The sequence below is a fragment of the Myxocyprinus asiaticus genome, chromosome 42, assembly GCF_019703515.2.
Source record: "Myxocyprinus asiaticus isolate MX2 ecotype Aquarium Trade chromosome 42, UBuf_Myxa_2, whole genome shotgun sequence".
Lineage (NCBI taxonomy): Eukaryota > Metazoa > Chordata > Actinopteri > Cypriniformes > Catostomidae > Myxocyprinus > Myxocyprinus asiaticus.
Genome location: NC_059385.1, coordinates 28,506,570 through 28,578,658, shown reverse-complemented (window position 1 = coordinate 28,578,658; position 72,089 = coordinate 28,506,570). Strand labels below are relative to the sequence as shown.

General features: G+C 38.4%; 2 protein-coding genes across 3 annotated transcripts; one reads left to right on the top strand and one right to left on the bottom strand.

Moving 5' to 3' along the window:
- Positions 1–23,990: 23,990 nt before the first annotated feature.
- On the bottom strand, positions 23,991–30,141 carry LOC127432648 (dentin sialophosphoprotein-like). Its single transcript, XM_051683970.1, has 8 exons — positions 29,999–30,141; positions 28,371–28,439; positions 28,216–28,276; positions 28,080–28,132; positions 26,685–26,735; positions 26,480–26,524; positions 25,918–26,214; positions 23,991–24,685 (listed from the first exon to the last, which is right to left on the bottom strand). Exons 2-8 carry the CDS (start codon positions 28,422–28,424, stop codon positions 24,290–24,292), a joined length of 957 nt encoding a protein of 318 aa, XP_051539930.1. The 5' UTR covers positions 28,425–28,439; positions 29,999–30,141; the 3' UTR covers positions 23,991–24,289.
- Positions 26,469–64,275, top strand: LOC127432654 (magnetosome-associated protein MamJ-like). 2 transcript variants are annotated; one of them, XM_051683991.1, is made up of 2 exons: positions 26,469–26,602; positions 32,687–35,424. In XM_051683991.1, the coding sequence occupies exon 2, from the start codon at positions 32,801–32,803 to the stop codon at positions 33,629–33,631; it is 831 nt and encodes a 276-aa protein (XP_051539951.1). In that variant the 5' UTR covers positions 26,469–26,602; positions 32,687–32,800; the 3' UTR covers positions 33,632–35,424. The 2 variants fall into 2 exon arrangements, 1 of the variants encoding a protein (XP_051539951.1); XR_007895776.1 differs by lacking the exon at positions 32,687–35,424 and adding an exon at positions 62,344–64,275 and having other exon boundaries at positions 26,503–26,602.
- Positions 64,276–72,089: the final 7,814 nt, after the last annotated feature.

Below are 72,089 nucleotides of genomic sequence, written 5' to 3'. Positions count from 1 at the left end.
TTAGCAAAATGTGGTTCAAGCAGCCTTTCAGTATGGTCCACCCCAACTTCTTATTTCAATAGGAAATATGCCAACACAGGAAAGGAATCTGTGCTAGTCAAGCTATTTCATGGGGACTTTAACAGCTGTAAGTGTGAAAAAAATCCCATATAACATCACTGTATCGATTTCTATCAAAACCTCACATCTTAAACAATCACTTGCTCTCATTGTTGATTTCTCAGATTGACCCTATCATATCCCATAATTACAGCTCTTCCCTTAGCTGTGCCCTCCCACCATTCATCTGAAGACAACGCAATGATTGCCTAACATATCTTTAGATTTAGCCAATAACAGATGGATCTGAGTTTTGTCCCCTTGTCAATGTAACAACAGGGATCCACAAGCAGCATCCAATTAAGCATTTATACAGTCAAAACTGCTATTAGAGACTTAAAAATAAGCCAGCAAGCAAATGAAGGAGGCGCAGTAGGAAAACATCTGGCATTTTGGTCCATTTGGGGTTGAGTTCAGTAGTGCTGCAGTTGCTTAACTGTGTTTGTTTGTTTGTTTTATTTGTTTGTTTTATATATATAATAATGTTTGTTTTATTTCTTCATTTATATACAAAGTGTGTTAAAAAAAAAAAAAAAATTATTATCCCTTTTTTTCCCCAATTTGGAATGCCCAATTCCCACTACTTAGTAGGTCCTCATGGTGGCGCGGTTACTCACCTCAATCCGGGTGGCAGAGGACAAGTCTCAGTTGCCTCCGCCTCTGAGACAGTCTTATCTTATCACGTGGCTCGTTGTGCATGACACTGCGGAGACTCCCAGCATGTGGAGGCTCATGCTACTCTCCGAGATCCACGCACAAATTACAACGCACCCCATTGAGAGCAAGAACCACTAATCGCGACCACCAGGAGGTTACCCCATGTGACTCTACCCTCCCAGGCAACCGGGCCAATTTGGTTGCTTAGGAGACCTGGCTGGAGTCACTCAGCACACACTGGATTCGAGCTCGCGACTAGCTACCCAGGCCCCCTACAAAGTGTATTTTTAAATGTGTTTCACACTACTTGTTGCTTCCCCCTCTTGAACTACCTGGCAACCACCATTTCCTGTTTTTGTATGTGATCTACAGTAGTTTCAGCAGAGGCACAAATCACATGAGGATATGATAAATCACTGAGTCTGCAGCAACAGGGACTGAACTGGCAAAGTGTTTTAAAATAAGCATATGAACATAATTATTAATATATAAATTGTGCCTATTTTATTTATGTTATGCATTAAATACAAAGGACAAATGGGGTCTTGAAACAGTTTATCAGGCAGAAGACTTATGTAAAAAATGTTCCAGTGTGGTATAGTCTCAGTTTAATAATCTATGGTGCTTTGAACTGTTATGTACATCACATTTGTCAGACGTTTGTGAATATGACAGAACTATCTTAAAAATTGTGGTAATTGTGTTTTTTTTTTTTTTTCATGTATTATTTACAGCTTGAGTACAAGAGGTTGCATGGTACACAAACCTACAGAAAAGAAAAAAAAAATAATAATGTGCCGATTGCAGTGACAAATTTGAACCAGCAGAGTTCAGTAGCTCCCTGTTCACCTTGACATACTGTACATGTACACAGCACAAATTTGGTTATTTAGTCCATAAATATTCTTAATTCATATTGTTAGAATGAATAATGTACAGAAATTAGATAGCTGCAATTAAATTTTATATGTTATGTGTTTTTTATACAACAGCTGCCAAGTTTTTGATCGCTCGGCTCACTAATTTGATTGGACAAGCGGTTTGTCACTATTTGTGTTAGAGAAGTAAAACAAACAAACAAACAAAACAAAATAACTGGCTATACTGTGTCTGGAATTTCAGTTACTCAATATAAACTATAAAAGCAATATTTTACCACACTTGCAATTGTGTTATTGTTCTGAATATCAGCATGGCTGTGATTACCTGCCATTTTGCTTGCATATATATATATATATATATATATATATATATATATATATATATACTCATATAAAGCTACCGATGATTATAATTACTATAGACTGACCCTAACCCTAAAAGGAAACATTATTTAATCTATATATGTTTTTCCTAATGTGTATGACCAAAAAAAAAAAAAAGTGCGTGCTCTCTCACACACACATACACACACACACACACACATACACACACACACACACACACACACACACACTAAACAACGAGCAACAGCGAGACAAACAAACCAAAGAGCAGAGGAACAGTTCAAAGGATTTATTTACAATAAATATGAGTAGTCACTGTGAATGTTGAGGATCCCGTCAACGGCTACAGCAGTGGGAGGGGATCTCTAAGAAGCGAGTGCGCTGTGGCCGCGCAAGGGGCAATCCGTGAAGAGTGTGTTCATAGAATGAGTGTGTGTATTGTGGAAGGCAGGAATAGATTCGTGGAATCCTCCATTGAAGCTTAGTGAGGTGCAGAATGCCCAGCAGGGTAGGGCGATCTAGCTCCTGACATGCGGGCAAAGACGAGGTATCCGCGGAAACCCAGCTTACACGCAGCAAACTGGAAGGCAACGACACACCTGACATGCGGGCAACCAACAGATACATGAGACAGGACCAACTAGAAGAGAGAGAGTAAGATTAGTTACTGAGAACACAAAGGGCTTAAGAAGGGAGTGAATTAGAGGGGAACCGGGTGCTCGGCACGCTAATTAGTGGCATGATCAGCGTTCCACTGGAAACAATCAATGTTCCCATGGAAACACTGATCATGCATGCCAGCCACGCCTGCGAGACATGGGGGAGAAAAAATGACAAAACATAATAAACAAACCGACAAACTGACCGGAGCCATGACACACACACACACATGTTGGTGTGGCTATCCTTATGAGGACTCTCCATAGACATAATGATTTTTATACTGTACGAACTATAGATTCTATCCCCTAACCCTACCCCTAAACCTAACCCTCACAAAAAAAGTTCTGCATTTTTACATAAAAAAAACCAAAAAAAAAACATAATTTAGTCTGTTTTTTTATTTTTTGTTTTTTTATCCCCTTTTCTCCCAATTTGGAATGCCCAATTCCCACTACTTAGTAGGTCCTCGTGGTGGCACGGTTACTCACCTCAATCTGGGTGGCGGAGGACAAGTCTCAGTTGCCTCCATTTCTGAGACGTCAATCTGCGCATCTTATCACGTGACTCGTTGTGCATGACATCGCGGAGACTCCCAGCATGTGGGACCACGAGTAGGTTACCCCATGTGACTCTGCCCTCCCTAGCAAGGGGGGACTGGGAAGAGAAATTGGCCCAGGATTTACATAGAAACTGGCCCAAATGTTGTTTGGGGTGGAGGAGTCGCAGTCCTTTTCTGCATATCGCTGCCCCCTTCGGCATATCGCGGCGTCGTTTTGTGGCCTGTTCTGCATAACGCGACGGCCCATTCGGCCCCGGTTCTCCCGATGGCCAGACTGCCTATGCTCCATAGCAGCCGGGCCAATTTGGTTGCTTAGGAGACCTGGCTGGAGTCACTCAGCACACACTGGATTCGAACTCGCGACTCCAGGGGAGGTAGTCAGTGTCAATACTCGCTGAGCTACCCAGGCCCCCTGTTTAGTGTGTTTTTTAAGTGATTTGAATTATGGGGGCATTGGAAATGTCCTCATAAACTACATTTATAGCATAATACCCTTGTAATTACCAGTTTGTAACTTAAAAAAAATTTCCTCGTAAACCACCCAAAACCAAACACCCAGGAGAGACAACACTACAACGAATGTGTTCATCTTTCAGTTTCACTCACTTGTTACTATCAAATAACTGTACTGCACAATATCAGTATTATTAATAATCTAAACTTATTTATATAGCATCTTTTAAGCAATATAGCACAACATGCTTCACAAAAGCACAGAATTACAAACACAATAATCTAATAAAGTAGAAAGTAAAACAAAAACGGAGTATAATAGAACATTAAACAAGGAATAAGAAATCAGAATTTGCCTATGATTTGTAAATTGGCAAATACAAGTTTAAATAATCTGCATAAAAAGTGAAAATGTATGATGTTTTGGTGAATCAATCAAATAGCCAAGTAGCAGCTGTAACGTGTGGCTGCTGGCAATGGCAATGACGAAGACGATGACGAAGTGTAGAGAACCCAAGTGCAGTTTATTTACAAGTGCAGTAATCCAAACGTGATGACTAAACAAAAACATAAACGACTAGACTAGACTTGACTTAACATGGCTTGACTTGACTAAACTTGACTTGACTACGTAGCACAAAAAACATACATTCAATACTTGACAAAGGACAATGGTAAACATGAGGGCTTAAATACATGACATAGCAGAACAAGACAAACAAGTTAACCAATGAACAAACAGAACTCTAACAAGATAATTAAACAAACCAATGAAAGCAAGACACATGAACATGGAGGGAAAACATGAAATCACATGACAAGGGATCACATGACATGAAACAGGAACAAAACTTTTCAAAATAAAAGACATTAAATACATGAACACAAACATTAAACATTACATATCCCCCCCACTAAGGGGCAGCTCCCGATGCCCCAACACATGAACAAAACACATAAAACATGACATCATTTTCCAAAGTTCTGTAGGGAGCTGGGGTGGGGGTGGCAAGACAGGGCGTGGGGCATGGGACCAGGGCAGAGTCAATGGAAGGTGGGGCCTTGAGAGGCTCGAGAGGTGGAGCTGTGGAAGGTGGGGTTGTGAGAGACTTGAGGGGCGGAGCCATGGAAAGCAGGGCTGTGAGAAACTCGACACCATGGAACTTGGTACCCAGAGAGTAGCCGAAGACTCGAAGGGCCAGGGTGGAGCCGATGGCAGGAAGGACCAAGGCGGTGCTGGAGGCTCAGAGGAGCAAGGCGGAGCTGGGGGATCGGAAAGGCTGAGGTGGAGCCAGTGGGACTGAGGACCAAGGCGGAGCCGTAGGGAAGGAGGTCCCCGGTGGAGCTGACAGATTGGAGGGACGAGGTGCAGCCAGAGGACCGGAGAGCCAAGGTGGAGCCAGGTGACCAACAGACCAAGGAGGAGCCGGAGGGACGAGGGACCCCGGCAAAGCCGACAGGCTGAAGGACCCCAGTGGAGCCGAGGGAACACAGAGCAGAGGTGATGTCGAGGGACCGACAGGCCAAGGCGGAGTCCAGAGCTCGGAGGGTCCAGGCAGGATCAGTGGGTTGAAAGTTCTCCTTGGCTGCTCAGAAGAACTATCTCCAGGTCCAACTGCTCAGATGTGGCCATGACATGCCGTGGAACAGACTCAGGCGTGGCTGTGATGTGGCATGGAGCAGGTTGAGGCGTGGCTGTGATGTGGCATGGAGCAAAAGATTGCGCTAGCTCAGCGACCATAACGAGGAACTCTGGCTCGGCGGCGGCCATGACGTGGAACTCTGGCTCGGCGGCGGCCATGTTGTGGAACTCTGGCTCGGCGGCGGCCACGTCGTGGAACTCTGGCTCAGCATCCGCCTCCCCCACAGTGAACGTAGAACCAGTGATCTGCAGGGCAAGGTCGATATACTGAGCGAGGCTGAGGGAACTGCGACCGCCAGGCATCTGTGTTCAAATCCAATCAGATTTCACCACAGATGTTACCACAGTGAAATAAAAGCAAAACTAATTAAATTGCATCATCAATTCATTAAAACTTACCATAAAACACATTGTTAATGTTAAGATATTGTTTACATAAAGATGTTCAGGTAAATATAAACCAGAGATTCTAACTTGCTCCTTTAAAGTTAAGAGTTATCTTTAGATGACTTAGAATGAAATAATGTGGGAATAGATTGTGACCACATTTTGTCTAGGCTAGTTTGGTAAAGACAACATTACAACAAATGTCTTGTTTATTTCTCCATAACCTGTAGGTGTTTTTCAAGACTTTCCACACCTATTATGTAAAACCACTGCTGTACGTTGATCTTTAAATCCCTATGGTGTTTTGTGGCACATTAAATTGATAAAAGTATACATTTTTGTTTCAGTATTTTCTTTTTTTTATCAGTTATTAAATCTATATAATAAAGATCTATTCTGAGTGCTTGGATCTGTATAACAGTGTATATGCATCACAGGATAATTTGTCAAATATATATATATATATATATATATAAATATATATATATATAAATATATATATACACTATATTGCCAAAAGTATTCGCTCACCCATCCAAATAATTGAATTCAGGTGTTCCAATCACTTCCATGGCCACAGGTGTATAAAATGAAGCACCTAGGCATGCAGACTGCTTCTACAAACATTTGTGAAAGAATGGGCCGCTCTCAGGAGCTCAGTGAATTCCAGCGTGGTACTGTGATAGGATGCCACCTGTGCAACAAGTCCAGTCGTGAAATTTCCTTGCTACTAAATATTCCACAGTCAACTGACAGTGGTATTATAACAAAGTGGAAGCGATTGGGAACTCAGCCACGTTGTGGTAGGCCACGTAAAATGACAGAGCGGGGTCAGCGGATGCTGAGGCGCATAGTGCGCAGAGGTCGCCAACTTTCTGCAGAGTCAATCGCTACAGACCTCCAAAGTTCATATGGCCTTCAGATTAGCTCAAGAACAGTGCGTAGGGAGCTTCATGGAATGGGTTTCCATGGCCGAGCAGCAGCATCCAAGCCATACATCACCAAGTGCAATGCAAAGTGTCGGATGCAGTGGTGTAAAGCACGCCGCCACTGGACTCTAGAGCAGTGGAGACGTGTTCTCTGGAGTGACGAATCACACTTCTCCATCTGGCAATCTGATGGATGAGTCAGGGTTTGGCAGTTGCCAGGAGAATGGTACTTGTCTGACTGCATTGTGCCAACTGTGAAGTTTGGTGGAGGGGGGATTATGGTGTGGGGTTGTTTTTCAGGAGCTGGGCTTGGCCCCTTAGTTCCAGTGAAAGGAACTCTGAATGCTTCAGCATACCAAGAGATTTTGGACAATTCCATGCTCCCAACATTGTGGGAACAGTTTGGGGATGGCCCCTTCCTGTTCCAACATGACTGCGCACCAGTGCACAAAGCAAGGTCCATAAAGACATGGATGAGCGAGTTTGGTGTGGAAGAACTTGACTGGCCTGCACAGAGTCCTGACCTCAACCCGATAGAGCACCTTTGGGATGAATTAGAGCGAAGACTGCGAGCCAGGCCTTCTCGTCCAACATCAGTGTCTGACCTCACAAATGCACTTCTGGAAGAATGGTCAAAAACTCCCATAAACACACTCCTAAACCTTGTGGAAAATCTTCCCAGAACAGTTGAAGCTGTTATAGCTGCAAAGGGTGGGCCGACGTCATATTAAACTCTATGGATTAAGAATGGGATGTCACTTAAGTTCATATGTGTCTAAAGGCAGATGAGCGAATACTTTTGGCAATATAGTGTATATATAAGGCTTATTTCATAGCTAACATTTTATGTATCCTAAATGCTCACAATTAATATTTTCACTCTTTTTGCACAATTTGGCAAAATAATAGCTTGATTGGAAATGGCGCCCAAAAACAATATATATATGTTTACTTGGATATTTTCCTTGATTTTTTAGTTTTCTTCACATTTCACATGTCTTATATTTCACCTCATGTTCTTCACTGACACATTTGTATACTTTTTAAACAAATACACTAAATAAAAAAAAAAAAAACTTTATTGGGAACATTGTTTGGTGTGGTGGAAATGAAATCATATGTGGGATTGTCAGCATAGAAAATATTTTCACACAATAAATATTAAAATGGTTTATGTTTATTTCACACTTTGTTTACATTTTCATACAATTAACAATGTAATAATTAATCTTGTTAAAATGATTGATGAAATCTGGGTCTGGGACAAGGGTAAAACTATAAAATCTATCATAAAATGCATTTCAAAAGTACACAAAAAAAAAAAAAAAAAAAAAAAATCTGTTAGTGCCAATTGATATCAACTTCTGGGACATAAAAATGCTTGAAGTTGAAGACACAATCTTATACAGTAACATTTTGTGTGTCAACCTAAATATGTATTTCATAAAGAAACATCTAAATGAACTGTTTTTAATCAAGTCTGATATATTATAAATACATTATTTACTGTAATATGACTAAATCAACCTGACTATATTGGGTTACACCAATTTCAAGGTCAGATTAGGTAGAAATACTGCTACTTAAGGTGCTGCATGTGTCCACTTTTTAAAGTGTAAAATTTGTGAAAGAAATATTCAGTTACATAGTCCCTACATATTCAGTTCTTAATTCATATTTTTAGCATACGGTAAATATTGTACAGAAAGAAACCAATAACATAACTACATTTCAGTTTTAATTATTATACTTTAAAAAATAAAAAATAAATATGTCCTTTTTTTAAACGCACCAAGCCACAGACATGGCCATTATTAGTTATAAGCGGTATAAGCGGTCACTTAGAGCTCCCGAGCCACCAGGGGGCCCCGCAAAGCAAGGCCGTTTTTTAGGTTCCAAGCACTGAAAGTACAGAGGCTCTATTGTTCTTCTAAAGATTATTATTATTGTAATTATTATTATTATTATTATTAGTGCCCAAGCACTGAAAGTCTGTAGCACCCCTTGAAAATGGGCATGTAAGGGGGGCTCTGTAGCACCCCCATATACACCTACAGTCACCAAAATTGGTACACGTATAGTTCTCATAAAGCCAAACAACTTTCATAATCACAGTCAATAGCTCTGCCCAACAGGAAGTTGGCCATTTTGGATTATTTTAATACTGCAGTCTCTTAACTTTTAAATACTCCTCCTAAGTGATTCATGAGACTGTCACCACATTTAGACAACATTATGCCAAGACATTGAAGATGCTAAATTGCGAACAGATTTTCATATATTGAATGGTGTTGCAATGGCGAGGCATTAAATTAATGGCAAAAAAATGGGAAAGAGGAAGTGTCTCATATCTTCTGTGTGCAATGTATGATTTAGATCAAAATTGAGATGTATGTTTAGTCTTGGGGGCTAATCACATGGATTTGACTATTTTGGGTCACGGTCATAGCGCCACCATCTGGCAGCAGGATGTGTGCCTCTTACAACAGACTTTAAAATAGTCTTATATTTACCCAAATTGCTTCAGAATTGTTTAGAATAATGTCAGATGCCAAATGCATGTGTCCACCTTGCATTGTTTCCCGAAAGCCACTATATTTTTTAATTATTATTCTTAAATATACTGAAAACTGAAAGACTAAGACAGCTGTTATGTCTCAATTAGACAGTTACAGGGGTCCCCTTGTGGCCCGAGAGGGAAGGGAGAGTGGCTAAATGTGAAAGGCACACGCACAAAGGGTTTTTCATCATCATGAAGCACACCTACAAGTTGGCAGCGGAAAAAAGAAAAAGGAAGAGCAGGAGAACATGAATGTAACCAGCTACCTAGCTAGATGGTGTTTTTTGTTGTCATGAAATTGCAACAGTTATTTAGCTACAGTTTTGCAGTTGTGTCCTGTTTTTCAAAGATACATGTTTCAGACCTTTCTGCGAGCTATATAACAAGGTGTACAGGTAGACTGTAGGCAATACTATTTTCACAATAGACATAGTGTAGCTAGCCAAGATTAGCTTACAGACTCGATGCTATCTTTGTTTCAGTTAGTTAGCTAGCTAGCTGACGACAGTTGCAGCACTAGAGATGATTCAATCAACCAAATTTGTCTTGTCTGCATTATTTTTAAGTGCCATATTGACATATTTAGGGACATCAAAGGCAGCTGGGGATTCAGGTACACAAATTCCTTGTAAATAGCCATTTTATGTGTAATCATTGCATGCAAAATTGCTAACGGAAGAGTCTGTCACATAACTAGAGTTTTCTCACAGGTCACTGAAGTTAAAGTTAATTAAAAAAGTTTAAAAAAGAGGCTTTCCTCCAAGTATGATTTCGCTTAGGGCCCCCATATGTTCAGGAACGGCTCTGGCAACAGACCACATTATTTGACATCAAAGGTTTTTTCATTTAAAAATTTATTTGCACTAGGTGTAAATAGCAGCAGCCAAACAGCATGGTAATTCAAACTGCACCCTCAAGTGGCACTGTAATGGCGTAGGGTGAAAAAAACACCATAAATTGGCTTTTTTCATGCGGAAGGACCCAGGTTCGATTCCCCCTTTTGTCCTACTTTTCCACATCCTGTTCCCTGTCTCCACTTAATATTTCCTTTAATACTATGTATAATAAATAATAAAAATGTATATAAAGTTTGACTGCCTTGCAGTGATTTGGACACAGTGACTATCCGGGAGAAGAGAGAAAGATTTGATTCGGGTAAAATTAACCATAATGTAACTACAGTAATATAATGTTAATATAGTATTTTTAATTTTGTGGTTACTATGATTTTAGTACAAAATACCATGGAGATACTATGGTTACTGTAGTAAAACCATGGTTAATGTTTGTAAGGTAAGGTTAGGGTTAGGTTTAGGGGTAGGGGTTGGTTTAGGGTGTCTGTGGGATTCTAAAACACTGCTATTTAATTAGATTAGGAGTGCAAATAGTATCTGACACTATTTGCACTTAGGTTAGGGTTAGGTTAGGTTATTTTGTCATAGTCATAGTTTTTGTTGCTATTTAGACTTAGTGTAAATACGATCTATGGCTATTTGCATAGTGTAAATAGCCTCTGCCTTTTATTTAATATATGAATAAAATGCCAAGCATCAGCCTAAAATACTCAAAATACAATGCTTTCATCATTTCATCATTTTTGCTGTAATGACACAGCAGTCATAATAGAGCCAGGTTGATAAAGTGGCCATTGTGTACTCTAGAATGCAGAGTATGGATAATATGAATCATATGGATAGCAATAGGAGCAGTAGTAGCAGTGGTAATGGATTTGTAAGGAACTTATCAAGTTTTGGAACAGGTAAGAAGATATTCCTGGTGCTGTCAATGAGCTGCTGACCCAACATCAGTGAAACATACAGTTCTGTGAGTTAATTTATATTGTAGTACAATCAAAATCTAAATGTTTTAGCAAAAGCAGTACATTATGTTTCAGTTTCAGGATTTATTTAAACCAGAAAGCCAGTGTATGTATTTAGAATTTTGAGAATAGCAGCACCTAAACAAATGACAAAAAAAATGGGCTAAAGTCAATTCCACCACAGGTAATAGATTAGGAAACAACAATAGACAAAATATATAGTATGGAATTTATAACTTATAGGATAAGAAACCAAGAATACTTGTTGGAAGCAAGATGGCAGAAAAGAAGTAAATATAAACTGACAAATCCAAGTTCATGAGATATTTGGAACGATATATACATACATTAAAGAAGCCCCATTATGCTTTTCGGGATTTTACCTTTCCTTTAGTGTGTAATATAGCTCTTTGTGCATGTAAAAGGTCTACAAAGTTTCAAAGCACAAAGTCCATGCAAAAGGGAATTATTCTCTCCCACAGACAACACTGCTCAAGAACTACAAGAAACGGCTGGATTGTAGTCCAGCTATTTCTTTCGTAAAGTATTTACATCACTATGTAATACATTTGCATAATGCCCGTCTAAGGGCTACTTTGGCCCGCCCTCAAACTAAGGTAGTTATAGCCAAGGCCAGGATGAGTTGGGTTAGTGTTGTCGCCATGTCGAGAAGATGCTGTTTTCTTCACTGCGAAAGCAAAACCTCTTTGTTTGGACTTCCAAAGGCAGACGAATTGAAGTTTCAGTGGTTAAAATATATTTTTACCACTATTCCTCAGAAGTGCAACCATAACCAGGGTTGAGGAGTAACGAAATACATGTAATGGGATTACATATTTAAAATACAAAATATAAGTAACTGTATTCCACTACAGTTACAATTTAAATCATTGGTAATTAGAATACAGTTACATTCAAAAAGTATTTTGATTACTGAAGAGATTACTTTGCATTTTATTGTCATTTGTTTCATTTAATAGTTAGTCCTTTCAGTTGGAAAACATTTATACATATAAATGATGCGATCCAAAGTGCATTTGAACAGCGGTGAAACACTTTCTTATAATAATAATAATAATAATAATTCCTTACATTTATATAGTGCTTTTCTGGGCACTCAAAGCACTTTACATAGTATAGGGGGACTCTCCTCAACCACCACCAGTGTGCAGCATCCACCTGGATGATGCGACAGCAGCCATAGTGCACCAGTACACTCATCACACACCAGCTATTGGTGGAGAGGAGAGAGTAGAGTGATACAGCCAATTAATGGATGGGGATTATTAGATATGAAATATTTTTAGATATTTAGCATAAGATATTTAGGTTTTTCAGAGAATGTATTTTTAACATGTGTATTTTGTCTTACAATACTTGCAGAGTTTTTAAAGTCAAAACAAGTGAAAAAATCGACCAGTGCTGAAGAAGTAATCCAAAGTATTTAGAATACTTTGATTAATCTAACGGAATATGTTACAAATTACATTTTACAGCTTGTATTCTGTCATCTGTAGAGGAATACATTTCAAAAGTAACCCTCCTAACCCTGTGTACAGGCGTATATATATCAGGTCGAGATTACCGAAAACCACTGGTATAACTCAAATTCATCTTTGCATTCCCAAGGTGTTATGAATTATGTTTAATTAACTTAATAAAGATATAATAACATATTCATCATTTTGTTGTCAGTTATTAGGTCAACATGGTATATTCTGATTGGTTGGACAAAACGTTTAAATTCTGCCAAAAAGGCTTCTCATTCTCTCCCTCTTCCTTCATTCAGTTTTTTTTGTTTAGAATAAGGTGAGTTCTTTAAACTAATTTCACAAATTTGGACAAAACTGTACATTTGTTTGTCTCATATGTTGTATGTTCACATACTGTATTGAGTTTATAAGTGAAATGAAAAAAGAAATCCTTATTTATATTAACAATTGCTTGTAAGGATCTTAAAGTACAAATAATAAACTTTTTTTCGGTAACGCTTTAGATTACAGCCCGCAATTTACAGCGTAAGTACACCGAATTTACAGCGTACCTTTTCTGTAATAATAGTGTACCTATAAATTACTTATGAGTAGGTATAAGGGAACAATATGCAAAGTTTGGGGAATAAATGAGTAACAACCTGGAAAATTACAAATCATTTATACTGTAAGTATTTTATAACTAAGGGGTAACTATTCTAATATTACGTGGTATGTATGACCTACTATGCTAGGTTATACATTCCCCAAACTTTGCATATTGTTCCCTTATACCTACAAGTATGTACTGTGTAGTTACACTATTAATACAAAAAAGGTACAGTGTAAACTCGGTGTACTTACACTGTAAATTGCAGGCTGTAATCTAAAGCGTTACCCTTTTATCTTTTTTTTTCAAACAGGTCCATAATCTACAGCCTCATGAGGTCTGTGATTCTAGTGGTTGGGCTTGGAGTCTGTGCATTCTGTTATACGGTATGTCACTATGAAACCATAATTAATGTATAAAGAGCATATTTTTGATTTGTTGTTTAAGCAATAAAAATTTATACTGATCATATTTGATCCTATTGTGAATATTTAGCAAGCCTGGGAAATGCAGCCAGGAGATGTCCCTATCAATGTTGGTGTGAGTAATTTAATTGATTTACTATGTATGTGTTATATTTATAGGTAACACTTTAGTTTTAGTTTCAGTAATATTTAAAGATTCACTATATACTGTAAATTACATCTCACAGATGTAACATTTAAACATTTATTATAGAGTGTAAGCTATCATATTCTGATATTTCATCAAAGGATGGCCCCATACGTATCCATAAAGGTCTGGGCTAAGCCCTAAATATCCACTGACCCTAGAACCGCCCCAGAGCACATCTCTGTATTACTCTTTGTTTTCAGGGTTATATATCTAAATATTTGGTACTTATTGCATCTGGATGGACCAACTCAACACAGTTTCCCATATCTCACCAAGACAGGCATTTTGACCATTTACACACAGCCGCATTCGCAAGTCACAGGTGCTCTTCTTGCATATGCGCTCATACACAGCAGCCGCCAACAAGACAGCGCATGGGTAATGAACTGAGTTACGGTCTCATTAATTTTTACATACTGTATATTACTTAATATTAAAATATATTAATATTTTAGTATCAACTTGTTACGAAGCACTGGTACTTTTGACGTCACCACATGATGGTAAAAACATTCTTTGCTGAAAACATTTGTGGCTTAAGCCTCAGTAGCCCACCCCTAGCGCCGCCCATGGCCGCAAGCAGCAACTGCTCTGGACTATTTAGACATGCTACAGGTAAATAAGCTGTATTCAGCTTCTGTCCTCTTAACTTTCCTTCTGAAGCAGACCCTAGCGCGAGGTAGGCTCCACAAGCATTAGACGCGTCTCAGTTCGGTTCTTCTGCACAGCACAGTTGTCTCTTCTCATAGCCTTTTCAAATAACTCTATGGACTGTTGTATGACTTTTCTCTTCTCCCCCAGCCCAGGACAAACGCTTCATGCAGGTTAATTCAAACCACCTCATTTTAATGTCACAGACAATTCTTTTTTACTTCTGAATGCGGTATGTTGTTGGTAATTTTAAAAGCAATATTTTAAACTAGTGGAGCAGAGATAGACTCTTAAGAGGCTTGGTGACTATAGAAACTAATTGCTGCATGGTTATTTAAAAAAGTGACTTATCAACTCTGACATAATTTTGGGCTGGATGATTTGGCTTTGCATTTCATTTTCATTCTTAGAATATTTAAATGATTTTGTATAATTTATTACAATTCAATAATGCTGCTTGAAACTTCAAATAAATGGCTATAGTCCCGTTATAACGAGACGAGTGTCTCGTGAATTACTAACAATTATGTTTGGAGAATAATCTACTGAGCTTCAAAACATATGCATACAGCTAAATAAATATCAGACAACAGATAATCATCTAAGTACTTCTGAGTTTCAGGTGCCTTCTTATTCAAATGACAAATTACCACATTAATTAAAAATTATATTCATATAATGATTTTATATAAGCACATCAATATGTACAGTATGTATCCTGATTGCCTCACAGATGATCCAGAAATGTAATCCAGCTTTGACCCACAGGTCACCATGGTGGCTGCTTCATGCACTTCTGTTAGACAACTTTATAACATTTTCTATGTCTACTATGCCACAGATCACGTAAATAGAGCTCATCTCTCTTTTAGTGCAATCATAGCTCCCTTTTCCATGTCCACTGTGACCGGTATGGTGCCCTTTAACTATTACTTTTTCTGGACATTTCTTTACCAATGATCAGTTATTATTGTCAATGTACTGGCATGTTTTTCGCACCCTGTGGACACCTTTGCCCCTTCCCAAAGGTGTCCACAGACTTGTCTGCCTTGCAACTGTGGAATGAAAAAAGAAAAAGAAAAGCAGAAAAAACAAATGAATAGCTTGCTTGACCAACACAAATGGGATTGTTTTTAAAGCTTAGAAACTCAAATTTACAATGCATTTATGCAATATTGCTATAATTGGTAATAAGTGTTTTTTAATTGCTGACAAATTAGAAGTGTTCTATTCTCATAATTTATGAAGTGCTGTACACTATTCTGTAAAACTTTAGCATAAAACAGACTGAATAGTCATTATAATATGTCGTCAGAAAACTCTCAAAGAGTAGAATACAATAAGCATTCGCAGACCAGACTATTGTGAGTAAAGGTTAGTATTTATATGTTACAGCCTAGACTTGTACAAAGTTATAAATAGATGTGCCTTTTTGTTGCGTTTTCACTTATTTCATGAAACATGAAACCGCACGTGGTTACTCTGAACAGATGCTCTGAACAAAAATGAGCGCAAATACAGTGTGATATGACACACTAGAGGTGTGCAGCGGAGCCATTATCTGTATTTGTATCTGTATCTGTTCATATGATAAAATTATCTGTATCTGTCTCTGTATTCGGATAGAACCAGGTGTGGGCGGGGCTTAAACCGGAAGTGCGTCAAGACTCAAAACTAAATGAAATGCCCATTTTTAAGTATTAATCTTACATCTATCGTTTCTATTAATAAAATATGCCTTGTATATGCCTTTTCATAATGATAGCCTAATAATAATTATAATAATAATAATATACAATTATTATTTTAAAAAAATATTATTTTATTCTTTTTTTTCTCACCAGATGAAGCTGAATTTGTAGGCTACATTAACTGTGGAATATGTTGTGGTTTCTCCTGCTGCTTCTCTGTGCATGTATAACAACATTATTCTGGAGGCAGGAGGTGTCAAGCAAAATGTGAAAGTCAAGCACACATTTTTGCAGTGAATAATAAATACAATATATAAAATCCATATAGCCTACAAACAGGTGAAAGTCCCATAAGTCTATCAGAAATTTTTACAATAGGACACCATTATTTAGTTTAATAATAATAATAATAATAATAATAATATTACATTTATATAGCGCCTTACTGTTCTTCAAGAACACTTAACATTTTCAAATTTAGCACAGTTTAAAGAAGTTTCTTCATTTCACATAAGGAGGAATATTCCGAATAGATTAATATTCTATGGAGTTTTAAACCTTTATGGAGCATTGTAACTTTTTTTCAGAATAAAGTCTTAACCAGATAATTCCTTAATCACTGATGTGAATATAAATGTGGTCAACTTTAAAAGACAGATATCTTCACTTCAGGTCAAGAATGTAACGTTGTGCTCAGGTTTAGGCTATAAATGAATAGGCTACATGGGAATCACGTGTGAATCGTGTGATACATTAACAAAGACATTTCAAGAAGTGGAAAGTGTATATGATGTCATATCTTAGTTAATGTTGCACTTGATAAGCTCCAGACATCCACAATTAACAGAGACCGCAAACAGAGTTAAGACCAGGCCCATACAATCTGAAATCACACCGTGCACATTTTCATTCATAAGGTTTACACTTTAGAAATATTGGCTGCACAGATTCATAATTTCGTTGTAATTTTGGATATGTTTATTTAAAATGTCGCTTCATCTTGTGCTTTTTGGATAATTAGTCAAACGAATATTTTTTATATTATTCGGATGAATCCGTTATTCGTTTTGAAGTCATTATCCGTGACTTTCCGAATAAGGCATTCGGCTTCGGGCACATCCCTACAACACACAGAACTTGACATAAACTCCACAGAATGACTTGTGTTTCTAAGTGGCTAGAAGGAAGTCTGCTCCCCCAGGCCCTGGGTCTTAACACCTCTATGATACATGACGTGTTCCTCCCATTGAAATAAGGTCCTTAGCACAGTGGTTTTTAGAGCTTCCCTATTTCATTTGTTGGCTGCAGTTGTGCTAGTCGCACTCCAAACATGCTGTTTATGAGGGAGAAATGTTATGAGCACTGATTCCATCGTTCTTCTTTGTGTGTAGGATAATGGACATGATAAGATTGAAATCACACATCTGAATGGACCACAGTCCACTTCATAACCGCAATGAAGCGAGCATGTTTTTTGGCCGGCTGCTGTTGCGCTTCAAACATAAAGCAGCTGTGTATTCCAAGTGTATTTGTGGAGGCCGTTCTGCTCAGATAGCACCGATCGCATCTTCTCGTCATGAGTCAGATCATAAACAGGTTAACACAACGGCTTGTTCAAAAACAGAAAACTTTGATGAAAACCGAAAACTCAAAGTCAAGTCAACGCTATTTTTGATATACTTTACATCAAGTTTCTGGGATTTACGGCCATTGTTTAACGGTGTCATGACAATGGAGTTGAAGTACTGGAAAACTTTACTCAGACAAGGTCAGTTAGCGATTTTATCGATTTTAGAGTGATTTTAGAGTCATGTTAAAACATATAATGTTTAAGTATTGTGGCTATACTTTTAAAAACAGTGTGTGTATGCTTTGTGTATCAGACCACTTTACATTAATTGTATGTGCCTTACTTCACGCGATTTGTTTCTTTAGCAAAAGAGGGATGAATTGAAATTATTTTCTGTGGCAATCAACATTATGCCACAAACACTGTCAAAAGAGTTTAACTTGTATTAAACCCAAAACACTCCTTGTAAGAATAAATATCTATGAATTATTGTAAAGCTTTAAAGCAGGGCTGGTTGTGATGGTAATAGCTGCTCTGAGTGCTGTTCTCACATCATTCTCAAAAGTTTGAACAAAATATCCAAATCTTTTTACAAATTTGCAAACTGCTCTATCCCCTTAATTCTTCACACTTTTGTCCCATGATTAATATACAGCCCCAAACTCTTTTGTTTTTATCTCCACTCATATGTGACACATACACTAATGTGAGGTTCAGCTATCTCTGATGTGTGTGTGTTTTTGGAAGTAGCTCTTGACCCCTTCCCAATTTCCCTCTTCCCGCCCACAATACCTGTCCAGATATTTACATATTTTCCCACCCATTTCGAGAGTAATTTTTCAGTCTGAGGTGTGAAAAATTAGGGCTCAACTAGGTGGCTTTCGTGACCCTTTAACTTTTTGCTTTCCTTACATGTATGTCTGCAGGACTATTTCCATTTCTGGCAGAAGACTCAAGAGTATAAGAATAACATGAGTTTAGTGAAAGAATAGTTCCTTTTGGAGTAAGCACCGTCTTACAGTTCAGCGATAGGATTCCCATTCGAACCATCAGATCCTGCCAGAATACGAAGAGGGCAGGAGAGAGGAGCTTAGAAATGAATACCTAATTTAAAATGTATGCCCCCCAAAAGTAGAAACTAGACCAATAATTTAAGTTAAAACAAACCAGGTCGTGAGAGGCGAAGGGAACCTGAAAGAAACAACATTAAATATATGATAAGAATATAACCTTGTATGTCTAACATAAAAGGCAAACATAAAACCCTTACCATGTGCATGTAATTGTGCATGCCTGCAAAAATCTTAAACGAGTCTGTGAATGTTCAAGGAAGGGAGGGAAAGGAGGACACAGAAAACTTGGGGTTCAACTCAAAGGTATAACTTTAATAAACAAACTCAAGGGGGCTTTTCAGCATAACACTCTTTAGCTAAACACAACAAAGTCTCTTTCAGATGGGTAGCTCTCTCCTCGTCTCTGGCATGGTCTCTTTTTATCGCTCTCTCCAGTGCTTACTGCAATCAGAAACAGGTGTTAGACATTATAGCGCTCAGGTGTGTGCACCCTTACTGCTTTCTCTCTCTCTGGATGAACGCACGACCACGCCCCCACCGCCACATATCCCCACCACCTGACTCAGGCCGGGGAGTCATCCGGTCTGCCCACCACTCCCCCCACCCATTTCTGGGAAGGAAGTCTGCAACAGCCATCTGCACCCCCAGTCTGTGGACCACCTCGAACCTAAACGGCTGAAGAGCCAGATACCAACGGGTGATCCACGTGTTGGTATCTTTCATGCGGTGGATCCATTGGAGTGGGGCGTGATCTGAACAGAGGGTGATGGCCTGCCCCAACAGGTAGTACCGGAGAGTGAGGACGGTCCACTTGATGGCAAGACACTTTTTTCAATGGTACTGTACTTAGTCTCCCTCAGTGAGAGCTTGCGTGATGAGTCCCTGAAACTCTGGGTGGTAGCAGGCCGGACAGGGCCCGTGCCTGAGTCGGGTGGTGGGGGTATGTGAAGCGGGACATGGTTGTGTGTTTGTCACTGGGGAGAGAGGCAGGGGAAAGGGCCATCACCTGGTGATTGTTAACATTAAACACCTGTGTCTCGTTTCAGTGATGATGGAGACGGGCTTTAAATGGCCGCCAGAGGGACAGACTGGGAGAGAGAGACCAGAGGTGCTATGTGTGTTCCATAGATACTTTGTTGTGAAGCTGAAAAGCCAATACTTTGTTGTGAAGCTGAAGACAACTGCATTAAAAGTTGACTCTCATGGACTGTGAAACCAGCTCCTGTGTCCTTCCTATTTGAACCCCTCTACACCATATATTCGAATAGGAACTAGCATATGGTTTGTGGGTGTGGCTACTGCCACGTCTGCATCATATGATGTCATCCATGTGGAAAAACCCAGTTTTGAGTGCTACACATCCTCAATCATCACTGATGTGCTTTGCGTGAGAAAAGTATCTGTCTGAGCAGCTAAACCAGACTGCCCTGGGCAAATGAGCTGTTACAATCACTCGATAAGACAGGAAATCTCCCCATATCCATCATATGAATGAGATACTCTCAAAATATCTTCTGTCAGTGAATGGAGTCTAGTTATTATCTTGACTTGTGTCTTGAAAATGTCTTGATTTGTCTTAGTCCAATCAAAAAATGAATCAAGAAAATTATACTAAAATTGCTGCTTATACTTCCGGTTTCACACTGGAAATGTAAGGTCAAATCTTGCATAGTGGGATAAAATATTTAATGCAATGTGCTTTTCTTGTGTACTGCACATTTTGGCAAAAGTAGTGGGTCATTTGTGTATACCATGCAGTAAATTAAAAAAAATTGCATATTGTGTAAATATTGTGAAGAAATAAGTATGCATGTGGTATTGTATTATGCTGTTCTGAACATACAGTAGCCATAGTCACTGTTCGTAATTTTACATGATTTGACCTGAGATGTAGAGCAAATCTAGTATACACAAGTCAAGTCATTTTTATTTGTATAGTGCTTTTCACTACACACATCATTTCAAAGCAGCTTTACAGGTAATCATGCATTAACAAAAAATTATAAATTATAAAAAGTTATATCTATAAAGTCTTAGAGTGATCATTGTGTAAAATAAAATATTGAGTAAATATGACTGTAAATTGTGTAAAGAAATTAAATAATTTAATAATAATTGTATTTAGGACCCCTGTGAACAAGCTCTGTAACAAGTACTGTATATATACAGTTCTGCACACTCATATCCTGAGCATTCCTCTTGTAGTAAACTAAACATGTAGCAGACAGTTTGGTTTTGTCTAAATAATGCATAGAGGCAGTTGCACTGCATGATTTACACTCTTGTTTGGATTACTAAACACAGTTTCTAGAAGCAATTTTGCAAGACATTTTGCAAGATTTGGTAGAGATCCGGATGTTGCATAAATGTTTACCTCTTTTAACATCATCATATTTCACTGAACCAAGCCCTGATTTACTCACAAGTGTTCAGTATTTAAGCCACAGTACCACAGTATGTGGAGTAATTACAGACTATGATATTACAATAGCTGGACATGAACAACTGCACAAGGTAACTCATTCGTTTAATGTATTCATGGCTTTGGTTAATCTTGCTAAAAGATTTATTACTGTTAAATAATCAACATATACAGTTTAAACAGAATATGCAAAGTGTTAACATGTGTGAGATACACATTTATAAATTTACCATTGTCTCTCTCTTGTTTGTAGGATGAAAGCATTGCAAGCGATGGTACTGATGTTATTTGTCCTCTGTCTGCTCGTATGAATGTAACACATCATAAGAAAGTGTTTCACCGCTGTTCAAATGCACTTTGGATCGCATCATTTATATGTATAAATGTTCTCCATCAGAAAGGACTAAATATTAAATGAAACAAATGACAATAAAATGCAAAGTAATCTCTTCAGTAATCAAAATACTTTTTGAATGTAAATGTATTATCATTTTAAATTTTAAAACTAAATTTATAGTACTCTATTTTTGTAAAACAATATGCCAGTCTGCATGTACAGTCAGAAAAGGCTAATTACAGAGGAGTATAGACTCCTACAAACTTCAAAGTTTGACAAATATATGTCTGGTGTCTGTACATCAAGACATTGGCAAAATAACAAAAACAGATGTGTGATAAATCAGAAGGTTGTTTTTACCAAATCAAGACATATCTCCAGGTCTTGTAATTTAGACACCCCAACATCATAGCATTCCAGACAGTCAATGCATTGCTCTAAGATACAAATGCAAATGAGCAAAAACTGTTAAGGTATAAGGGTATATTTCTCTCTGTTGGAGCCTTCTGTGATTTATAGAAGAAAATCAGTTGGACAATACACTATAAACAGATGCCTTACAGATGGCCCTGTAATGGTAAGGTAAATGGCAATCTGAGGTATCATTCATGTCTGTTGGAAACGGTGCAGGACATGTTGCACACCAAGGTTTAATGCTTAGGATTAGGGATTTGTTCCAACCTGGTCTCGAAATCTGCATTTTGGTTCTGTATTTTTATGCCCACCCAGCCCACAATCTTAATATCTCACAAGCACCACCATGTGGTGAATGTTCATGCCCCGAAATGTTCATTCTGGCAAGCAACTTTTGTACTTCCAATGAAATAAGTGAAATGACATAATTTTGTTCTGTGTAGTGTTAGGGCCAGGAGGGTGTTATTATAATTAACAGGGCCAGTTCTACGGTCAGTGGATATTCAGGCTCAGCCCAGACCTCTGTGGATACATATAAGGCCATCCTTTGATGAAATATCGGAATATAATACACTTTACAATAAAAGTCTCTGAGATATAATTTACAGTATATAGTAGGCTAAATCTTTAAATATTACTGAAACTAAAAGGTCTGACTTTTTTGTCTCAGCTTTGGATACTTTTCAAGATACGAAATTAAAACCATAATTTGCGTAATTTTAACACTAAAACTCAAAAAACCCTGCTACATTTTTCTTTTTGGCTGTCATGTTCGAAGCACATTATGTTCAATTGACTGTTTTATTTCATTAATTCATAGAGTGCTTTAAGTTAGTTTAGCAGGCTGTAAATAGGCTAAAATAGGTACTTATGAGGAAAAAAAAATAGTTGCAGGATTTGCCAAAATTTGCAAAAATTATAGCGTTGTGTCTTTCTTAAAGAGTTTAGCAAAAAACAAATGTCCTGGCTTGTGACTTTAAGTTTGCAAATTCCATGACCACATCTGTATATTCCTCTTTTTGCTTTCAGGGTTACCTAAATGTTTGGTACTTACTGAATCTGAATGGAAAAACTCAACACAGTTTCCAATATATCAACAAGATAGGAATGTTGACCAGACACAATGCCTCAGTCATGTGTCACGAGCGCTCTTTTGTATGTGTGCACATACGCTTGAGAGCTGGAAAGCAGCTGCCAACAAGACAGTATTGAGCTGGTATTTGGTGTTATCAATACTGTAGAATGACAGGTATTGTTAATATATATATATATATATATTAACTCTATATACTGTATAAACAGTATATCTTAATATTAAAATATACCTATTGTTAAAAAATAAAGTAGCAAATAAAGTTTTAGCATCAACTTGAAACCGAAGCTCTGGTACTTCTAACATTATTACAAGATGATAAAAACATGTGGGGCTTTACAGAAAACATTTGTGGCTTAAGCCTTGGTATGAGCCAAGCCAATATTTCATTTGGATAATATTTGCTCATACCTCGCGCTTCGCAGTGTGTCGCGCATGCATTCAAATGTAGTTCGACCTTCGGCCACCAGGATAGTTTAGAAATTTGGAAAGCAAGAGAACGATTTTAGCAGACAAGAAATTTGACCTACTGTTGCTGATTTCCTGTGAGATCAGTCAATACCTAACCCCAAGTATGAGCAATTAGCATTAGCATTAGCAAACACCACTAAAAAATTGTGTAGTATAAAATTGCACTTTTCAAAAGTTAACATTTTAGACGAACTGACACTGTTGAATGGTGTACTGGATTTCTATTTGTCATTCTTTTCTAATTTAGCTTAGACTATGAGTGTGTTTACATGTATAATCATATAAAGATCATACTTAATAACCCAATAACTTAGTCACCCAGCAATGCTTAAATGTAAATTGTATTGGCAAATAACAATCGGCATACCTATGTTTTTGACCATTACCTTAATTTCTCTCTTCATATAAACACCTTTACTGGCATTCAGATGGCTTATTCAAGGGGTGCATATCTGTTTACATTTTGGAGGAGGAAAGCCAGATTATTTCCAATATAATATAAACAAGTTACTTGATCAAGTCTCAGTGTCTTGTGGTTGTCGCTTGTATTGCTGTTGTATTAGGAAACATACATTACTCATATAGGACAAACTTTATTCATAAATGATCAATAATAACATAGAGAAAATATATAATTACATTTATATTAACATTGTAAATAATTGTGCAATGAACAGTAAGACTGTTGAGATGAAACTGCTTCTAAACAAATTAGGCAGCACAGCTCGAGGGCTTGTGTAAACTGTAACTTTGTGCTCTGTAATTTGATTTCTAACTCACACTAAAATCAGGTGGAGAGAGTCACAAAGCACCATACAATTAATACAGTTGCATTCTTTACTGTCGACAGCCCGTTGAGGGTTTTGTGCTGATGGTTTACTTTGCAATGACAACAGTGACATCAGTTGTCTGGGTGGTCTCCTCATCCGAATTGCTCTCCTGGCTCTCAGTGCTCTGTGAGGAGTCGTCTTCACTGTCTGCAGCTCCAGGTGTGGTGGTGGTCTCCTCACTGCTCAGGCTGCCATCTGACTCCTCTGTCTCCTCCTGACTTGCACTTGCACTGGCGCTGTCACTGGGAGAGACACCAGCACTGGCCCCCTCGCTGTCAGACCCTTCGTTGACCTTGTTCCCAGCAGAAGCGATCTCATGGTTCCCCAGAGCTGCCTGGCGGTGGCTTGGCTCCATGTCCTCTTCTGTACCTCTGGCAGTGTTATCCATCTCAGGAGTGCTGGTGTCCTCCTCTTCCAATAGAACATCATGGACCTGAAGAGTCTGAGAACACAAACAACATCTTAGTTACAGTGATTCCAAGTGTTTTGTGCTAATAGACACTTGTTCAATTGTTTGTTTCTGCCTTGTGTGAGAAATGTTTGTATTCATTGAAGGTATGTATGTAGAACTTTTTGTTATGACTGTAATTTTTAGTTAGGGTTCTTCCAAATTTATCTGCTATACATATTTCTACATATGGGTTCTTCAATCTAGTCTCAAAGAATGAATGTTACTATAACCGCATTTTTGCAAACTGACTTTTATGTTCCTCATTGTACGTTTCGGTGCAGTTTTCTGGTGAAATTAACACCAGAGGCGCTACCACAACTGTGCGTTTTATTCACTTTCACAAAAATCACAAGTACAATGGCTGATTATGGCTTTAGTAACACTTATTTTTCACACTATTACTTACACACTGCTATGTTATGATATTGAAACACTTTTACTATAATACAGCATTTGAAAAACAATATATTTTAATGCTCATTTTACAGACCCACTTAAATTTACACACTTATTCCAATGTGATTAGCTTCCGCGGTAGCTCTCCTTCTAAAGTGTTGGATTTTGGACTCGGGAGTCCACAGTTTGAGCCCAGCTTAGCACGTAAGCTGACATGTGAAACAAAAATGTTATGGAAGTGACACAAAATAACGTTGTTGTTTAAGAAAATATGCTTTTCTTTTCGCATTTTGTTTTTGGACAGTATTGGTAAGGTTTATGTGTTGGTCATTTAATTTTAGATCACAATCGGTTAGGTTTATGTAAAAATATTAGGTTAAGGAGGTATGTTTTACTCATTAAAACCTCTATCTAATATTTACCTTAAAAACCTTGTCTAATTACGACACCATTCCACTCGCCTTCAGCATAGTTCATAGTTTCCTATGTTGGCTACTCCTTAATAAATGCTTCATATGTGTCCACTTTACATACAGGTATATTTGCATTGGTTACAAATGTTGTATAAGTGATATTAAGCATTTATAACATGTGCTGTAAAATGGCTCACTATTTGGCAGGTGTTGCATAAAAGTCTCCTTTTTTAAGCTTGTTGTTATAACTGCATATCAATGATTTATAATGCATTTAGAATGAATTTTTAAATGAGTTATTAGTCAGTAGTGAAACCCTTTATAAACCCTTAATAAAGGGAACCTTAATGTAAAGTGTTTCCAGCTTTACAAGCACTTTCCAAAGTAACCTTCACATTTTAATCATCTATTTACCTTGAACAGTTTAATCTCCTTTTCCACATCATTGACCCTCTGATCATCGTAGGTAGACATCTTCTTACTGACGACTGTCAAGCCGCCCAGCTTGTCACTGCTGTAGGACTTGTATGGGGAAGGGATTTTTTCAATGTCTTTTGCGTCCACATAGACAATAGATTTCTTGTAATCGCTTGGGTAGCCCAAGCTGTCTCCACGGCCAGTGTTGATGATCGGGCCCAGGGTGGGCTCCACTGTTGTTGGGATAGAGGTGGTCTCTATTTCCCCAGATTCACTCTCACTGGAATCAGTGTCCTAAAGGGACAATATATGTTAAAAATTGTTTCTCGTATCCCAGCATAATATGCAATAGGTAAGCCATTCCTAGTTGATTAAACCTATAACAGTACTAGTGACACTTAGTATCAAACACCACTGTACAGAATATAAAGTAATGTTAGCTTCTTTCCTACATATTGTTTAATGAATTGTTTAACAAGTGGACACATTGGTTCCACATGAAATTTATTTAGCCGGAAAAAACAAAATCAAGTATTTTTGCATAACCACTGTGACTCACGTTCTCCTCGTCCTTGTCATCTGTTTCAGATTCTTCGTCTGCATCCTACAAATGCAAGAAACATTGTTGAGACTGCGCAGATCACAGCGGGGTCACTGACAGCACGTCTAGACCAACACAAGGGTATTTTTAGAGTCTTCTGTCTTTTATTGGCTCTTGTGGGTGGACATGTGTGATGTGGTTTAGTGGATGAGTCTTTATTTACCTCAGTGTCATCTGCACTGTCCGTGCTCTCATCAGATTCTGTTGTCATGGTCTGAAAACCAAACAAATGCTTTGTTGTTAAAAATGCAATACTCACTGTAATGCTCATGTATGTGCTCATGGACTTGCATTTAAAAAGCTCAGAGATGGCAGTTTATGTCAATACTATGGCATTGTTCAGACAAGCAACCAAAAATTGACTTTTTGGCATATTTGACTAAAAAAGTGGTGGAAAAGTCTGATAACCGATTAATGGGCTGATAGTGTTTTAAAATCGATTTCTAGAAAAATGAATAAAATCCCAAAAGCAGTTTACTGTGCAACCAAAATCCCAATAATAACCAGAGAAATGAAGGTATGGTGCATAAGGCGGGACTTTTAAATATAAACAAGCCTGAAGACACCAGAGACTCTTATTTTGAAATGTTAGAGACAATGCTAAGTATTTAAGTATTTACCAAATGTAGCTTTTTATAGCTTATATTTTCACTAGATGAAGAGTTTTGTATGTAGATAGATGGAATAATAAAAAATAAAAAAAATGAGGGTAAAAAAATAAAATAACTATCGGCACAGATTTGTTTTAGATAACCGATAGTTCCAAAAAGCAACTATCAGCACAGACTAATGGTAAAACGTATATATCAGTCTGCCTTTACATCCTTTATTGACCACACTGTCTGAACAAACAAATTCGATTTCACTACTTGCAAAATGACAATTCCTAAAGATCGGACTTGAAAACCAAATCGGACTTGTGTGCAGTGTTGTACACTCAGTAATTTATTTCCTCATTTAAAAGTTTTACTTCTAAAGAAATAGTTATTTTGAAACATATGTATAAAATCATGACCACTCACATGAGATGAAGACTCCAGTCATATCAGTAACCTTATAAAAGCTCTTTTATTCTACATAAAAAGAATAAAGCCTCACGGGGCTTCACGTGACCATCTGAAAACTACTCGCTTAATCTCAGTAACTGCCCTGTTATTGGACACTTTCATTCATGGATTACATTAATCCAGGTTTACTGTGCATAGTGAATTTCTACAATGGCATTCGTAACTGAAAACTACTGTGTTTGAATGATGCAGCATCCATGCCATTAGGTGTTAGTGTAAGCCACTTCAACATACTTCAAAAAATTACTGAGTGCACCTTTAAAAAAATAAAAAAATAACACAGTTTTGATTTATTTTGGATTTTGTTTAGTCACAACATAATTCCCATAGTTCCATTTATGTTATTCCATAGTACTGATGATTTTACTATTATTCAAAATGTGAAAAAAAAAAAAAAAAGAAAAAAGAAAAAAAAATTATAATAAAGAATGAGTAAGTGTTTCAAAACTTTTGACCGGTAGTGTATATATTTAGACACTGCAGGCTTTTACCTGTGTAGGTTCTGCCTGAACCAGTTCAAGAGCATCTTTTCGTAGAATAGGAGCTGGCTGTATAAGAAAGATTTGTTACATTATTAATATTTGCAGATGAAGTGTTTTCCATGCTGTTTATGATCAAATTGAACACTTGCCCGTTGAACAACCACACGTTCTTCTGAGCTTTCGGAACTGCTAGCTGAACGCTTAACCTGAGGAAAATATGTAACGTTTATATTAGAAGACAGTATGGTAAGATAAAACTTTAATGGCCACATTTTGTGATTGAAATCAAAGTGAACTTACAGGTAGGCAGTAGACTGTGGCGATGAGGAGCATCAAAACAATAACAGCCTTCATTTTGTGTAAAATATACTAAAAAAATGGGGGAAGACAAATTATAAATCTTGCATAAATTTACAAAACTCTTGAAATCAAAATGGTCCCAATATACTTTATTAACATATGTTCCTGGTCTCATTGTGTACGATTGACCAGTGCACATGGTTCCAAATGCAAAAAAATGTTTGCCTCCTTCTACTTCTACTCAGCCGCTGAAATTATTTTTCTTTTTTGGCTAATGCCACAAAACACTTTTATTTTTCAACCCCTTCCCTCCAAGTACCTGTTATAGACCACTTTTCACAATCCAATCAGTTCACAATAGATGAAATCAAGTCCTGTTTTACATTGTTTTTGCCTTCGAATAGCCTTTTTCTCTTGGAAATACACAACATTTCAGAAGTAAAATGGGTTGCAAATGCAATGGATATTGATATTTAAGCTAAGGATTTAACTGTTAGAAAAACAGTTGGAAAGTTGTAGTCTCAGCTAGTGCATGGTACTAAAAAAACATTTTCCAAAGATGGTTGCCTCTGCTGTTTTAACATTAAAGTTCAAACTATAAACTGCCTTAAGAGTAGGTATTTTAGGTATTTGCACATTTACTTCATGGCAAACCAACTCTAAAGGAAGCATGCCTTTTTGGGGAGCTCAGAAACATGCAGGCAAATGCCAAAGGACTTCTTTACTAAGTACTACCAGTCCTAACCATGAAACATCTTGTTTATTTCAGCTCCAACAACATTACATAAAGTATAAGTTGAGGAAGTGCGTGTTTAGCTACACCTATAATGATCTCCACCAGTGTATAATTCAAGAAGTTAAATGTAGACGACGTTGCGGCCACAATCCCAAGAAACAGCACGCCTCTGACTCCAGATTTGGTTTCTCATTAGAATCTGCATTGCTGTAAGCCAAGGCCTAAAATGTGTGGCGTCGAAGGAAAAGCGAAGTAGGGTTTAAAACGCTAAGAGTGGCAGCATTTTGTTGAGGCTGCTTACAGATGTTATGGTGGCAGTTGTCGGTCAGCCAGTATTATTATTCTTTTGTATGGAACTTTAATTTAGTGGTTTGTTGCTGGAATAAATGAGTCAGTTGACAAATTAGTACAGCCTTTATGTGCCATAGCCACAACTTCCTCTTTCGTCTGTCAAGTTCATGTTAATCATCTCTGCCTGTAATTAACTGCAGTTGGAATCGTTAAAAGTCTCTATAACTTCAGAATTAATTTAATGCAGTCTTGTGCTTAGATTTAGGCTGAACAAGAACTGTATTTTCTGAACTTTGACACTTATTCTGCAAGAGCTGTATCTATTTATATATTCTTTTAATTGACAGTTAACCATATGAAAATGTGCAGGACCCAATCTTTTTGTGTGATCGGTATGTTTAAATAGATTGTACTGTAATTGACAACGAAAAAGTTGTTCTATGGAATATTTTACCTTTCAGAAAAACATGACATGATAATTGCAAACCATCAGGCAAGCAAAATGCTGTCCACGTTGGTTTTCTGAGTTCCCAACAATGCTAAGATCTGCTTCTACATCTTCAACATCTTAAAAAATTCATTAATAAGAGCTGTGACTTACCTAAGCCTTTCTACGTGAGAATCTGAAGGTTTTTTTAGGTTCTATGCAGATGATAGACTGAGGTCCTGTTTATCAAATCTTGAAATCTTGCTATGTTTGGATGTTATAGTGAGGGCTAGCTGCTGGTCGGCTTTTAAACACTGATCCCTCTGGAAGCAGCCAATGGCAGTGCAGCTTGTAATGTCATGAGGTTTACCACTGCTGTTCCACCTTTCTGCTCCCACTCTTCCTGTGGTTTGTATGACCAGGCAATGCAAACATTCACCACCAGGCATGACATGCAGAATAATAATAATAATAATAATAATAATAATAATAATAATAATATACAATCTGTATTGCTCTTGAGATCCCAGAGGCAGTTATGATGCTTGTTATGCTTAGTATGATGCATCTACAATGAATACATTCAATGTAAGTTAACTTAAAATTCTTGTATCATAAAGAAAGGCAAATACATTTTTGAAGACTTAATTACAGGGGGTTTAATGGACTTTAGCTGTAAAACAGAATGAAGTGTTAAGTGTATAATCACTTCAAACTTTACTAGGGAACAGTATGTCTCACAAAATCACAAAAAGGTCAGTTTATTTAAAATAAATTTTCATTTCACTGTTAGTCTAGTTTGCTAAGGCAAGCGTCACTATTGCTTCTGCTCATACTTAGGGTTAAGGATTTGAACACACACTGTACGCTAAATATTAAACTTTGACACATAACTTTAGATTGTCAGTGGACGATTTGTCGGACCCGAATAGTGCCATAGGAATCTATTGCTCTATGCAAAAGCTTGTTTGGAACGAACATTCGCTTGGTGTATGAATAGGCCTTTACGTTGAAGTAGGGACCAGAGCCATATATAAAAAATATCTTAGAGACTTGGGGGTGGCTTCTTTTGAGTTAGACCCATCTAGCATCCACCCAGGATGTCCTAGAATCCCCCTAGCAACAACCTAGAACACCCTAACAACTGCATAGCCATGCCCTGGCAACCACCCAGAACACTCTAACATCATGACGGCAACTTTTGCACAGGCAAGCAGCACTCATTTGTTCTTAAAATCTAGTTGGATTATTTATCATTCACTAATAAGTTGACTTTACTCAACTGGTTGAGTAAACTCATTCCCTCAGCTGAATTGGGTAATAGAGTCTCCAAAACTTGTGTAAAGAAGTTCACTTAACTTAGTGTTCATATAGAATGAACTTAACTATTTAAGTTAAGGTACTACAGATGCAAGTAGACAACTCAGATTTGCTATTTAAATATTGTTGTTTCTACTTGTTTCTTCTAATTTTGGTTGAATTGACTCAAATTTAGATCATACAATAACATCTTAAATTAAGAGTATTATAACAATTCAAGGTTAATTAGATTTAGCCGACAGATTTAGCCTTAACATAATAGTTCATGTTGATATAGACTACATTTTGGTGAGCTTTATGGACATTGCATTGTTTTTCACACAAAAAGTTAGAAAAACATTTCACATTTTATTTTGAGGAGGATGACACAATGTCATAACACGATCACATGATTTTCTCCTTCCTCTGTATCATTCTATGATTCACAGTCTGTTAGTAGCATGGCAAATGCTCGGAATTTAGTCATGTACTGTTTGGAAATAGAACAGTAAATTAAAAATTGCTGCCTCTCAGGTGGCCTTACATGTTATTCTGTGCATAGATGTATAGTGTTATAGTACTGTATGTTAAACAATACTGGGACAAGAAGGAGACCAGACAATTTAGCTACTGTACAATTATTCACCATTAACTAGCAGCACATGAACGTTAATAAGCCCCTCTAAGTGATAGTTAGTGTTACAGCATTCATGATTTGCTGCGCTCTTGCGGAGTGTACCTCAGGGCAGCAATTAAAAAGACTGAATTTCAATGCTAATGATTGACAGACAGCCTACAGACTTGAAACATAATATCACTTACATAAAATGGTAGAATGATTCTTATATAGAGGTAAGACAAATATTCATAGAGATTTTAAAGGTGCAAGTAAAGACATCATAAAACAAAGCTACATAAGACATACTAATCGTAGGTTGTCATATAGAAAAGTTGAGAACAAATGTGTCAAGACATGCTGTATTGGACTGCCATATTACATAAGAAGTGAAATGTTTTTAATTTATTCACTCAGGCTAATGTTGTAGGAGGAGAGAAGTCTATAGTTTGTGTCTGGAATTTTCAAATCTAAAAATAAGCACATTGCTGTCATGCTTGGCGGTAAAACTGTCTGTGGCTCACGGATGTATTAACTAAAAAACTCAGAGAAAACACCATTATACCACAATATTACAGAAACTTTCCCAGTTCTGAAAATAATAATCACGCAGATGGTGTGCTCTCACACCACATAGTGTCATGCGTATTTTGTTGATTCTTGTATTTCATGTCTTTTATTTTGAAAATTCTAGTTCTTGGTTCCCTAGTCATGCGATTCCTGTTTTCCCTCCATGTTCATGTGTCTTGTTTTCATTTTTTTATTGTTTAATTATCTTGTTTAGAGTTCTGTTTGTTCATTGGTTTGTTCTCCCATGTCCATGTATTTAAACCCTTATGTTTTCCATTGTCCTTTGTCAAGAATTGTTGATGTAGGTTGGTTCATAGTCATGCCATGTTAAAGTCAAGTCAAGTTCATGTTTTGTTTTTGTTTCATGTTTATGTTAGGGTTTATTGGATTTCACGTTTATTAATAAATTGCACTTGGGTTCTTATCATCATCATCGCCTTCATCATCATCATTGCCAGCAGCCCATCATTACAGAAACACTTGACCAAACAATGAACCCAGCAATCCAGCTCCTCCGCCTACGTCAGGGGAATCGTCCCCTGGAGGATTATGGGGAGGACTTCTGCGCTCTGGCCTGCCGGGTGGACTTCAGTGAGGTTGCCCACAAAGACTGTTTCCGATTTGGACTAAATGAGCCTATCTCCAATTTAATGCCTGGTGGTCACAGTTCCCTCAGCCTCGCTCAGTATATCGACCTTGCTCTGCAGATCACTGGTTCTACTTTCACTGTGGGGGAGGTGGATGCCGAGCCAGCGTTCCACGACATGGCCGCCGAGTCAGCATTCCACGTCATGGCCGCCAAGCCAGAGTTTCACGTCATGGCCGCCAAGCCAGAGTTTCACGTCATGGCCGCCAAGCCAGAGTTTCTCGTCATGGTCGCTGAGCTAGCGGCATCTTTTGTCTCTGCAACGCCTGAGCCTGCTCCATGCCACGTCACAGCAACGCCTGAGCCTGCTCCATGCCACGTCACAGCCACGCCTGAGCCTGCTCCATGCCACGTCACAGACACGCCTGAGCCTGCTCCATGCCACGTCACAGCCACGCCTGAGCCTGCTCCATGCCACGTCACAGCCACGCCTGAGCCTGCTCCATGCCACGTCACAGCCACGCCTGAGCCTGCTCCATGCCACATCACAGCCACGTCTGAGCCTGCTCCATGCCACGTCACAGCCACGCTTGAGCCTGTTCCATGCCACGTCACGTCCACCTCTGAGCAGTCGGACCTGGAGATGGTTCCCACCCTTGTACCCACCCTTAGTTCTCCTGAGCAGGCAAGGGGAACTTTCAACCCTCCGACCCCGCCTGGATCCTCCGAGCCCTGAACTCCGCCTTGGCCAGTCGGTCCCTCGACTCTGTGTTCCCTCAGCTCCACTGTGGTCCTTCAGCCTGTCGGCTTTGCCGGGGTCCCTCGTCCCTCCGGCTCCTCCTTGGTCTGTCAGTCACCTGGCTCTGCCTTGGCTCTCCGATCCTCTGGCTGCGCCTCATCCCTCCGATCTATCAGCTCCACCGGGGACCTCCTTCCCTACGGCTCCACCTTGGTCCTCAGTCCCCCAGCTCCCTACAGAACTTTGAGTTTATGCCATGTTTTATGTGTTTTGTTCATATATTGGGACATCTGGAGCCACCCCTTAGTGGGGGGATATGTCATGTGTATTTTGTTGATTCTTGTATTTCATGTCTTTTATTTTGAAAATTCTAGTTCTTGGTTCCCTAGTCATGTGATTCCTGTTTTCCCTCCATGTTCATGTGTCTTGTTTTCATTGGTTTATTGTTTAATTATCTGTGCACCTTTGTATGAAATCTGGCAATTTCAAGCACTGAATAGCCTTCATTCCTCAAAAGAATGATTGACTGACAAGTTTCGTGAGAAAATGTTTCTTTTTTGCCATTTTTGGCCTAATATCATCCCTTAAGACATGCCAGTCTATTGCATAATGTGGCAACTCAAAGACACAAAGACAATGTTAAGCTTCATTTAATGAACCAAATAGCTTTCAGCTGTGTTTCATATAATGGCAAGTGATTTTCTAGTACCAAATTAGCAATTTACATTTACATTTATTCATTTGGCAGACACTTTTATCCAAAGCAACTTACAAAAGAGGAAAACATAAGCGAATCATCTTAAGGAGACAGTGGTATGAAAAGTGCTGTATTACAAAGTTTCACTAGCACCATAATAGTATTCAAAACAGAATAAAGTGCAACAGGAATTTTTTTTTTTTTTAATGACTGGTTAAGTGCTCATGGAAAAGATGTGTTTTTAGTCGTTTTTTGAAGACAGAGAGCTTCACGGATGGAGTTGGGAAGGTTGTTCCACCAACGTGGTACGATGAAGCTGAAAGTCCGGGAAAGTGTTTTGGTGCCTCTTTGTGTTGGTACAACAAGGCAACATTCCTTAGCTGACCGCAAGCTTCTAGTGGGCGCGTAGCTCTGCATAAATAATTTTAGGTATGCTGGAGCAGACCCAGTGACTGTTCTATATGCCAGCATCAGAGCCTTGAATTTGATACGTGCATCAACCGGCAGCCAGTGGAGAGAGACAAGGAGTGGTGTAACATGTGCTCTCTTTGGTTCATTAAAGACCAGACGTGCTGCTGCATTCTGGATCATTTGCAGGGGTCTAATTGCACATGCAGGGAGGCCTGCAACAAGAGCGTTACAGTAGTCCAGTCTAGTTATGACAAGTGACTGGACAAGCAGTTGTGTGGCATGTTCAGAAAGGAAGGGTCTTATCTTCCTGATATTGATAATTTAGCATGATTACTCAAGGATAAGTTTTTGGAGTGATGGCTGCTGGAAATGGGGCCTGTTTAGATTTGATCAAAAATGACTTTTTTCAAATAGTGATGGTGCTGTTTTTACATCAGTAATGTCCTGTCTATACTTTTTGATCAATTGAATGCCACTTTGGTGAATTAAAGTACCAATTTCCTTCCAAAACAGCAAAATCTGTACATTATTCCAAACTTTTGGCTGCCAATGTATTAAAAATGGTTAATGCATGTAAAAAATAGTGAAGACATGTTTTCCACAGTTTTTTTTTTCACTGATTGAATTTCATTTATATGCACAAATATACAACTGCACAGTAATAAAATGCATTTTAATGTCATTTGTTTTAGCCTAAGCCCTGTTATCTCATTTTCTGTGATACTGTGTCATTTTTTTTATTTGTATAATAGCTTTTAGTGGTAACAACTCTTTGTAATTTTGGGAATGTGTGAACCTTCAGTACTTTGCTTTCACAATGCACACAAACCCCTATCCATGAACCCCGTGTGTGAACAGAACAGGATGTCATCCATTCACTCTGAAGCACACACAGACCATGTAGGCTGTTTCTTTAGCAAAATCATCACAATAATATCCCAGCCCTACACAACAGTCTGGGTTGCTTCTTTGCAGGTAATTTGTATTCTCTTTGTATTCTAACAAATATTTTTTTTCTATCATTCAGTAGAATGCATTATTCGTTTTGAAGTCATTATTCATGCCTTTTCAAATAAGGTGTTTTTCACACAACACCAAAACCAAGCCAGCCATGATGTGACAAATTTCAAGCAACAAGTTATTTGTCTGTCCAAAATAAAAGCAAAAATGCTGCATGACATGACAATCAGAAGATATTTGTTGTTTAATAAACAGAAATGTGAAAAATACTTGTTCGAGCAATGAGACTTCATTGTGGGCAGGGCAACCAAACAAACAAAATGTGTTGGTGCTCATTTCATTAACATGGAAAGACGTTCATCATTTGTAGCTTTGTCACAGTGTAACTCCAGTCTAGTCACACTGCAGCGACAAGAGGTCAAAAGTTGTGCTGCTGAAATGTATCTTTGTTTACCGACATTCGAAACCACTGCCTCCTGTGGCTGAAGCAGGAAGTGTTGTAGAGTTGAAATGTCCACTGGGTGTCAGTAAATGGGAGTTGTGTTTAATTGTAAATGGTATAATACAGTCATCCGGAATGCATATATTAATCCTACTTCCTCACCCAAACCCCAACCCAAACCTAGCTGTCAATGGAGTCATTTTAAAAAAGCAATACATTAAAAAAAAGAACCAGTGTGTCGGAGCGAACACAATTACTTATTGGTTTTCATGGGATCAGAACCCACACCTCAAAGATTGCATGTTAAACACACTATCAGTAACGTCACAGGGAAAGGTGAACCTGTTTGAACTGATGCAAAATGATGTCTGTTGCACACGCTTTTCAGTAATTCAGGAGACAACGGATGGCACTTGTCAGTAGTTGAGCAGTATGGGGTTGATTTCAGGGTAACATGAACATTCAGAAGCAGCATTGTCAATTTCATGTGTGATCATGTTGGTAGCTGTTGATTGAGTGCATGACAAAGCTCATAAATGTGGTCTGCATTAATTTGCATAAAATTATATTCCACTCAACTTGTCACCATAAATTGCCAATTCTCATTGAAATTGAATGACTCTTGGTTGCTTTGTTGCTACAAATTGATGTCAGTGTAAACGGCCCTTTATCAAGAATCAAGGTTAGTATTAGAAAACATGTTGTACCAAATGTATCACTGCTTGAACTGAGAAAGCCATTACAAGTTACTTGCTTACAATAGGGATGCTACATGTGACTCCAAGACAGACAAAGAATTATGGCTGTCCAGTGACATTTCAATGTTACCGCAAAGTCTGCGTGTGGTGATCATCTTTCCACAATGAACTCAGTGAAGCATGCAGTAAAACTTATTTCTAATCAGTTCAGTCTTTGCTTCTGTACTGCGGTTCGGTGGCTGTGGAAATTAAGTAAAGAAATGCCACATTGCTTTAATTCAGCCCTGATCCACAACAGTACTTTATGAAGTTGATGTCACCCTTTACAAGACTTAAACCCTTGGAGTTCCAACTTGAGCACCATTAAACAAGCCCCAAACCATTAATCTCTGAGGTCAATCTTTTTGGAAATATTTTGTAGGAGTACATTACCTATATGAATTATGCATACTCAGGCATGCTTTTCAAAGGACTGCTGGATTAAACTATCATCTTCTGTATTGTTAAAACTATATACGGCCATTAATAAATGGTAACCAATAACAGATGTGGTCTAGATTACACTATTTTACAACAGGAGAATAACGTGATCAAGACCTGCAAACATTTTATGGTTAAGGCAATGGAATATCTGCATAAGCCACTCAATGTGGGAAAATATGGCCTGTAATGCAGATAAAGTCAGGGCTGGATTATAGACCACTGGAACCCAAGAGTTCAGGAAGGTGAACTCTAGGGCCCTCAGCGCAGTGTGAGCTGACCACTAGGGACCCTAGTCCCTTGTCATACACCTGTCAGCCACAACATTAAAACAACACCCTTATGCCACCAAAAATGCACCAACCCGCATCTCAGAATAGCATTCTGAGATGCTATTCTTCTCACCACAGTTGTACAGAGCGGTAATCTGAGTTACAGTAGTCTTTGTCAGTTCAAACCAGTCTGGCCATTCTCTGTTGACCTCTCTCATCAACATGGCATTTCCGTCCACAGAACTGCTGCTCACTGGATGTTTTTTGTTTTTGGCATCATTCTGAGTAAATTCTAGAGACTGTTGTTTGTGAAAATCCCAGGAGCAGTTGCAGAAATACCCAAACCAGCCCATCTGGCACCAACAATCATGCCATGATCCAAATCACTGAAATCAAATTTTTTTCTTAACTGAAGCTCCTGACATGCATCTGAATTATTTTATGCACTGCACTGCTGCCACACAATTGGCTGATTAGATAATCGCATGGATGATTATTTTGTGCCAGACGGGCTGGTTTGAGTATTTCTGTAACTGCTGATCTCCTGGGATTTTCACACACAACAGCCTCTAGAATTTACTCAGAATGGTGCCAAAAACAAGAAACATCCAGTGAGCGGCAGTTCTGTGGACGGAAATGCCTTGTTGATGAGAGAGGACAACAGACAATGGCCAGACTGGTTAGAACCGACAAAGTGTATGGTAACTCAGATAACCACTCTGTACAATTGTGTTGAGAAGAATAGCATCTTAGAATGGCACTGTTTTGCCAGCACAAGGGGGACCTACATAATATTAGGCAGGTGGTTTTAATGTTGTGGCTGATCAGGTTATACAGCGTGAGCTGATCACTACAGCCCCCGGTTACCCAGAGCATTCAGATTCCGAGCTCCTGGGCTGCTTGACGCAGACAGCATTAGCTGACCACTTCAGACTGATCTCACTATGAATTCTGTAGGTCAAAAGTTTTTCAACTGAACTTGGTCTGTGCTTACCAGAATTCGAACCACTGCTCTCAGTGGCTGGAAGTGATGTTCAGAAAGGGCACATGTGAGCTCCAGTTTCCAGGTGAAATGTCCTGAATCGGTTTTGAATCTGAAGTGCCAGAATGCCGTTTCATACCATTCCTCCCCAATTGAACCCCTGCCTAACCCAAAATCCCAACCATAAACCTAACCGTCAGTGGAGTAACAATTTATTTTTGGAGGGAAAATGAAACCTTCGAAGCATGCTCGTCATTGATTTTCTGGACGGGATTACTTCCTGGTTTCTGTGGACCCAGAAGGATGCCTTGGAGGATGTTTGCAGAACATTTTAAGTTGCTGTGTGACCATGTTGACCCCTAGGGGCCTCTTTTGTCACCTGATGTTATCCTAACTTCCTTTTCTTTTTTTAGCCATATCGGCCCTTGTTGTGGTGCCCAGGGGCCTTGCCATGATCCATCCCTGTATATAGTCGTAAGCTACAGTATATATATATATGTCAGGTAATGTATTTCCATATGTAAGAGTTATAAAAAAATTGGCATCATATGTTAACTGCCAAGTGTGTAGGTTTAAGTGGTAGGTTCTTAACCCATAGGTTCAGCAGACATGTGAAATACATGCTCAGCTTCCTGTCAGGGGAACTCAGACATAAAATTCTGTCTGGATCAATTTAGGCATTACATTTTTGGGGAATTCTTGGAAAGATTCTGAGTTTTGCCAACCTAGGAGGTGATGTGAAAACATAAACAGGAAGTTATATAACAGCTACATCTTTTTGAAATTTGAGGATAGCAGACTGTGAAACTGCATTGACTATACAGTACCACTGTAAATGAGGGTAATTTGTCTGAAACAGAATCGCCTACACTTGGTATGTCCCAATAGCGTTTTCATCTATAGTATGGAAAACGAATATAAAGACATATGTGGTAATGGGCATGCAGCTTAGATTTAAGATAATATACATTGCATCTTGAATCCTTCACCAAATGTGTGTGAACATGTACACACATTTAATATAATTTGTAGTTGTTTCTGTAAATTATATAACATTGTTTGGGACATGGAATGGGGAAAATATGTTATATACTTGCCTTTCCCACTTTAGATGCAGTTTGAACATTAAAAAAACCCAAACGTTTTTACTGTCGAGATCCAACAGTAACAAAATAATAAAATTAATCTTGTGGAAACTTCTTAAAACAAAGGAACCTCTCGTCCATCAACAAAACAACTTGACTCTGTTTGACTGCAAAAACTGGGACAGGCCTTTGAACAACAGTTTATTAGATTAAAAAGGGATTGTTTTTTCATGCCTTTTAACTTTTTGGATTGAACATTTAAAATCAGCTTGAAACAGTTTTCACAATCCATTTTCATTCTGTAATGTGACATTTTTCAGAGTAAAACAATATTGAACATGAAAAAAAATTAAGATTGCAACTTGATTTTCTGCACTGGAAATTGATTGTATCACAGAAGTGTTCTCTATTTGACAGAGTGGAGCAAGTTTATACATTTTTGAAAGATTACAAAGGCAAACATTTTTCCTTGGAATGATATGCTTTGATGAATTGTTCACAATAAGGCCAGGAACATGTATTAAGAAGTTTAACAGGGACAATTTTGATATTATGTTTATGGATAAAGGTTGTGTATTTATTTGTGCTAAATAAATATAAATATGTTGGTCACACTTGATATTAGGTGTCTTTACTATGTGCTAATATTAAAATACATACAATACAATGTATTTACTGTGTAACTACATGCTGTTCTGCAAAATTCTCATTGATTCACATTTGTTGCTACTGAGGTTGAAGCACAGGTAGGTTTAGGAGTAGGGGTAGGTTTAGGGGTTAGAGTTAGATTTTAGGGTAATGGTTGGGTTAGGTTTAAGGTTAAGGCTAAAAGTGTAACTACAAATGTCATTATGGACTACACTCTTAAAATGGAATACATAGACTATCAATTAATTGACAACAAAAGCCTACATCAGCCAACTAACAAAGGACAATGTATCTATGTGAACTTCTGCATTTAATCCAGGATGGACTTCAAAGACATTACTCATTAATCTTACAGTTCTTACAAAATCTTGTTGTTTAAACACTGGCCCTTAACACTTACTTAGTTTTCTCATTTTAAACCATGACTTGCACTACACTTAAAAAAAAAACAACTAATATTGGCATTATATTCATGCTGTTTAGCCAGAGGGGAACTGGCCCCACAGTGAGCCTTGTTCTCCAACAAGGTTATTTTTCTCCATTAACCAATATCTTATGGAGTTTTGTGTTCCTTGCCACAGTATCCTTTGGCTTGCTCACTAGGGTTCTAGATGCAATTATTATTTACTTATCTAATTACTTATTTTTAGACACAATTAACAAATTTTATTTAATTTTTTTATCAAACTGCACAATGATGATTCTAAGACTTTATAGATATTAGTTTCATTTTCTGTTACAGCATGATTTTCTGTAAAGCTGCTTTGAAACGATGTGTGTTGTGGAAAGTGCTATACAAATATAAATGACTTGACTCATTAAATTCAGGTACTCTAAATGTAAGTACAATGCAAAAACAAGTAAGTACATAATAAGTACATTGTATCAAATGCTTATTTACACAGTAGTTAAAGACACCTAAACTAAAGTGGGACCGATCTTTCTTTTTTAATTGTATAGATAATGATTAATAAATAAATTATTGAATAACATATCTAATTGTATAATTTTCAGTGTTTCACTTAAAAGTTTCTGTTCTGTGATCTATTCTATCAACAACCAACAAAAGTATTGTGTTTTTACACTTTATCATATTTATTGTTGTATCAGTGATCAGTTTTTGTAACATAACTGCAATCAGAGCTCCATAAATTTACGAAAACCAACAGTTTTGCAGTAAATTGTCCTGTTTCAGCCAGAAAAACGTGACAGGGCACATGTCTTTCGTGCAGCCTTTGTTTTCACTCATCCCACATGTCTCTGGTTTAGTGTGTGTTGGGATGTTATACAGTCTACTGTATTTTGATTTCCACCCTCATTTTCCACCATGACTAGAGAACCATACTTCCTGTTTCATGGACTGTGCTGACTTCTTCAAAAGCAGGTCGGAGTTCCACTGTGTCACTGTGCATTGACAAAACTACAGGTATAACAAGTCTACAAAATCACTTGCCAAGAAACAGAAATTTAGCAATAACAAATTTGATTGATATTTAAATGATTTCATATATACTGTAGAACCTGAAAGAATGGGTAGAAACCATAGATGTTACAATATTAACTTTTTGGCAGTTAGTAATAGTGTACCACCTATGTAGTCTGTATCAGTTCATACCCAGGGTGGAAATAGTTTAGAAGATACAATTCCTGTCTGGTATTATGGTTTCAGGACGGTGTCTCAAATAGTTGCTCAAGTGCTTAGCTCATGATTAGACTCCATGAGTAATCATGAATAAGATGTTGTAAGAATGTTATTTTTGGGGTAAGTCACAACACATCTTTAGTGAAAGCAATTTATGCACTACTTTTAGAAATCATCTAATACAAGGAAGTGCCCTTTGGTGTAACTGAAAACTTTGGTGAAAATTTGCAAAAGGATGTGTACTAACAACATGTTTCATATTGTGAAAATCATTCATAATGAAGTGGGCAACTAATCTTTTAATGTTTATCATAATGATTGGAATAAAAAGTAATTAAAACAAGGGGCTTTGCAGAACTACTATTGGACAAACTATGGCAATGCAATTTCAGAAATGACACCGGCATTACTGCCATTGTTAGCATATATTAGCATTTCTCACTGGATGGGCCCTATTTTTAGAGCACTAGCGCTAAGCACAATGCCAAAAGTCATACATGCAAAGTCAATGGGCATGGCCATGATGTTTTGGGATTTCTAGGCGCAAGTGGGTTTGGCGAAATTGTGCTTGAAAAGTGCTAAGGGGCCGGGTCAAGAGCAGTTTAATTCTGAGGTTCTCCTCTGATTATTGCGCCATCTGCATCTAACAAAGAAAGCGCATTCATATGAAGTTGGTAGTGTAAATGGACAGTATGCAATGAATTTGAAGAATAGAAATATGGACTTACCATCTTTTGTGCATTAAATGTGTCCTTGTTGAATGTCAGGCATATTTCTACAGTGGCACACTCAAGGAATCTGTGCCCCTGGTCACGCTTCTTTTACATGCATGGAAAATGTGATTCTCATAGGGAATTGTATTTACACTCCATTAAATTACAGAGAATGTAAGTATTATTAATAATTTTCATCTACTGACACACAAATCATGGCTAGTTTTAACAGTTATTGTATCGGCATGCACTTCACTTCTACCTGTCGATTTTGATTTTTAACAAATAAATTCATTTACTGAAGCACAAAAAAAATCAAAATTCAAATTACACTTCTAACAAAACGAAAATATAATCAAAATAACAAAGTTGTCAAAAAAATAAGAAAAATAAAAAATAAAAAATCATACCAAATACATTTTAATCTCTCCAACTTCTTCCACCGGCCCCTTTTGCAGTGACTTAAAAATTACTCTATGACAACAGGTGGAATAATACAAATACAAATTTGATCATAAATAAAATGGTAAATATAATAATAATGATGATAATAATAATAATAATAATAAACCATAATAATAAACCATAATAATAATAATAATAATAATAATAATAATAATAATAATAGAAAAATAAACCATTACCTATAGATAGTTTAACACAAATCTCATACAATTTTGTTTCATAAAATGGCTACAACAATAATTGTCAGAGACATAATTTCATGTCACATTATACTGTATTTTCAGAGTTTGGACATGAACTTTTTTACTACCTGCTGTTGGAATCTCCAAACTGCAAATGTAGGAACTGAATTTAGACTTGGCGCTGAAAACAGATGTGATTCTCAAACGTCTTACATAATGAACTATTTGCAGGAAAATAGCAAATTTGCCTTCTTGAAGAAAAAAAGTTTTCAGCTAACGACCCTGCATCAGTGTGGAGTGGCATGAAACAACTTAAGAATTACAGGACTCCTACCCCCGACCATGTGGTGGACCAACAACTGGCTGATGACCTGAATGTGTTATACTATAGATCCAAAAGACACAATCTCACACCCCACACCCGCTCTGACCTTCACTTCACACAAACACCAACACCTCCTGCAGCCCCCCTCCTCCCACCTCCTGCTACTCAACCTGCACTTAAGATCTGTGAAGATGATGTGTGCCGTGACTTTCGAAAACAAAAGATAAGGAAGCTTCAGGCCCAGATGGTGTTTCACCCACGTGTCTTATATCCTGTGCTAACCATCTGGCCCCCATCTTCACACAGATCTTCAATAGATCACTGTGCAGTGTGAAGTCCCATACTGCTTCAAATGCTCAATCATCATTCCTGTCCCAAAGAAACCCAAAATCACAGGACTTAACGACTACAGACCAGTCGCCCTGACGTCTGTGGTCATGAAATCATTTGAGAAATCATTTGACTTGTGTTGGCCCAGCTGAAGGACATCACTGGACCCTTTCTAGATCCCCTTCAATTTGCTTATTGAGCAAACAGGTCTGTGGATGATGCAGTCAACATGGGATTGCATCATATCCTGCAACATCTGGACAGACCAGGGACATATGCAAGGATCCTTTTTGTGGACTTCAGTTTGGCTTTCAACACCATCAAACCAGCTATCACATTGTGATAAAGGCCCAGCAGAGTTTGAACTTCCTTCACCAGTTGAGGAAGTTCAACCTGCCACAGGTGCTGCTGATACAGTTTTACTCAGCAGTCACTGAGTCTGTCCTCTGCACTTCAATATCTGTCTGGTTTGGTTCAGCTACGTAATCGGATATCAGAAGACTACAAAGGACAGTTCGGACTGCTGAGAGGATTATTGGTTGCCCCCTGCCCTCCCTTCAAGAACTATACACTTCCAGAGTGAGGAAAAAGGCTGGAAAAATCACTCTGGACCCCACTCACCCTGCCCACTACCTTTTTGAACTGTTGCCTTCTGGCCGACGCTTCAGAGCTCTGAGCACCAGAACCATCAGGCACAGGAACAGGTTTTTCCCTCAGGCTATCCATCTCATGAACAGTTAAAACTGCCCCATTGAGCAATAATTAATGTGCAATATACAGCTTAGTCTTTTTATATTATCCAACACATCCAACTTCTTCTGCCGTTACATACATACATATATATTGTGTATTGTGTATTCTCTATATACTTTATTTTCTTTTCAATATTTATTTATTTTTTATTCAATTTGTAAATATTTTTTAAAAGTCTTGTTGCATTGTTGTGTACTGGAAGCTCCTGTCACCAAGACAAATTCCTTGTATGTGTAAGCATACTTGGCAATAAAGCTCATTCTGATTCTGATTCTGATTCTTTCTCTCTTTGGACTGTTGTAATCCATCCCTCTCTATTTTTCCTCTTTTTTCAAATTTATGGAAACACAATAGTGGATTTTTTTCTGTTGCCGATGGAGCAAATGGGAACGCTAAAATAATATTTGCTGTAGTCTCCCGCAGCCAGGAGCAGCCAATGAAGATGCATAATTATACATTTTTATATTAATAATAATATATATTTTTTTACAATTAATAATAAATAATTATTGTTTATATAATCTGATAATAATAATAATTGTGCTTATATGGGTATTTTGGAAAGTCTGTGCAATATCCTAAAGATAAGGTACGTAGATTTACAACTGCTAGTTCAGCTAGCAAGTTTACTTATCTTTTCAGACTATAAACATTACAATGGCCAAGAAACAAGCCTGTTTTTAGATCGTTAAGCCTGTTTTACACTGCACGCCGGAGCAGTATGTGAGCCGAACCGAAGCAGTGTGTCACGACCATTTCGCTGCAAACCAAGCATGTGCTTTTACACTAGCAGCGCTAGATTACTCAAGGTCAGTAACGTATTCTAAATACTTTGGATTACTTCTTCAGCACTGGTAGATTTTTCACTTGTTTTGACTATAAAAAACTCTGCTAGTACAGTAGGACAAAATACACCTTAAAAATACATTCTCTGAAAAACCTAAATATCTAATGCAGTGTTTTTTCTAAAACAAGATCAAGGGTTTTTAGATATTTTTACAGGAAAACAATATAAAAATTATTATCAAGAATATGATTTTTGCCCTAATATCAAAGGTCTTACTAGAAAAAAAAGAAATTATGATGCAACGTAAATTTTCTTGATAAAAAAATATGATCGTGCCTGGTAATGTGCATGTTAAATGGCTAGAAATAGCATTTTAGCTTAGCGTAAAGCTGACAACTGCTCCAAACTTACAGTGCATCCAGAAAGTATTCACAGTGCTTTACTTTTTCCACATTTTGTTATGTTACAGCCTTATTCCAAAATGGATTAAATTCATTATTTTCCTCAAAATTCTACAAACAATACCCCATAATGACAATGTGAAAGAAGTTTGTTTGAAATCTTTGCAAATGTATTAAAAATAAAAAATGAAAAAAATCACATGTACATAAGTATTCACAGCCTTTGCCATGACACTCAAAATTGAGCTCAGGTGCATCCTGTTTCCACTGATCATCCTTGAGATGTTTCTACAACTTGATTGGAGTCCACCTGTGGTAAATCCAGTTGATTGGACATGATTTGGAAAGGCACACACCTGTCTACATAAGGTCCCACAGTTAAAAGTGCATGTCAGAGCACAAACTAAGCCATGAAGTCCAAGGAATTGTCTGTAGACCTCCGAGACAGGATTGTATTGAGGCACAGATCTGAGGAAGGGTACAGAAAAATGTCTGCAGCTCTGAAGGTCCCAATGAGCACAGTGGCCTCCATCATCCGTAAATGGAAGAAGTTTGGAACCACCAGGACTCTTCCTAGAGCTGGCCGCCTGGCCAAACTGAGTGATCGGGGGAGAAGGGCCTTAGTCAGGGAGGTGACCAAGAACCCGATGGTCACTCTGACAGAGCTCCAGCATTTCTCTGTGGAGAGAGGAGAAACTTCCAGAAGAACAACCATCTCTGCAGCACTCCACCAATCAGGCCTGTATGGTAGAGTGGGCAGACGGAAGCCACTCCTCAGTAAAAGGCACATGACAGCCCGCCTGGAGTTTGCCAAAAGGCACCTGAAGGACTCTCAGACCATGAGAAACAAAGATTGAACTCTTTGGCCTGAATGGCAAGCGTCATGTGTGGAGGAAACCAGGCACCGCTCATCACCTTGCCAATACCATCCCTACAGTGAAGCATGATGGTGGCAGCATCATGCTGTGGGGATCATTTTCAGTGGCAGGAACTTTGAGACTAGTCAGGATTGAGGGAAAGATGAATGCAGCAATGTACAGAGACATCCTTGATGAAAATCTGCTCCAGGGCGCTCTGGACCTCAGACTGGGGCAAAGGTTCATCTTCCAACAGGACAACAACCCTAAGCACACAGCCAAGATAACAAAGGAGTGGCTCCGGGACAACTCTGTGAATGTCCTTGAGTGGCCCAGCCAGAGCCCAGACTTGAACCCGATTGAAAATGGCTGTGCACCAACGCTCCCCATCCAACCTGATGGAACTTGAGAGGTCCTGCAAAGAAGAATGGGAGAAACTGCCCAAAAATAGGTGTGCCAAGCATGTAGCATCATACTCAAAAAGACTTGAGGCTGTAATTGGTGCCAAAGGTGCTTCAACTAAGTATAGAGCAAAGGCTGTGAATTCTTATGTGATTTTTTTTCATTTTTTATTTTTAATACATTTGCAAAGATTTCAAACAAACTTCTTTCACGTTGTCATTATGGGGTATTGTTTGTAGAATTTTGAGGAAAATAATGAATTTAATCCATTTTGGAATAAGGCTGTAACATAACAAAATGTGGAAAAAGTGAAGCGCTGTGAATACTTTCCAGATGCACTGTACTTCAAACTTACTTCTCTGTCTGCTCATATGCGTGTAACACATCATAAGAAAGTGTTTCACCATTGTTCAAATGCACTTTGGATTGCAACATTTCTATGTATAAATGTTTTCCATCTGAAAGGACTAAATATTAAATGAAACAAATGACAATAAACTGCAAAGTAATCTCTTCAATAATCAAAATACTTTTTGAATGTAACTGTAGTGGAACACAGATACTTATATTTTGTATTTTAAATAAGTAATCCCGTTACATGTATTCCGTTACTCCCCAACCCTGTTCGTATGTTATGTAATCTTGTGTTGATGCGGTAAACGTATTTGGCTTGCTGTCCATATACTGGAGGGCTCGGAGTTCGAGACTCGACTCGAGTCCCGATTACCCCCCAAAAAGGCATTAAGATGGGCAGTGGTAGCTCAGTGGTTAAGGCTCTGGGTTACTGATCAGAAGGTCAGGGGTTCAAGCCCCAGCACTGCCAAGATGCCACTGTTGGGCCCTTGAGCAAGGCCCTTGACCCTATCTGCTCCAGGGGTACTGTATCATGGCTGACCCTGCACTCTGACCCCAGCCTAGCTGGGATATATGAAAAAGAAGAATTTCATTGTATATGTGCAAATGTATAATGTGTGATAAATAAAGAAAATTATAAGATGAAAGATTGGTGCCATGACTATGGCAGGAAGTATTTAGGACAGCAAACCAGCAACAATTCTATTTGGTAAATTGGCTTGGCGGATACTTCTGAATTGTTCTTCCTCCAAAAGCTGTCTAGAGGGAGCACTTTACGCATTTGTTTGAAGGTGCGTTCTTGTACGATGGCTGGTCGAGAGGTGTTGCAATTCGGGAGACCTCCGCTCATCACAGAAGTGGATGGGGTTGCGGCATTCGCACGAGAAAGGTGAGAATGAGAGTTGGCTCGTGCTTCGTTCGAACGGGAGGGCTCACGCTGTGATTCGAATGGCAGACTGCTCTAAAGAGAGAGTAGTTTAGCTCAAGGCATTTGAACGGGTAAGCCCAGCATGCAATCGAGCGGGAAAGGTGAGAACGAGAGTTGGCTGGCTCTGCATTTGAAAGGGAGGGGGTCGCGCTTCGATTCGAACGGGAGGCTGCTCTAACGAGATAATGGTTTAGCTTGCGGTATTCGAATAGGTAAGCCCAGCATGCAACCAGCATACTGGACCAGGTGGTCCACTCTGCATGAAATATGCTGTAGTAGAACCATTATTAAGCACAATATATATAATCCCCCAAATTGAGAGAAGGAAACGCCAAATCGAGGGTTGACAGAAGTGCTAGATCATGGTAAACTGCATTGGAACAGCTTTTGGAGGCAGCCTCGTGCAAGGGCCTGCTCTGGGTGGAAAGTTTGGATGAAGGACCTTGATGCAGCTCTAGGGGGCTGTACTATTGATATTTGCATCTAATCAGCCAGTTTACGGGGGCAGCCTTACGTAAGGGCCCGGTCCGGGTGGAAGGTTTAGATTAAAGGACCTGTGTATGGCCGTAGGGAGTTGTACCATAGGGATACGGTTAGATTGGCTGGCTTGCAGAGGTAGCCCCACTCAGTAGATTACCCATAGATGGGGAAATATGGTGCTTTGAGAAGAACAGGAGGAGGTGGTGACCGCTATCTCCTGTAATGCTCGCTGCAGCTGCTGAGAAGCGAAGACAAAGGGCTTCAGCGAAAGCATGGTAAAATGCTGCTGCGGCTATAAAGTAAGTGGGCCTTCTGCAAGAGTGGAGTTTAGAGTACTGTTGCCGCAGTGGATTGAGTATTTAGGGGCATGGTAAAGGGGCTCCTGTGGGAGTGCTGCAGTGTTTCCATTGATGTAAATGTACATCTATAAATTTATGGAACTTAAGAACTGAAAGTGCCTGTGGAGAAAATATTAATGACCATGTACACACATTTGGCATGGATGGGGCACTGTTGTGGCAGTGTCAGGTGGGGCACTGTTTATTGTGTGTCAGGCTCATTTTCAACCATAAGCAAAGGAAATGCCAATGCCAAGGTTAACAGGAAAAGGTAAAAGGCTTTTAAGATTACTGCGCTGTCACTGCGCTCGAACGGGAGAGCTCATACTGCAATCGAACGTGAGAACCATTGGCCCAAATTGCGTAGGTTTACACTGTGTCCGAATGGAAGAGCCCACATTGCTTTCGAAAGGCAGGTGGTGCCGAGTACAGAACTTTGCATGGTTGTGGTTTGCGATGTGTATATATATTTATGAGCTATGCCCCCAGACTTTGATAAGAGGAAAACAAGCCCATGAATGCAGTGCTTGGACAGTGCATTTGCGCTGTTTGCATGAATGACGCCACAGTTATGGCACCTGAACAGCCCATTTGTGCTGTTTATGGATGATTTGAGCCAATGGTAAGAGCACTGCAGTTGTGCTTTCTAGCAACTTAAATGTTTGCCGTCTTTGGCTCCTTGGAAGGTAATGGTGAAGTCTTGGAGTGATACCTAAATAGCGAAAGCAAGAGGAAAACCTGTGAACAATCCCATTGAAGGGATTTTAGATGGGCTCTCGCAGAGACCTGCTGGAAATAATATTGGTGAAATCCTTGCAGATGGCGCAATTTCAAGCGTTTCTGTAGAAACTACAAAATATTAATATTTAGGTGAAACTTATACACATTTTACAACCCTTAGAAATCTGTGAAAAGTTAGATCCATGGCCACTGGAGTGTGGGCTGCATTTGCACTGGTAGAGGGGTAACCTCAGGCTGCTAATGCTTATTAGAGGGAAAAGCATGCAGTTGACATTCGGGGACATTAGTCGAGAGAGAGAGAGAGAGAGAGAGAGAGAGAGAGAGAGAGAGAGAGAGAGAGAGAAAATAAATATTAATAACATTAAGAAAAAATGTGACCAGCAGCATAAATTATCTATGAAAAGAGATTCGCAGCTCTGTACTGCATACTGATATGCAGGAGAAATGGACTTGCAATCATTATTGAAGGATTCACTTGTGGTCATTTGCTCCTGAGGAGTATGACTGCCACCTGCTGTACAATATATGTATTGCAAAGGAAATGCATCGCATAGCAATAGGTGTGAACAGCATGAAATTATCTAGGAATAAATTGAGCTGCAGCTCTGCAGTGCATATGGAGATGCAAGAGAAATGGATTGATTTTACTTGTGTGAAGCGTTTGTCCTGACTGGAGGAGGGAAAGTCATTTTATAGTGTTATGATGAGTGGAAGTTTGTAGCAGCGCTTACTTCTTGTGCGAGCTTGCTGTGCGAGCTCAAATGCTGAGAGGAGGCGAGACACATTGCAGGATGATTATGAATGAGTTGGGACACGGCACATGATTTCGGCGCGGATCATGTCTGTTTGGACAGAGGCTATGTATAATTGCAGTCTGCTGTGGAATGGTCAGAGCAAGTGCTGCACTCACACTAAAATGTCTGCGTTGGTTTGAAAGAAGTTGTCATTAGAGTATCGGTCGATTGGAATAAGTTCTCTGTTGCATGATAGCCCCTTTGTTCAGAATGGAATAAATCATGCTCCGAATGGCATTTTGGAGGGAGAAACACTCGTGATATTCATGTGTAGAAGATGACAAATAATCGCTGGATAGAGCATGCCCTAAACGAGCTGCGCGACGAGGTAATGAGGCTGACAGGAATCACCTGTGCAGAAGAACCAGATTAACGGAGCCCGTTGGTGGAGGCAGCTCGCATTACTTTCTGGGTGGAAAGTTTAGATAAGAGAACAAATGAGCAGTCGTAAAGAGCTGTTTCACATGTCTAAAGAGCTGGAGCAGACAGTTTGCGGAAGCAACATCACGCTATAAACTGCTTTGGCGAATGGAGCATAGAAAGAAAGAAAGAGTAAAAAAAAAAAAAACACTTAACGTGGTAGCCGTCAATACTGCAAAAAACAAATGAGCTGTGGCAGCTTCTGTTGAATAACAAGACTGTTTGGATGAAAGAGTTGTTCTGATGAAGGCGAAAGCTTTTTAGCGTAGTTGCATCCGATGATCCGACTACCTGGGTCTGTATGTGGGCAATGGGCGGTACCGAATGCCGGAAATACTGTAATGCCAGGAGAGTTGTCACAGGAAGCATGTAAGCAGCGGCTTATATACTCCTACTCGCGGGCTGTGATTTGTCAGATTAAAATTAACATGCTCCTCTCGAACCTCTGTTAATGAACTCCGCTAAGTGTTACAAATGTGATCGTTGTGAAATCGTATTTACATGATGCTGGTGTAATCTAATGCAGTACTGTAGAAACATTTAATGTAGTGACAGACAACACAATGAGCTCTGCTCATTTTTAAACATCATTATTCAGTGGAAAGGGGATGACAATGAGCCTGAATGTTGTTTTGCACAAGAGAAGATAGTTTGATCACTCAGTCACACTTAATAATATAGCTAATAATATAGTCAGAAATAAGTAATTATGCACAACCATTGAATAGTGATATCATTTTTTCAAACACAAGCCAAAACCTTTTATGTTGAGTACTTTCCTTACAAAAAGGACGCACTTCCACCATCTTCACCAGCAGCCAGGTACAGCATCCCATGTTTTTTCCTTTGTTAATTAATCCTTATACTGTAAAAAGTTGAGTGTAATAGAGCACTTCAATACAAGTGCCTTTCAAGCCACCTTTTTCCTGAATGTGGAAGTGTTCCACGATTTGACTGTTTTCAATTTCCAATCTCCTGTGTTTTCTCTCCCATTGATGTACATTCTTAGCATGAAATGTGATATTACATTTGTAAAAATTGTAAAAAAACAAAAAAACATGTGCGGTATAGTGTCCATACTTCACACAATTGAGATTCAGCATCTCAAAACTAGAATGGGCCGAAGCCCACCATCTTTCTCCAGAATGAGGAAATAAAAGCTTTAAATCCCACTGTGTTTTGCAGTCTGGGGCAGTCTCTATCGTGTTTTTTGTGAGGAGACACATTTCTGTTTTTTACAGTGCCTCATCTGAATGTGTAGATGGTCCTAGGATAGTTACACTGACATAATTAACTACTTTTAGTTATTATGACAACCTAAAACTGCATAAGTTGAGCCTGAAATTAATTTTTACTCCTAAAAAAATTTAAATGGTTGTTGTTGTCCATCTGGATCGCTCGTTTTGGTAGATTTTGCATTGCGTCTTGAGACCAGAAACAGAAAACAGGCAATTAGAATCACAATGGCTCCAACCAGTTGTTGCTCAGGAAAACTGTGTATACAAGACTTAGGTAAGTTCTGAATTTACCAACCACACATGCTGTTGCGTGCGTTTGTTTACCTCAGCTGTTAGCACTCGGTTGTGTATGTGTATTGCTGTTAACCCTTTTGACCTGCTCTCTAATTAATAGTATATTACAGTGTAGTTTCCTTACGAGTACACATGACATTACATCAATAAGCTGATGATATGGGGGAGTGTCCTTCTATACAACCTAGTTAAAACCTTTCTACAATAACGACTATTCTAAAATTGGCTATGGTGTTTAAGCCCTGCCCTTTTAGGCAAGAAGCTGTCCGGTATAAAAGCGGGTGCGCAAACACCATTCCTCAGAATTTTCTTCCTTCAAGACAGCAATTCATCTTTCGTCTAGAAGCCCTCTACTTCACTGTCGACATACATGAGTCAATGAGAAGACCCTCCACTCCCCTGCAGTGTTCCGGCAAACATTTACTCTGCAATGGCGCTTGATGCTTTGCTGGTGAATGGGCCGCTTCAGCATCTTGATTCCCAGCAACTAAAAGAGGCGCTTACGTGTTTGCGTCTTTTTAAAGATGACGTTCCGCAAGTGTTCATTATGCAAGGGACATATCCACCGTCAGATCAGCATGAGAGCTGCATTCACTGTCTGGGCTGTGCTCATATAGAGACAGCTCTCGTTGAGACAGACTGCCTTCACTGTGAGGGCATGAGTCTCAAGACACTTTTCTCGCAAATTGCCCTCGTTCTGAGGGACGTTTCAGCATCCTGCACCCTCCCACCCGACTCTTTTGTGACTCCCGAGGGATCACGGCGGGCCCGCGAGGTTCAGCAGGATTTCTTTGAGGTGGCCCCGCGAGCAACCTCAGTCTCCATATACTGCCTCTATGCCAATACAGTATGTACGTGATGAGCTTCGACTCCTTTGCAGGAGTGCATGGCCTTGTCACGTTCATCGCTTCTGACACTGGGGATAATGATGTTATGTCTCTCATCGCATCTGGTGAGTGGTCAATGGAGGACGTTGTTGCCCCTTCCCCCAGCAAGGGTGAGGAGCGTGTAAGCACCACTGACAAGGAGATGCTTTGCGTCGTTTCAAGGTGGGTCGAAAATCTCGCCTTGATGAATGGTTCTTGCAGTCCGGACGCTGTCAAGCGACCGCGTTCCACAGATCTGCCCCGTTCTTCCCGAAAGTTCATAACGAACTGACAAAATCATGGCACACCCTGTTCAGCTTGCTCACACAGTGATTCCACTCTCCTCACTAAAATGGACCACGGGGAAGACAAAGGTTAAGCCCAACTGTGTACCCCCTGTGGAAGAGGCGGTAGAGGAATATCTCTGCCCAGCGGGTAGCAGGGCGTGGAAATCACGCCCCGTTCATCCTTCCAAGCTGTGTCGACTGACGTCCACACTGTCTGGGGAAGCATACTCAGTGGTGGGCCAAGCAGGTTCAGCACTCCACGTGATGGCGGTCCTCCAAGTTTTCCAAGCTAAGCTCCTCAAGCAAATGGACGAGCAAGGCTATGATCCAGAGATGTTCAAGAGCTCCACACCGCTATGGACTTAGCGCTGCAAGCCGTGAAACTCACTGCACAGGCCATTGGCAAGTCAATGAGCAACCTGGTGGTTTTGGATCATCACATCTGGCTGACCCTTATGGAAATGTGTGACACGAAAAAAGCTGCTCTCTTTGATGCTCCGGTGTTTCCAGCCGGCCTTTTCGGTGGCTCTGTGGATAAATTGGCTGAGCGCTACATCACGACTCAGTAACACTCACAGGCTATGAGACATTTTATGGCAAAAATTAGCAGTACTTCATCACAACCGGCTCGCTCCTGCTCTGTCTCGGGCAGCACCCAGCTACTGCCTCAGCACCGGCAAATGTTGCCACCGGTAAAGCCTCGCAAGCTGTGGCCCAAACGAAAGCAGCCACCTCAGCTCCAGCAAAAGCACTCCTGACATACAATGCTGTTCCTCTCTTCCCCAATGCTGTTTGTCGGGAAAGGAATACTGCTGTCCCGCTGCACGAATGCATGGCAAGTCCTCACGGGCATGTCAGACAGGGTGTTAAAACTATCGAGCTTGGTCATACGATTCAGTTTGTACGCCGGCCACCTCACTTCACTGGCACTTTGCAATCTGTGGTCCAATCACAGGATGTGCCGGTGTTGCGCGCAGAGATTCACTGTCTCCAGACAAAAAACGTGATAGAGTCTGCCCCAGTCTGTGAAACACACAGCGGGATTTAAAGCCGTTATTTCCTCATTCTGGAGAAGGATGATGGGCTTCGGCCCATTCTAGTTTTGAGACGCTTGAATCGTGCGCTCGCGACGTGCCCTTTCAAAATGTTAACTCAGAAACAGATCTTATTGCACATCCGTCCTCAGGACTGGTTTGCATCAATAGATCTGAAGGATCTTCATTTACCAGTTGCACCATGTTACAAGTGGCTTTTTAGATTCGTGTTCGAAGGAACTGCATGATGAATGGTATGTATGTGTTGAATTACCTCAGTGATTGGTTATTACTAGCCAATCAGAGGTACTACTGAGTGAACACAGAGACTTTCTGCTTTGCCATATGGAAAATCTGGTCTAATGTCAACTGGGTGAAAAGCACACTTTTCCTCAGCCAATAAATCTCCTTTTTAGGAGTTTGTCTTGACTCCGTGAGCATGCATGCGCACCTCATGAATGAGCGTGTACAGGCCATTCTTCGATGTCTGTCTCATTTCAAACCGGAAAAACATTGTCACTGAAGTCATTACGAAAAATGCTGGGTTTCCGCTGTCCTACCGTTAGGTCTGTTACATGAGACCTCTCCGGTATTGACTCAAGCGATGTTCCACATTGCGCCTGGAGCCTTGGCCAATGTGCATCAGGGTGATTCGCCATTGTCTGGCTGCTCTAGCACCATGGACAGCGCAAGCCTTCTACCAACAGGGTGTTATGCTGGGTCAAATTTTCAGAAGGAAAGTGCTGACCACAGATGCATCCAACACAGGTTGGGGTGCAGTGTGTGATGGACGCCCGACTTTTCACACCTGCATAGGTGCGAAATTGGTGTGGCATGTCAACCGCCTAGAGCTACTAGTCAGCTGTCAGTTGACAATTCATGTCTGGAGTTTGGTCTGGGTCTTTCAAAAACCACTGTCAAACAAAGAAAAGGCTATATGCCTAAGGGTCTAACCACACCCTTTAGAGCGCAGGTGGTTCACCTTCAAGCCTTTTACCCTCCTCCATTTAATTTGTATGAGGATCAGTCCTTGCATTTGTTATGCCCTTTGCGAGCACTAAATACATACGTTGAACGTACCCGCCAATTCAAACAGTCTAACCAGCTCTTTGTGTGCTGTGGAGGATGCACGAATGGAATGTCCGTCTCCAAGCAAAGACTTTCTCAATGGATCATTGATGCGATCTCCCTGGCTTACGAGTCGGAGGGTGCAAATTGCCCAATTGGTGTTAAAGCACACTCAACTAGAGGCGTGGGCTCTTCATGGGCATGGACAAACAGTGTGTCCTTTCAAGACATATGTTTTGCAGTAGGATTTTCTTCTCAAAACACATTCGCAAGGTTTTACAACCTAGACGTAACATCTCTCTCATAGCAAGTCATCTCTGTCTAGAGCGCTTGCTATTTCATTGGCCAAACCTGTACTTATACCCCTCTTTATAAGTACAGGCTCCCTGACTTTTTACACAACTGCCTGCATTCAGACTGTTGTGTTTCCCAAAAGTCACAGGCACTTTCATTTCAAATAAACTTTTTTCCGAATGGGTTCATGAAGGGGTTAATTCATACTACAGTACTGTGCAAAAGTTTTAGGCACTTGTGAAAAATGTTGCATAGTGAGGATGTCTTCAAACATAATGACATAAATAGTTTTCATTTATCACTTAATGTCATACAAAGTCCAGTAAACATAAAAAAACGCTAAATCAATATTCGTTGTGACTACCTTTGCCTTTGCCTACAGCACCAATTCTCCTAGGTACACATGGACACAGTTTTTCTTGGTTGTTGGCAGATAGGATGTTCCAAGCTTTAGGCTGTCTCAATTTCTTCTGTCTCTTTATGTAATCTCAGACTGACATGATGTTCAGTGGGGGGCTTTGTGGGGGCCATGACATCAGTTGCAGGGCTCCCTGTTCATCTATTCTAATCTTTTCTATTTGCAAAAGTAGTGTTTGGGAGTCTAACATGTTTCCTATTGACACACTAAAGCTAAAGATATAAATAACCATCTTAAGACAAATGCTTTTGTGAAACATCTTATGTGCCTAATACTTTTGCACAGTACTGTATATGACTATAGTTCATATATCCATTCTGAGTGTTCCCCTCCTAGCCAACCATGCGGCATACTCATGTTGGTCGCAGATCCGCGGGACTGCAGCATCATGTTTCCTCTCTGGAAGGTTATGTTGTGTAGTGCGGTGTGATGAGACTCTGTTCCCCATAGTGTCAGCTTAGTGATGCAATTTTAAGTGTACTGTGTCATAATGGAACATCTCGTTTACGTATGTAATCTCGGTTCCCTGAGACAAAGGGGAACGAGACATTGTGTAAGCTGGCCACACTACAGACTCAGAGTTCTTTGAGGTGCGAGCGATACGCTCTTGTCCCTCAGTCAGAAAATTCTGAGGAATGGCGTTTGCGTGCCCACTTTTATACCGGACAGCTTTGCGCCTAAAAGGGCAAGACTTAAACACCATAGCCAATTTTTGAATTGTCATTATTGTAGAAAGGTTTCAACTAGGTTGTATAGAAGGACACTCCCCCACAGCATCAGCTTAGTGATGCAATGACACGTTCACCTTGTCTCAGGGAACCGAGGTTACATACATAACCGAGACATATTTTTATTTTTTTTTTTAAGGCTACGACTTGTTGTATACTGTAGTTTTAAATGATAAAAACCTATGTCTGCTTATTATTTAAGCTAAATAATTAAAATAATTACATTTTGTTTTTGTAATTTTATTGTTATTTTATTTTGTTTTTGTACAAGCTGTAATTAATACAGAAACACACTAGACTGCAAACACATGCTTATTCTGTGCAATATCTGCTTTTTCGTGTCAACTCGTCTTCATGATGCATATCGACAGTGCACTGGCACTTTAATTGAGATTGAGCAGCGCAGCAATAGACTGGACACCGAAACTCCTGCTGCTCTGCTGCTTCTGCGCTGCTTCTGCTTTCCATGTTAACATGTTAACATGAACGGCAAAAAATACGCACTGCTTTTGTCCTGCTTTGGAGTGCATTGTAAAGCAGGCGTTAGAGAGCAATTGAACACCATGTGCAGGCTCACTGAAGTTCATTCCGAGACATTTTTTTAAGTCGCAGATGCTAGGAAATGTGAATGACTTTGTATCTACATATAAATACTTGTTAGACTGACAATACACCACCAAATGTTAAACATGATCACACAGGAAATTGCATGTTAGTTACGATTGTTCTCTCACCCAAATTCAAGTCGATCTGTTGAATTCCAGAAAAGCGCCAGCATGTGCCAAATGTTCATGCCCGAAAATAGGCTGCGCTGCATCACATTCCTTTTAATCTCTGGGTTCTGAAATGCTACATTTGCAAAGAAATGAAAGAATGCTGTTTGGCCCCAGTACTGTAAGGGTTAGGTTTAGGGTTGGGGTTAGGAGTGTATTAATGCAATTACTACTCAAATATTTAATTTGTATAATGTTTGCTCATGTCTTGCCCAGCGCATTGCGCAAAGGTGCATATGTTCACGGCTAGTTCCATCTTCGGCCACTTGGGGTCAGTTGGAAAATTTGGAAAGCTTAGACTGATTTAAGTAAACAAAATATTCAACCTCCTATTGCCGATTTTCCTGTAAGATCAATCTGAAATGTTGGCCTAACTCATACCTGCCAACACTCCTGATTTAAACAGGGTTCTCCCGTTTTTCCATCACTCCTCCCGCTATGCTCTCCTGATAAACTCATGATTTTCTGCATCCCCACTTTGCTCATGAGAATGTATTAGACTTCCAGGTAGGGTTGCCACCCGCCCCCTAAAATACATTATTGTCCTGTATTTAAATATGAAATGATGCGCGATTTGTTCCGTAAGCTGCTCAGATGGCATCACTGCTAAATTGTTCCAAATCGTTAATAAACACTGATATAAATTGGAAATTTTTAATATGGTGGATAAGGGGTCGTCTGAAAAGTCCACACATTGTGCTGAAACATGCTAATAAAAGGTTCAAAATAAATGTTCAATAAGATGTACAAAATTACACAGATCCACGAATGTTTGAATACATTCACTGAGTCATAAAGATAAGAAGTGCAGGTGAAGGGAAAAAAATTATAATTAAAATAAAGTAAATATAAAAACTTTTAAAAACATATAAACCAACACAGATGTATACATTAATATACATCTGTGATAAATAATCAAAGAAATACAAATAATTATATTTTTTATAAGTCATGGTTCAGGAAAGTTCTCAGCATATAAGAAAGGATATATACTTTTTATTATTTAGAGTTATATTTATCTGTTGAAATCTTGTTTGGTCCTAACAATTATATTATTTAGATCTGATATGAAGTTAATGACCTTTACACAGTATACACAGTATCACCAAAAGAAACCCAGGTTCAACCAAACATAAAGAACAACTCAAAACATCTCAATTTGTAACAATAGGGTTCAGAAAATGACAATGACTCAAATAAACATTCAACTGAAAACAGAATATTCAGTCTCTAGAAAAATATCCCTTTTTGTTTGCCATGAATGTCTTCAGAAGTATCCAAAGTACATTTCCATGAACGTAAGTTCAATAGTCGAGTAATGCAATAGTCAGTTCAGTCCTACCAATGTGAAGATTCCAAAGGAATAGAACATTTTGTCCCACTTGGAGGTTTGAAGAAGTATCGCTGAACTAACTTTGAAGATGAACTAAAAATCTTCTTTCGTTTCTTTCAGATCAAGGTCACTGTGTGGCTCACCATCTCACTCTCGAAAGATTCTGATCCGATCATCACACACAACAAAAAAAAACTAATATAACCTTAAAACAACATATGTCTCTTCAGAAATTATCCTTGAATGTATTTGTAATATAATTTCAACTTTTTGCTGAATACATCATAACGTGACCATATGCAAGTTAGCATTCACATGACCTTGTCGGAATACATTGTTCAAGGTTGCACAACTCTTTTTAACATTCAATATTTGTACAAAGCTCTTTTGAAGAACACAATATATTCGTATAATACACAATTATACAGAGAAAACACCAAATCAGATTTAAGAGGATTTTCCAATCTGCTACCATCCGCTTCAAAATCGGTAATCACCACTCTAAAAGCAATCCGATATGGTTAATCAAAAGTTTATAACATCATAGAGCACATTATTAGATGATATAAATAAATTAATTTCATATTTGCCTTAGATTTCTCTCTCTCCTGCCCCATGCTCAACGTGGCGTGTACTCTGTTTGCTTCCGTCTAGATGACAACACACCCAACTGCATTGCATACTATATACAGCACACTTTTCGTGTTTAATTACCTTTTAGTTTTCTGCATTTTTTTTTTTTTTCATAGTTTACTTCATACATCGTCTTTGAATTTACATATCATTGCGTCTTTTTAGTTTATGTGGTTCAAACTACAATTATTGCATATCGTATTAGTTTCCAGTCAGTCTTTTTCTGACCTGGGTTACAAGAGCACATGGCAAACAAAACCTGACAGAAGCCATGTGCTCACACCAAACACAATGACAAGACAGAAGAGTACATGGCGATTGAACACAATCATAAGCCATGTGGTCAAACACAAACACAGAACATGAGTGTCAAGATCCTGTCACCAAATGATAAACAAGACTGACAAAAGTGACAGGATCCTGACATAGGGGAATAGGAGCACTACGCAGAGTGTGTAATATGCATATAGGGAGTGGCAGTACAGGTCAATAATACTACATTGAAGATTAATAATACCAAGAAATTAACCATTCGGATGGTCCCTTACCACATCTTTCAAAGTTTTAGCAATAAATACTTTTTGAGTTATTAGTAATAAATAGGGACCATTAAACTATATTTATAGTTATAGTTAAGTTGAATAACTTAAGTCAACCTAAAGAACTTGAATATCAAACTCTGGCTTTTTAAACGGAACTTGCATCAGAAATTATGTCAGTACAAGATATCTGATTGTCTGTTTGTGTCTGTTTGTATCTCTCCCTTACGAATTCTAGACACTAGTCCATTACTTGGGTGCCCTGGGTGTTGCAGTTCCCCTAACAAAAGCAGAGAGCACCTGTTACACTCTCCTGTCTCATGTCTAGGACCCACCCCCTTGTTACCTTGTTATTAGTTAATTTGCCTCACCTGCCTTCCCTCGTTACCCTCCTTATTTCCTTCACTATTTATACTCCCTGTGTTCTCTGTCTTGTGCCAGTTTGTTGTTGAATGTGCATGAAGATTATATTGTGAAATAGTTCCTGTTAAAGGTGTCCAGTCTGTTTGTTCCTTATTTGGAGGACACATTCCAGTTCCCTAGGTGGTCTCTGCCTGGTTGGCTTGGGACCACGTGGCCCATGGGGCTTCCCTCTCCAGACCAGCTCGTCTTCTGGTTCGTTGCCCTGGACTTTTTTTACATTTTTTATTTTATTTTATTTTATTCATATTTATCCCTTTTGGGATAGTTTTTGATTTTGTTTTCAATTAAGCCCATTTTTGCATGCAGCATTTGAGTCCTCGCATCTACCTCAACCATAACATGACACCCTAGGGGGGCATCAGAAGCTCCACCGGCTGCCGTTCCTCACACATACGAAACACGTACACACCACAAAATGGACCTTATGTTTACTTTAAAAAAATAAAAAATGAAATAAAATATGTATTGCATTAGTTGGACTTGATATGAATTATTTTCAAACAGAAAAGATTGTGTAATACTATAATTAGCTTACATGATAACTTATATTATAGCATTAACTTGTATTTATTGAAGTATGCCATTTATGAGCTTTCATACAGGTCACAAAAGATAATTGGGCAGTAAACGTTTATAGTGTTATTGACATTGTATGACGTTCTTGATGTTAAAAGCATTTCACTAGTACTAAATAAATTCCACAGCTTGGGTAAATTGGCCAATTAAATACATATTGTGGCTTACTGCCAGTTTTATTATACACTTTTTTTTTTTTTTGGTTATGTAGATCTGTTGCCCAGTACAAAAAGTAGCATAAACATGAATACAAACATGCAATGTGCACAAACAATGATTTACAAGTCTCCGTTTAAAGGAAAAACGTTTTAAATGAGAGGAACTGGAGTGTTGAAGAAAAGGAAAAACAGTTTTAAGGGAATGGGGTTAATGGGTGGGAAATGGAAAGACTCTACAAAACATTTTAACTAACTGGTTTATGCTGACATTTTTTTTTTTCTCTTGGGCAAACACAGCGGGTAGAAACAAAAAGTTTATGGGTGGTATTAAAACATTTTTTTGGCTTGTCTTATGGACAACAACATTTTTGTTCATTATGTAATATGTCTGTGTTTCAAAACAGTTTCAAAAAATGTCAATAATTCTAAGAAAACTTTCTCACATTGTATTTCTCTTCAGTTCCCTGAAGATCATCAGGACCACATATGAAGAAAAAAATCAGGATACAGCATGCAAAGTATGTATGCAATACATCAGCACATACATCAAAGACGCATATACAATCAAAACTCTGCCAAAGGCAATACGCTAAGTGTCACGTTGTATGCAGCACTGTAAATGTAGACACCCAGTCTTAAGGTGACTGTCTAGATATGTCTGGCCATCCCTGCTTTCAGAGTTTATCATAGTGTTTATTTCTCTGTTGTATTAAAATGATGCTAAGGACTGTTTTGATCTGTATGCATTTTGGTGAAAACAGTGGGACATAGAAATGGACAAATGTAAGCAACAATAACTCATAGACCTTATTCATGCTAGCACCATCTTTGATTTTTAAAGGGTATGACACGGAGGCTGTGAGGGATAGACTTACCATCTCTTCAATGGCATGAATAGTATAAAGCTCCTAGATCACATCTGATTTTCCACAACTCATGTTGTCTGGAGTTCTTTGTATTTGGACAGATATTTTATCAATGTTTTGTCTGCGGAACGATCCAAAAACACTTTAAACTGCAGTACAGCCCATTAAAGAGACTGTACATCTATCCCTCACAGCCTTGTTGTCATTCCCATTAAAAATCAAAGATGGTGCTAGCGTGAATGGGGTCTATTGTCGTACTCAGGCTTGGGGAGAAACGGAATACTTGTAACGGCATTACATAATAAGGATACAAATATATGTAACTGTAATCTGTTACAATTACATAAAAACTCAACGTATTCAGATTAGTTACATTTGGTAAAAATTGGAATTAGTAGCAGGATTACAATTTTTAATTTATAACGAAAAAAAACTAAAGATCATCCTGGCCTAAAATGATAAAGAATGCTGCCTGCTTTACAGTGGTACAGGTATGATAAGATGCACGCTCAATCTCTTCTGGTTCTTTCTCATGACTCGTGAATCTTGCGCTACTTACTGTCATATGTGTAAATAACACCTGTCTCACATCAACACTCTCGAGGCAAACGTGGTCAAACCATTAAAAGTGTTTCATCGCAATGGCCACAGGAGGACTATTATCATTTTTGTGGAAATTCCGACATTCTTGTCTCTTCAATGGAGAAAAGGGATACAACATTACAGTTTAGTGCAATTTAACTTTCAGCTGTGAAGCTGCAGTGATTTTCCAAGGACCCGACATATAATTTAAAGAAGCATTTAAAGGTAAGACCCACACGAAAATTACATTAGCAAGGATAGCTAAAATGAGTCATAAGTGTTCCCTGAATTTCAATGTCCGACTGTCTGTCAATCGTTTTCGCAGGAGCAGGAATAGCAGCAGAGAAACGCCCACTCCCCCGCCGAACGGACAGTATTCCAGTACATGGGACTCCTACTGTCGAAACTTTAGTGTGACTTCTCATTTCTGTCTTAACTTCAATTGATACTCTAAAATTGTTCTCTGAAATGCTTTCATGTTGTAATGACAACAGTAACTGAGACAGCATCTCTTTTTTTTCTTTGTCAGATTGTACACATGAATACCAAATTAATTGAAAATATTAGGTTCTTAGGGGAAATGTGCAATGAATAATTTATCTGATTTTGATACTTTGTATTAAGAACAGTTCATAAGTATGGGTGAGGGAGAAATACTGGCAAATGTAACATTTCAAAACTCATTGAAAGTAGGAATAAGTAAATCAAGACACACTAAAAAGGATTAAATCTATTTTGATCTATACTTTAAAACAAGATGCACAGGCACTGCAGGCATTAATAATAATAATGATGATGAAGATAGCATGTGATCTACCTATTGCAGTCAGAAGTTAATGAATGGTCAGTGCCAATTAGTCTACATGATAACTGCAATATATGGCAGAATTCAACTTTGTAGTGTTTTTTCTGAGGTATATCCTGTCAGATTTTTTAATGTTAACCAAGACATAATTCAGTGCATCTGTTCTAACTGTATTTGCTTGATGAGAAAATAAACTATTTTCTGTAACAGATGACTCACCTGATGTGGTTAAAAATGCGGAGTTGTTCTACATTTGAACATATTCTGTTTTCCTATTAAGGAGTGTCCCTGTTTTCATGTTTTTTCGTATATATAATAATAGCTACATCACTCATAACATTATCCAAACACGGTTTGTTTGCATTCAGAAGGCATGATTAAAAGTCTTTGAGAAAATATTGCTTTTCTCTTTATTCACAAATGCTATCTTGAGGTAATCAAAAAGTAACAAAATAATCTTATATTTCTTATTGAGTCAACTGGATTAAGTTACTGATTACATTTTACTAAGTAATCTGTATTTGTAATGGATTACATTTAAAAAGTAACCCTCCCAACCCTAGTCGTACTTGACATTAGGGGTGTAGGAACTATTGTAAATGGATGGATCTCACAGTGAAATCGGAAACAGTAGGTTGACTTTTCTTTAGTTAAAATCAGTTTGTGCTTACTGTTATATGAAACACTTCCCCCAGTGGCAAAAGTGGTAACTGTTGTTCGGTGTAAACTTTTCCAGGTGTGATGTCCATGGAGGGGCGCCACAAGCAAGTTGTGAAGTGAGTTTTTTTCAGCTGTACTGGCTGTAATACAGTGAAGAGGAATGCGTGTTTTATAAACTGTACCCCCCAACCCAAACCTAAACCTAACCATAAGTGGAGTAAAAATGTAATGTTAGAGGGGAAATAAGCAACCTCCGAATTGTGCTTGTCACTGATTATGCAAATGCAATTACTTCCTGGTTTCAACGCAGGATCCATACTCAGGTCTCCCATGCTGCTGATACAACACGCTTCCGGTTGCGCCACAGGGGAAGGTAAACACACTGGAGCCGATGCAAACATGGCTTCTAGGAGATGGTGCTTGTCAGTGGGTCGGTATAATATGGCCGATCCTAGGGTAACAAAAGTATCAGAAACAACTTGCCAACCTCCCGTGTTATCATGCTGTGCATATCATGTGGATTTCTAAGTTTATTTTTGGGAAATTATACATTCATCTTTCAGAGTTTTGGCCAGTGTGTAAAAAAATTGTAGTCGGCCATATAAAATAACAACTCTAAGGCCCAGCAAGTGGTAAGCGTTTACTGTATCTATGGTAGACAGCGCCCACTGCTTTTTCCTAAGGACTAGTGGGTGAACAAAGTCAAAGTCAATGAACAAAACTAAATGTGGCTCCTTCAGGAAAAAAACAGTGCAACATTTAACATACATCCAAGTATACATATGGCACAAAGTGAGCTAGCTATAAGACTCAATAAGACAACAGATATAGGTATATGTGTTGTCGTAACGTTACATCATCTTATTAATATTCATGAGCCAAGCTAATAAGCTTGACGTATTGCTCAATGTCACAAGTTTTGAGATGTTATTTCAAGGCCAGCTGATGTCTTTACATATGATAAAGGCTTTGCTAGACAATAGTGGGTATAAATTTGAGGGTTGTGATGTTTAGCCAACACAAACCAATAATCCAATTGTCTCATATCAAAAATTACCTCCATCAGAATTACCCCTTATTATTGGACTCTGAGTTTTTATCTTTAGAATTTAGAATTCAAGTACTGCATCATTTAAATTTCAAGGTGAAGTGTTACATTTTTGCATAACTAACTTTAATGAATAAAACTTCCCTCTATGAAACCTCCATCTGACAAAAAGTGATGATTTGGTGTAAAGGGAGAATAAAAATTGTCTGAGTACTGAGCCCTGTGGAACACCTGTGGATAGTAGGTGAGGCGATTAACTAAATCTTTTCCGAGATATCTGTTAGATTTTGTTCTGCAAGATTGACATCAACATATATTCATGGACCTACATTATTATTAAGTAGAAGCACAAAAATAACCTTGTCATTAAACATTTTTTTTATTATTTTTTTATTATTTTTTTTACTTCATTAGGTTAATATGTAATATTTGCACTGATGAAATCAGGTTATTAGGATGTTTTGACCAATATACAAAAGAGAGACTGTGTTGCACAACAGATCCAAAATATATCTTTATCAACATGATCACATGGGAAGTTGGCATGTTGTTAACAAATGTTCCAGTACCCTGATATCGGCCCCATTCTGCTGAGCTACTGACAAGCACCCTCTATCAGACATTTTCAGTTGAATTGTGTTTACCTTCTGCTGTGGAGCGAACCAAAAGCAGGTTGCGCATTTTGCCAATGAAATATAGGACAGTAGGCATCCCGTACAAAATACGGGATGTCCCGGCCAATAGGGGACAATGGAAACCCTGTCTCTAATGAGCATTAACTTACTAGGAAGAATTACACAAATAATGTTTCTAGAGAATGTTTTATCATACTTGGGATGAGTCATTCGTTTTCCTGTTGGTAGAATCAAATCTATGCTAAATGTGTAATTGCATAGGGTTATATTTTATTTTAGTTAGATCAACTTTTCTAGTGTTTTTTTTTTTCTTCAGGCAAAAAAAGAGCAAGTTTCATTATGATTTAATGGTGTATAGTAGCTGTTGTAACAAAGTGTACAGTCAATATTTTATCTGCTAACATAATTACTATAATTTCTGTTACATAGATGTTGAGAAATTCATTCATATTTTTAAAGCTGTAAGTTGACGTGTAGAATGAGGAATCCCCCAAATGTAGTGGTATAAATGTCTTTATATGCCTGGAAGGGATGTGAGTGTGACTGGTAGTAACAGGAAAAAAATCCATTCAGAGAGTATTTTATCTTATATTTTTCCAGATCAGGAAATGTATGCATGTCATGCAATGTCATAAGTTTTTTTTTTTTAGAAAGATGTTGCTGCTTCTGTTATACATTTGTGTTTACATTTCAAGTTCTTCACTGGTATAATTATATGTAGTTGGCTATTCTGCTAGAGTAGATTGAACAAATGTTTTAATAGATGTGGTCATACCAGTACATGCAATAAAAGTCAAATTACACAAAACTGTAAATGCTCATTTTTTGTTTCATAAGAGCAAAATGATTATCTGTAAAAATCCTGGATAATGACTATACCACCAGATAGACAATGTGTTAAGAAAAGTCATACATGGCAAATCAAAATTCCAATGGAACAAATGAGAGATGCTATTTCCCCAGAAAATGGAAATATCCAGTAGAATGAGACCTCAGAAAGCTTTAAAAAGTTATGATCTTTTGTTGAACGCGTACTCAAATGTCCACTATTACTTCATAGCATTTTAATTTTATGACTTAATATATTTTATGCCAGCATCCAATTCAAATGGTTTATAGACTGATTATGTACAAAAGCTTGTATAGTGCTTGCAGAACAGTATGCTATTTTAAACTGGAAAATATTATGTTAATTATGGAAAAAATGCATAGTGTCTCTTATAACTTGGTAACCTGAAAAGTCTTGCTGTGAAGCAGTTAATTTTACATTTAATTTTGCATTAATTTTACTTTTAAAAAGTATTAATTTCTTATTTTTAAGTATCTAATGTCAAGTTATGACATTTAAAAATTATTGGAAAAAAAATACCCTTACCCTGAAAACACAGTTCAACCTTTCATTTAAAATCTACCTTAATTATATAGTTGACCCTTCTCTTAATTTTTCCTAGTGTTGTTTTATTGTGTTTACCATGACGTTTGACAAAAAAACTGTATTGTTACTGAGAGATAGCCCTTGTGACAACTTTGCTCATGTGACAACTAGCCCTGGTCTAGCTCCATATGTATGCAATAATGTACATATTACATTGTCATCATTCTATACATTTCCAAATCATTCTGTAAATTTCAAAAGTGCAAAAAATATTTATAACATATACATTTGCTGTGCAATAAACTACACTGTAAAAAAATCCAACTTCCATTTTGTCAGGCAAACTCTCTTTTAAAAGCTGATTGAACTATAAAATGTGGAAAAAGTTGAGATTGCTTAAAATAATAATAATAATAATAATAATAATAATAATAAAAAAATAAAATAAAAATCAGTAAACTTAACTTTTATGACATTCAGTATGATAATCTTAAAATTTTAAACAGCAAGATACATACAATGTCAAGTTTGGTCTTGAAGGTTCAACTTACTGTCATTTGTGGATGCTCAGTTTGATCACAGAGTGGCAGAAAATATGGCAGACCATGTGGCAGAAAACCAGTGTGCAATCACTGCTAGATTGGCTTGATACTTTGACAAGGAATATTTTCTTGTTTAATATCATCTATTTATGTTATGTAGATATTGATTAGTGATGTTTTTGTCAGATTGTTGGATTGCTGTATTGATCTTACTAGTTGACAATGCACAACAACTGTATTTGTCTACTTAGTGGATTTTCTGTAGAATATTTGTGAACGTCTGTGCAGTGAAAACTTCATGTTACTGTAGTAAGTCAGTTAAGGCCAGGGCTGCCCACGGACATAGAAAATCAGAAAATATCAGGTAATTTAAATTTTGTTTTGATTCTTAACAATCTTCTCCAGTAGTCTTGGTAAGGTCCTGAAAATTCAAGAGTCAAAAGATGTGTGAAATCTATTTTGTTGCATCTGCCACTGAGCATGCCAATTGGAGAAACAATTTGTGTGGAGGCAATACCCATAATCCCTTGCACTTGAATTTATTTATGTGTCTTTTGTCAAAGCATGGCAACATAAAAGTACATGAAACTAATTACTGTTTAGAATTAATAGATGCTTCTTGTTTTGTGTGTTTTAGTGTTTTAATGATGTCTTGCTGTAAAAAGTTGTTTTATTTGAAGTCACCATCAGGGTGATTAGTGTTCGCTCTAGTGAAGTTTCTTCAGTTTTCCAGTTGTTTTAACTTCTTGGAAATTTTAGTGGTGGTTACATATGCTGCTTTTTAAATTAGCCCAACTAAACAGTATTTTGGTGGGGCTGACACATGAACTTTAGTGGAAATGAAAAGCTGCATGATAAAGTATATGTTGCTGCAAACTTCAAAATGTGAGCTTGTTGAACTTGGGTATACATGTAGAAATCACTGTTATTTCTGAGTGTGTTGGACTTAATTTATTTAGTTAACTGAAAGCACAGACAAATTAAATTGTTAAGTTGATAAAATTAATTTGTCCTTAAGTTGAGAAAACTCAAAGTCCTGAAGCTGGTTGCCTTAATTTAAGTTTTCTCAACTTTTCATTTTTTACAGTGTATATCTATGGAATAGCATTCAAATAACATGTGGGTAGCCAAGTATATTTCCGGATATTCCAGGGAAAGCTTCAAATAATGGTAAATACCAGTGAAGGGAACACACAAAAAAGTTCCGCCCTTATAAAATATGTTTTTCGAACTATGTTTGTCTCTGCAAGAGCCTCAAAGACTAAGACAAAACAAATGCGCAAATATATAAAACATGTTCATGACAGTTATGTGGAAATATTTTCCCATTATTTCTAAGAATTTGAAAAAAGATTCTAGTATTAAACTTCAATAACATCCTGCTCTGTTTGTGCTACAGACATGAAATCATACCTTAATGTGTAATATGTAATATGCCATATGTAAGAACCAAAAAAATCATAGAGATTTCGGGGTGGGCTCTTTTGACTTGAGCCATTAAGCAACCACCCAGAACATCTATTAGTTTTCTAAGCGATGGACTGATGGCCCCAGCACACTTGCAAAGAAGTTCTTCTTTGTTCTTCATTCAGAAGTAAAACGTTTGAAACAGCTGAGCAATGACATGCTGTTTGCAAAGATTCAGACACCGGCCACACCGCTGGATGTACATGAAAATATGAGGACACTCAAGACAACATGTAAAACCTCAACTAATATGACATTAAAATGTGTAATCAATGACTTCATACCTCATTCGATGAGTAAAATAGCACGCTATACGCAGCCAAAATATGTGCCGATTACACTCTGTTATTGTCATTTATGATGACACTGATACTAATGCAAAAAAAGCTGTAAGAAATAGTGTTAATGAGTAGAATACAGACAAAAGAATGATGATAGGAAAATGTTACTTTGGGTAGATGTGTGAATGGCTTTCGCTTTATTCAGAACATGAGTGAAGCAGCATATAAAGCAAAAGAGTGAACGGGCAATTAAGAGTACTTGAGTAGATTTGATTCCTTTTGTAATTAAACCAAAAAAAATAATCACATGACATGGCCTTGGAAAATGTGTCTACACAACGATCGTACAGATGTAGGTAAATTTGCACCAGCTCACTAATAACTGCACGCGGTATGTTCATGTTGACTGATTATGACTGACTAAACAACGTTAACAGAATTAGCTGTCGGCCTCAAAGTAGGTAGCTCTAGGTCACACCTACCGATGACGTGGACCAATGGCAGTAAGGTGTTTAGCAGCTGACAATAAGCTTTCCTAAAAGTTTGCCCCAGCGAGCTGTTACGAACCACCGAAGCAAACTCAAAAACACCCTTTTGGACAGATTTTCTTCTAAATGGCGAAACACCCATTAATTCTTCAATTTTGTAGGAAGTATGCAGGGGCCTTTAGATAAGTAATAGATTGCCCGGCAGATAAAACAAGTGAAAAAAATCACAAAGACATTAAAGGAGGAACCCACACAATATCTAGAGAGCAGAATAACATAGATAGTTGGAGCAAGTAAGCAAGCAACCACCTAGAACTGCCGTAGCAACCACCAAGGAGAACCATAGCAACCACATGGCAACATTTTGGCAACCTCTTACAACACCCTTGTATTCAGTTTTGCACAGGCAGGCACCACCCACATTTTCTTCAGAAAATGTAAAAGTATGTGTACCTGTCTTTGTTTGCTGTATGTGTGTAAGTGCAGGTGTGTGTCTTTGTGTGTGTGTTAGCTGTTTTTTAGGAATAGCATAGGGGAAAAGGAAAAGGCTGGGGGAAAGGTTGTTTGCTGGGGCAGTGTGTGGGAGAAGGGTGTTGTGGTTGGCAGTAAATGGACCACAACTAGATGCAGCAGCCCCACACCACACAAATCAGCTCCATGGGCTCCCCTCTGCCTCTGGCACAGCAGCATGTTTACTTGAAAATAGTTCTCTGTCTAGAGAAAATACTTGTTTTAAGTCATTTGAAATTTAAAGAAAATTGCCGCACTGAAAGGAATTTGTGTATGTGCAACATACACTTTTGCTCCTTGTTACATAACTGTGATTGTGTAGTGGTTTCGTGTTGCTTTAAATATGTTGCCCATGGCAAGAGTACAAGATTAATGTTCTAGAGAAAAACAGAAATTTGAATGCACTAAAAGTATAAATACAATTATTTTAAAAGACATATGTTTTATAACATTCTGACATAACACAGTTCTTACAATATAATATTTTTCATTATATATTTACAGTTGGGTACAAAAGATTGAGACCACATCTGGGGGGGTTTTGTCATTTTAAACCTAGAAATAAACAATGTTTTTTTTTATTTTAAAAAGTAAAAAAAAAAAAAAATTATAGTTAATAGACAAAGTTAAGAAGGAACATTTAAAATGTTGCGCTATTTCTAGGTCACTATCAAATAAGCAACTTTGTGACGTTAGGCATGTTAACTCCTTTATCAAAAAGATTAAATTTCTGCTTCCATTGAAGTATGCAATATCCTCTTTGGAACATTCTCAAATCATTCTGGATAACAGGATCATCAGGATTTGCACAAACTATTGAATCTCATGCCAGCTCGAGTGCATGCTGTCATTAAAGCAAATAGTGAATGAATGAAGACTCAACGGTGTAAACCTTGTAATCCAGCAAAAACGACGATTTAAGCAACTTAACAGCTCAAATAACACGG

Bases quoted from the DNA above. Each gene is read 5' to 3' on its own strand.
- LOC127432648 (XM_051683970.1), bottom strand. From the start codon at position 28,424: ATGAAGGCTGTTATTGTTTTGATGCTCCTCATCGCCACAGTCTACTGC. The intron at 26,525-26,684 runs GTAAATAAAGAC...TTGCATTTGTAG, and splicing joins ACAGTGCAGATGACACTGAG to GATGCAGACGAAGAATCTGA. The intron at 24,686-25,917 runs GTAAATAGATGA...TTGTGTTCTCAG, and splicing joins AGGAGATTAAACTGTTCAAG to ACTCTTCAGGTCCATGATGT.
- LOC127432654 (XM_051683991.1), top strand. From the start codon at position 32,801: ATGAACCCAGCAATCCAGCTCCTCCGCCTACGTCAGGGGAATCGTCCC.